General features: G+C 35.8%; 5 protein-coding genes across 6 annotated transcripts in view; 4 read left to right on the top strand and 1 right to left on the bottom strand.

The window, feature by feature from the left end:
• LOC111906165 (uncharacterized) overlaps positions 1-3,185 on the top strand; it is a 6,494-nt gene extending 3,309 nt beyond the window's left edge. Inside the window, exons 2-7 of the mRNA XM_042896686.2 lie at positions 311-814; positions 1,197-1,307; positions 1,411-1,533; positions 1,706-1,753; positions 1,852-2,282; positions 2,351-3,185. Coding sequence (XP_042752620.1) covers positions 311-814; positions 1,197-1,307; positions 1,411-1,533; positions 1,706-1,753; positions 1,852-2,282; positions 2,351-2,998 — 1,865 coding nt within the window. The 3' untranslated portion in view covers positions 2,999-3,185. The remainder of the gene's footprint in view (positions 1-310; positions 815-1,196; positions 1,308-1,410; positions 1,534-1,705; positions 1,754-1,851; positions 2,283-2,350) is intronic.
• A 19,706-nt stretch (positions 3,186-22,891) lies between these two features.
• On the top strand, positions 22,892-26,516 carry LOC111905745 (uncharacterized). The gene is made up of 7 exons (XM_023901479.3): positions 22,892-23,432; positions 24,015-24,521; positions 24,609-24,719; positions 24,824-24,934; positions 25,033-25,080; positions 25,182-25,612; positions 25,723-26,516. The coding sequence occupies exons 1-7, from the start codon at positions 22,901-22,903 to the stop codon at positions 26,371-26,373; spliced, it is 2,391 nt and encodes a 796-aa protein (XP_023757247.2). The 5' UTR covers positions 22,892-22,900; the 3' UTR covers positions 26,374-26,516.
• Positions 26,517-35,319: 8,803 nt separating this feature from the next.
• LOC111905753 (uncharacterized) lies at positions 35,320-38,950 on the top strand. Its single transcript, XM_042896490.2, has 7 exons — positions 35,320-35,822; positions 36,064-36,612; positions 36,703-36,816; positions 36,923-37,039; positions 37,214-37,261; positions 37,364-37,794; positions 37,888-38,950. The coding sequence occupies exons 1-7, from the start codon at positions 35,348-35,350 to the stop codon at positions 38,497-38,499; spliced, it is 2,346 nt and encodes a 781-aa protein (XP_042752424.1). The 5' UTR covers positions 35,320-35,347; the 3' UTR covers positions 38,500-38,950.
• An 8,718-nt stretch (positions 38,951-47,668) lies between these two features.
• On the top strand, positions 47,669-50,103 carry LOC111906147 (uncharacterized). The gene is made up of 7 exons (XM_052765684.1): positions 47,669-48,220; positions 48,314-48,416; positions 48,473-48,576; positions 48,778-48,955; positions 49,008-49,480; positions 49,579-49,616; positions 49,710-50,103. The coding sequence occupies exons 1-7, from the start codon at positions 47,669-47,671 to the stop codon at positions 50,101-50,103; spliced, it is 1,842 nt and encodes a 613-aa protein (XP_052621644.1).
• Positions 50,104-57,930: 7,827 nt separating this feature from the next.
• LOC111905725 (K(+) efflux antiporter 4) lies at positions 57,931-64,310 on the bottom strand. Of its 2 annotated transcripts, XM_023901452.3 has the most exons (22): positions 64,161-64,310; positions 63,842-64,074; positions 63,500-63,543; positions 62,551-62,609; positions 62,295-62,373; positions 62,120-62,181; positions 61,922-61,997; positions 61,667-61,741; positions 61,478-61,549; positions 61,294-61,377; positions 60,911-60,979; positions 60,745-60,822; positions 60,573-60,661; positions 59,645-59,741; positions 59,494-59,547; positions 59,145-59,240; positions 58,883-59,071; positions 58,725-58,802; positions 58,620-58,664; positions 58,443-58,532; positions 58,295-58,351; positions 57,931-58,182 (listed from the first exon to the last, which is right to left on the bottom strand). In XM_023901452.3, the coding sequence occupies exons 2-22, from the start codon at positions 64,065-64,067 to the stop codon at positions 58,141-58,143; spliced, it is 1,761 nt and encodes a 586-aa protein (XP_023757220.1). In that variant the 5' UTR covers positions 64,068-64,074; positions 64,161-64,310; the 3' UTR covers positions 57,931-58,140. The 2 variants fall into 2 exon arrangements, with proteins under 2 accessions (XP_023757220.1, XP_023757228.1); XM_023901460.3 differs by having other exon boundaries at positions 58,270-58,351; positions 63,842-64,307.
• Positions 64,311-72,089: the final 7,779 nt, after the last annotated feature.

The following is a 72,089-nucleotide window of genomic DNA, read 5'->3' as shown; positions in this document are numbered from 1 at the left end:
TGTTGTAGATGGGAGAGAAAGTCAAAAATCAATTTTTAATCTGACTTTTTTTACTAATATGAAAAAAATGCTATGACAAACCATCCCTTTTTAAATGGCTAATTGAACATGTAGATTGGCAAGATGACAATGCTACACGCATGATATCACTCCCTCTATCCTAACATCTATATACACTCTTTGCATGTATTTATCTTACCATTTTTCTTTCCATCGTATCCCTAATGATTAGCTTAGATTAGAATATTACAACACATATTTTTTATCTTATAGTTTGTTTACCTTCATAACAATTAATATGCAAATTTAGATAAACATGAAGAAGAAAGAGCAGAGGCTCACGAACATTTAGACCGTGCTATTCGATCAGGAGATTGGGATTTAGTTCTTGAAACAAAAAGGAAACACAAAGTTACTTCCATAGAGAAAATCACCAATAATGGAAACACAGCACTCCATGTAGCAGTGGGAACTACCCAAAAGCCACAATTCATATTAAACCTGCTTAACTTGATACCGGAGAACATACGATTGTCAGCTGTGCGGAATTCAGATGGCAACACACCACTTCATGTTGCGGCTATTATTGGCTACACTGAAGCTGCTAAGATCTTGGTGGAAAGAAACCGAGATTTGTTGTTGGCTAAGAACAAAGAGGGTCACACATCACTAGCCATAGCGCTTTCCAGTATGCATACCGAAACGTCTCAGTTTTTGTTGGCTCAGATGAATACTGACATAGAGAAGGATACATTGTTTTATGGCACAAGTGGTGACGAGCTTTTGGTTTCTGTTATTTCTTCAAAGAATTTTCGTAAGTGGCTATAGGATTCAAAAAAAAAAAAAGCTAAGGGATTTTCATATAAAAGTCCTTAGGTTTGTCAAAATGTGACACTTTTGTCAATGTGACCATTTTAGGTGTGTTAATGTTACGGTTTGTCAAAAAAAATTCATTTTTTCCCATAAGTTTACAATTTGGAAAAAAAGCCCTTAAATTTACAAATCTTTTATGTTTTTATTTAAGTATGTTTTCCAAATTTAACATGAAAATCATGATGAAAAAAAAAACTTAGCAAGTTTTAGACAAAACGAACAAATCTCGTCACAAACAAAACTTGTTAAACTTAAGGACTTTTATGTCAAAAGTCCAAAAACTAGCAACGTAAATGCAACAACTAACTTTGAAATATACTTAGACTTGGCAAATGATTTGATGAGGCACGTCAAAAGAGTGGATACTGACGCTGTGCTGATGGCTATAGCTCAGAATTTCCCATCTGAACTTAATAAAGTTGAAGCATACGCTGGTTTGTTGCTTTCTATCTTGATTCTGCAAGATTAATTTACCTTTTCAATTTGTTATAATGCTTCTCTAACGAACTTCCTCTACACCGATTTTATACTTTGAAGGGACTGACATAATGCATTACAAAGGAGCTGAATTCTTGCAAACTTTTTGTGATGTTTCCAGATTACATCCAAGAGCTTGTTGCTGTTTGTTACTTACAATATTATTAGGGGTATTCATTTGGGGTAATTCATTAGTCCAAGATTTGTTCTGTGTTGTTTTCACTATCTATTATTTGATTCCACATGCATATTAAAATTGCAACTCACAAAGATTTTGTTGTAGCACCCTTCTAATTTCGTGGTTGCACATTGCATAACCACATAACTCTAACAAACTATCTATCGTGTAATGCAGGGATTTTTTATGTGATTTTTCTTTTCCCACGAATGCTTAAGATGTTAGGTAAGATGAACTGATAGTTACCATCATTTTATAACCAAAAATGGAAGAGAAAGAAGAGTACACAGTTCTTTGTTTGACATGCTCATTTGGTCTTTCAGTGCGACCATTTATTATAAAGAGAGTTCAAGTTCATGCTGATGCTATGGAGCTATTAGAGACAGTATGTAGACGAATAAAACATAAAAATGACCCGAGCTCCTTCCATCGATGTTATACAAATCCAATTTTTGAAGCCATAAGAGAAAATGCATACGAGGTTGTACACTGGATTGTGCCTTTCTTCAAAAACGCAATTTGGAGTACAAACAAAGATGGTCACAACATTATTCAATATGCTGTGATAAATCGCTCTGAAAAGGTTTACAACCTGTTATATCATATGAGCGATCATAAGAATATTTACAGAACAATCAAGGACTCTTCTGGGAATAACCTATTACATCTGGCTGCAAGATTGGCACCTACCAACAAACTTAATCTCATATCGGGAGCAGCTTTACAGATACAAAGTGAACTACAATGGTTTAAGGTACGAATATAATGTTTCAAGAACAAAACTTATTTATCAAGCATACTTAACATAATCTAATCTTGTAGGAAGTCGAAGGATTTGTATGTCCACTAAACATCAAACAGAAGAACTCTTTTGACGAAACACCTCAAATGGTATTTACAAGAGAACACAAGGAGTTGGTGATTGAGGGAGAAAAATGGATGAAGGCAACTGCCGAGTCCTACACTATTACAGCTGCATTGATCACCACCATTGTGTTTGCAGCTGCTATTACAGTGCCAGGAGGAAACAATCAAGACACTGGGATACCACTTTTTACTAACCACACTGCCTTCACAATATTTGCAATATCAGATGCCATATCGTTATTCGCAGCTGTTACTTCATTGTTAATGTTTTTGTCAATTCTCACTGCACGTTTTGCTGAACAAGACTTCCTCTTCAAGTTGCCCACAAAGTTGATTATTGGTTTGGCCACGTTGTTTATCTCAACCACAGCCATGATAATAGCTTTTGGTGCAACGTTGTACCTTGTATTTGGTCAAAGAAACTCAAGAATTCTTACACCAATAGTTGTGTTGACATGCCTACCAATTACTTCATTTGTGACTCTGCAGTTCCCTTTAATCATAGACTTGGTGAGTGCCACGTATGGTCGCAGGATTTTTGGTAAGAAATATGTTGCGTATAGTAAGGATAGTTTAGAAAGAATGAAACGTCCTTTCTATTAAATCTTTTTGTTGTATTGGTAACTTTGTAATATGATAGTTATTTGAGGCGTTGGGATAGATAAATTATGATTGGGTGATAACTCGGGGGTTTAAAATGGGAATGATTTTAAGAGTTGTGAATTGCATATACCTGTGCACTTTTCATCATCGTATTATTTTAAAGTTAAAAAAACATAAAAAAAATGTATTTTTGTTATTATTATTAGTGCTTTCTTTTTAATGTAACCCTCAATGAACATGGTCTGTACAACATACTCTTCATGTGACCTGTTCATAAGACATCCACGATAATATTTTCTATATAGTCATAGTTATCTGTAAAATACCATATAATCTCTTATATGCAGCTGGAGCCGGTGTTTCTTATTCATAAATTAAGCAATGTATAAAATACCTTATAATCTCTTATTTGACAATGCTACTTTTTTTGTGTGTAATTATAATTAAATATGAAATAAGTTAATAAAAATTAAAATAATAAAATGTTATAGATATACAAAAATAATACCAATAAAACACAAAATGTACTTTTATATCATTTTATGGAATACAAAGTAAAGTGGCTTGGATGGCGAGAGGTTTGGTAGGGATCAATGCGATGTTGGGAGAACTTCGAGCTGTTTAGTTTGGTGTGAACGGCTTAATCAACATGAAATGTTAGGTTACAGGTTGACTATCCAAAGTTTTCGGTTTCGAGTTCGGTAACAAGGTTTGACTTTCAACTTGACATGTTTGTAAGCCAATGACTAGAATGGTTTAAAACGAATTGTCTAGGGTTTAATATGTAAATAAGTTTAATATGTAAATAAGGCATAAACGCATGGGCAAAATGTAAAAATTGGTTAAAGGCTTTTGAGTTTTGACTTTCTTTGTAGCCAAAACGTTTTTTTTTAGTGGTGTCTTCTTTGGTCTCTCGGTAATTGTATACACATTCAATAACAAAAATTCGATTAAAGCATTTTGGTTATCCTTTGATGATTGTTCTCCCGAATCCTCGTGGTTATTAGTTTTTGTTGGGATTTAATTATTAGTATGTCATTTTAGTATAATGAAAATTTACAGATTACGAGTAGAATTACATTCCTGATTTTAAATAAGTTAGGAGAGGTGGAGTGCATCATTGTAGAGAAGCCCCAAATCAAATGAAGATGAAGATACATCCAATCCAAAGTTAGAGAAGCCCCGTATCAAATGAAGATGAAGATACATCAAATCCAAAGTTAGAGAAGCCCTAGATCAAATGAAGATGAAGAAGACATGAACCCTACTTTCTGTCACATTTGAAAATTAAAACATTAAAAAAGAATGAGGAAGCTGGTGAATGGGATAGGAATAGAGTAGATTCCAACATTCATTTGATAATGTCAGGGGAGGCAATCATGTTAGTAAACCATGGGTTTCACGTGTCACACCCCTGGTTGGCAGTAGAAACGGCGGGCGGTGCGAACAATGGGAGATTGGGCTGAGGCATAAACATATATATAGAACATAACATAAAAGAATATCACAAACATTTCGTTTATTTATTATAAATTATTTTGGGATTACATTGTTTTAAAAGACAAGCACGCAACCAAAACATGACTAAATATGATAAACAGACAGAGCTAAAACTCCAGCAGCTTCCTTGAATACATGTATTTTTGGAAAACATCAACATAATGTTGGTGACTGCACATATGTTTATAGTTTTCGGATTTTAGTGGGTTATATTAATATAAGAATCCTTTTTCTCTTACAAAATTTTTTTGAAAGTATTTTATTAACCCTACCTTACTATCTTTTAGGATATCTAGTGATCCTATCTTATATATATATATATATATATATATATATATATATATATATATATATATATATATATATATATATAGGGAAATCTCTAATAAAGTCCTAAAATTTTGGTCTGGTTTACGTTTTAATCCTGAACTAATTTTTGTTTACGAAAAAATCCAAAAAACCGGAAAAAGTATGCATTTTGATCCTTTTTGACCGGTTGGAACCGACAACAAATTAATTTGAAACTAGTTCATAAACTGACCTAAAATATTGGGACTATTTCATAAAATGACCCAAAATATTGGGACTAATCTGCAAAAAACATATTAGGACTTTTTTGCAAACAAAAACCTTATTATTATTATTATTATTATTATTATTATTATTATTATTATTATTATTAAAAATATAAGCAAGTATACTAATTTTTAAATTCATTATTATTAATATTTTTAATAATGCATATAAATACACTTAAATAAAAAAATATTAAAGAAATTAATTAAAGGTGAATGTGGTGGTGATGCTAATGCTTTAAATATTGAAATCATGAATATCTGCTTGCATGTCTTCACTTTGTATATAATCATTTCACATTTCTTATTATTGTTTTCAATTCAAAATATTAACAGTTATCAATTTAAAAGAAGTTGTCTATTTGTAAAATTTTGTATAAATAGTTTAAGATAAAATGGTTTATCACTTTGTATATAAATTTTTTTAAGGTAGAATTATTTATTTTCAAATCCAACAAATCTACAATAAATATTTACATTGTTGACACATATCAAAATTCGAAAGTATTAATTACAATATATTGTTTAATAGAAAGTAATATGATTTGTTTTGCTTTATACACTATATCTATTATGTTTCCAAAAAAACATAAAGATAAAATAATGAAAAAGAGCAACACACATGTTGGTAATTCAAATACTTACACACAAGACATACCCGCAAATCACATGCTCACTATTTGTAAACAATTTGAAAAATCGGTAGCTCTTTTTAAATTGTTAAATATTAATATTCTGAATTAAAAACAATAATAACAAATGTGAAATGACCATATACAAAGTTAGAATATACAAACAGACATTCTTGATTTCAATGCTTAAAGCATTATCATCTGTTCAACCTCCACCTTTATAAAATGTCTTTAATATATATATTTTTTTTAAATTTAAATGTATTATTAATTAAATTAATAATAAAAAATTTAAAAAATAGTATACTTATAATAATAATAATAATAATAATAATAATAATAATAATAATAATAATAATAATAATAATAATAATAATAATAATAATACAAAGTTAGAATATACAAACAAACATTCTTGATTTCAATGCTTAAAACATTACCATCTGCTCAATCTTCACCTTTATAAAATGTTTTTAATATATTTTTTTATTTAAATGTATTTATATGTATTATTAATAATATTAATAATAACAAATTTAATATATATAATAATAATAATAATAATAATAATAATAATAATAATAATAATAATAATAAAGCTTTTGTTTGCAGAAAAGCCCTAATATTTTTTGTTTTTGCAGAAAAGCCCAAATATTTTTTGTTAATTTATGAAATAGTCCCAAATTAATTTGTTACCGGTTCTAACCAGTCAAAAATGGTCAAAATGCAAACTTTTGCCGGTTTTTAGGACTTTTTCGTAAACAAAAATTAGTTTAGGACTAAAACATAAACCGGATCAAAATTTTAGGACTTTATTGGAGATTTCCTTATATATATATATATATATATATATATATATATATATATATATATATATATATATATATATATATATATCCTAATTTACTATCTTTGTAGGACATCTAACGATCTTAACGTATTTTATCTACCATTCTAAGGTGTCCCCAATAGTAGTCAAATCTCTAAGGTAATCTAATGTATTATAATGAGCCCCCATAATAAACACTATTTGACTAATAATTTACCTTGTCACGATGCTTCATCGGACATCGAATAGTGAATGATAAGAAAGTTATCATGTCGGGATTGTAGTTAGCAATCACATGTGGGGTTGTCAATCCCCTTACAGATCTATACATATCTTTTTATCACTGGCAAGATTAATGATTATAGGTATCGGAGAATGTCGAATTTAATCAAGGCCTTTGGATGAATATAATAGCTCACTAACGCATTGACCTTATGTATTTATCTTTTATGTTTTTAAATCCTTCCTAGGGATTTCCTATAAATATCATAATATAAATCTTTTTTTTTTCTTATATTTGATAATTATATCTTTTGATCTCATAATTATCATGGATATATAAGTATTCATATATATTTGGACAGAGTAGCAACTAAATACAATGCATATCCCTATATTTGACTAGCATTAATTCTAGGTAGTACGTTACCCTAGGGATTTGGCCATTATAACATCTAGGTACTATCTATTTCTAAACTATCGGGCATCATATCTCTAAGGCATAATATCATAGCTTATAACTAGGCATAGTATTTATAGTTATATTATCTTAAGGCTTTAAGCTTTATAAAATGATTTGATATTTATAGATATAAATATATTTTGATAAAACCAAACATGTATCCCCCTCCCCCGTAAAGCATTTAAAATAGTAAAATAGGGGTCGTGAATTCACCCTAGTCATGTGAAACCTTCGATTTAGGGTTGAATCGGGCTTGGGTGTAACATCCATAAATTTTCATAAAATTTAAACTTTTCAAAACAACCCTTTTCCTATAGAAGTGTTTAAAAAACCATTGTTCCAAAAACATTATTTAAAAATCAGAATCTCTTTCAACATAGTTTTCAAAACATTCACATTATCAGAGTTTTCCAGAAATCATAAGTCCAAAATGCAAGGATATGTACGGTCATGCCTTCACCTTGCCACGATCCACTGAAGTACTTGAAACCATAAACCAAAACTGTAAGCACGAAGCTTAGTGAGTTCCCCCAAAGTACCAAAACCCAAACAAATAACATATACAAATAACAACATGTATTCGGTACACAGCTAAAAGATTGGATTACCAGTTGAGTCCATAGTATGAGTTTGGCTTGCATATCAGGCCTACAACTCATATATGGCTTGCTCTCGAGCCCACATCATAAGTCTGGCTTGCCCTTGGGCCCATAACTTATGCCTGGCTTGCTCCCTTAGTCCCTGGACTGGAATATCAATGAGTAGCCCACAGAACGAGTCCGAGATATCACCCGGTTCTCAGATCGTATTTGGAATGCTAATGAGCACTCAATATGAGTCTGACATGCCCTCCCTAGCCCTCAACTCATAACTGGAATGCTAATGAGTCCTCAGTATGAGTCTAGCATACCCTTCCTAGCCCACAACTTATATCTGGCATACTCCAAGCTTAAGAGCTTCATTTAGACATGCATGAACGTAAATTTGGCAACTTTACATTCATGCATGTCTAAATGAAGCTCTTAAGCTTGGAATGGACTTATTAATTGACTTAATGTACGCCTGACACCAAAATCCTCATACATTTTGCACCTTTAGGCTCAAGGGTACCAAAACCAACTCAGATTTGAAGGAACAACCCCTAAAATGACTTTACTCCATCATTATCCCTAAAAAGAGGCCAAAACACAACAAAACCGAAAATAATGAGATCTAATCATCCATAAGTCAAGGTATGAACTTGATACCTGAAAGTGGCTGGAAGAATGGAGTGATTCTGGATCTAAGACTTCCTTCTCCAAGATAGAAACTTCAAGATCTCCTAATTCCCTCACAATGCACAAAAAAAACACCAACTTCCTTCCAATGCTTCAAAAACTTGATAATGGAGGCTACAACTCAATTTAGGGTTGGGAAAACAATGAAAGCTGATAAGGAGGCCAAAAAAAGGACTTAAGGACTTTAAATAAGTTGCAAGACCCTAACAATTAATTAGGGTTTCCTTCCCAGCTGCCAACTCATCGAGTTGAGGCTCCCCATGTAACGCCCTAATTCTCGAGTATCAATTTATGGTTAGAAATTCTCTTGATTTCAAGGTCTACTCGACGAGTTGGTTGCCTGACTCGTCGAGTAGCAGCGGGTTGGTCCATGTGTTTAAGTGACATACTCGTCCAATCCAACAAGGGACTCGACGAGTAGGAGCTGGAGGATGAAACACTAATTTCCAGGGTTTTTACACCTATTTAAAGGATCATTGGCCTCCTCAGCCTCCCCTTACACCCTCTTGATAGTCTATAAACCCTAATCCATGTGTGTGCATCATTCTTGTGTGTTTTAGGATTTGGAAGAGGATTCTTGGTGGGAAGAGCTTGAAGAACAAATGACTAGAAGCAAGGAATGTACAGGATCTGAAATCTACCTCAGTTAACATCTTTTGGAAGGTATCAAGTTGTTTCCTTGACCTCATTTCATTATATATCTTATTGGGTTAAAGATTTGGGCTTTCTAGCATAATAAGAAGCTATTCTTGGGTATGAGCTAAAATCTGAAGTTGTAACTTCCGATCTGAACTCTCTTTAGTCTCGAAGCCCATAAAGCTTTCAGCTTTAGCAAGTATGAACCCCTCCTTAAGTGTAAAACTCCATTGCAAGCTTGGTTTTGTCATTATAAGACTTTAGAGCCTTGCATGCACATAAAGTTTGCAACATTACGTGATAACATGCCTTGGGAAGCTAATTCTTCAATATGGAACCTTAAGATGGATTAAAAAGTATCTAAATGGATAATGGACTGAAGAGACTCGATGAGTTGCATGGTCAACTTGGCAGGTCCGATGAAGATTGTCGTGGACTCGGCGAGTCAGTGGGGCGACTCGACGAGTTAGTTAGGGTTTTCCAGGTTTTTGGCACGCATGAACTCGGCGAGTTGCAGGGGAAACTTGATGACTTGGCCAAGGAATTTACAGCCAAAAAAATTAGGAACTCGACGAGTCACTCAAGTGACTCGGTGAGTTGACGAGCTATGCAAGGAAATCGACAAGTGGCTGGTTGTACTTGGCGAGTTGAGGTCAACATGGACTGTTGACCTTGACCATTGAGTTGGACTTTGACCAAGGGTTGGCTAGCTGACTTCTAGGAGCATTTTGGGAAATTGGAAATTATAAGTATGGTTCTATGGTGAATGTAGGTGGTGGAGTTGTGTCAGTGATCCGAGAGTGGAGCTTATCACTTCAGCGCATCAGTTGCGAGGTGAGTTATCCTCACTGTACTCAAGGATCTAAGGCACCAATGTCGGCCCTTTGTTTTGTTATTGGGATTATTAATGTTGTGATATGTTAGTTCGGTATCCTGGTAGATAGGATGGTTATATTCTAGTATGATCTGTTAGATCGGTATCCTGGTAGATCGGATGTGGTTATGTTTAGTGACATATAGTTGGTTTGACTGTCTGCATGCTAGTTGGTATGCCAGTTAGGTAGATCTATGGGACTACCTGTAGTATTATGTGATTATCTATATGTGCATTAGTTGTGTTATATGTCGACATATTATGTGGGATGGGTTGAGGTAAAACTGCTCCGTGTGGTAACTAACAAACCCAGGAGCATTCTAGATAAGAGCTAAGGGAGATTCGTACTGTGGGCTCGATGGCAATCCAGATGTAAGTTGTGGGCCCAGAAGGCAATCCAGACTCAAACTGTAGGCCCAGGGGTAATCCAGTTTGTAAAGTTCTGGACCCAGTACATGTTGTTAGTTGTATATGTGTTATGTGAAGTGTATCGGTATGTTGGAATTCCAACCCAATGGTTGAGGGTCTGGGGTATTCCATCCTGATGGATGATTGGACCCATAGTATGTTGTTTGTTATTGTATGTGTATTATTGTGTGTATGGGTATTTTGGGGGTAAATTACTAAGCTTTTGGGCTTACAGTTTCAGTTTATTGTTTCAGGTTCAGTGGATGACCGCGGAAAGGCAAAGGTGTGACCGTACACTTCCTTGATTGTTGATTATGATTTTTCGGAACTCTGATGTTTAGACTATTTTGAAAACAAATTCTAATAATGGAATGGTTTTAAATGATTTAAAAGTTTTAAATTGGCTTGGATTTTATGGATGTTACACCCCAACTCGTCAAGTTGGTTCATTAAACTCTCACGATCCATCCATCTTCAATACAAAGAGTTGGTCCATCCAACTCATCGAGTTGACCTAGAAATATGGATATTCTAAACAATTCCTCTTCAAGAATTCAGATGTTACATTAGGACTCTAGGGACCACTCTAAATAGCAGCTACTTCGAGAAGATAGTGAGTGTGAATGAGGGAGGTGTGCATAAATGGTCTGCCCAACCTCTCTATTTATATTAATGGATTTGGGACGCATACGGTGAAAATATATGTGCACGTCGCGCAAGACAATCGTGGCTGCATCAAGAAAAGACCACGTGTCATGCCCCAAATTTTCTACAATGCTCGCAATCTGATCGAATCTGGTGTCAGGTGCGCAACATGCGGAGACGCTACAACGGCCCAGCCGCTCCAGGCCCCGCCTGGCTTCGTGCCCTGCTCGGATACATATCTGTTTCACTTAGGCCTCGTCTGTGACAGGGCCTCTCCCACCAACGAATAATAACACATAAACATATCACAACACATAAACTACGCTCCTACTCATAGTGGGATACGGGCCCAGCCCACTCTCACTCCTTCCCTAACTTAGGCCTCGCCCCTGTTCTGCTATAATGAGATATGGAACCCCATCCACACTCTGCTATTGGTGAGATACGGGACCTCGCCCACACTCACCTCCCTACCAGGCACATACATATATCACACAGACAACAAGTATAAACTATCATATAAACAAATCCTTGGGCACCCGCCCACTATTAATGGACCTCGTCCTGAATATCATACTAGCATACTGTGCCTAGGGCTAACCCCCGGGTCTTCTACTCATAACTACATGGGCCGACATTGTGGCCTTAGACCCATTCACACAAAGGGAAACTCACCTGCACTGACTGAACTTGCTGATGATCTCACTAGCTGCTGCCCGGCAACTCACTGAACTCCTGCTTCCCTTGCTCCCCAAATTACCAATATCAATGCAACACTGAGTCTAATTGACCCCCGAAAGACAACCAAGTTAACCCTGGTCCAAGTCAAAGTCCTGGTCAAGGTCAACCTTCCAGGTCAACCCTACTCGCCGAGTCACCCTACTGACTCGCCGAGTTCATATATTCAAAATCCTTCCTTTCGCGTCTCGACTCGCCGAGTCAGTCCATGACTCGCTGAGTCTACCGATTTCTGAGTCCTGACCTGTCCAACTCACCGAGTCTCCATCCGACTCACTGATTCGAGTCTCAACTCGAAGGGTTTGGGGTTTCGCAACCTGACTCGCCGAGTCCAAGAACAAACTCGCCGAGTACAAGGCAATCTTCATCTGACTCGATGAGCTGTTCATCCCACTCGTCGAGTTGCTCCTAATCTTCATGCTACTCGCCGAGTCCGCTTCAAAGGACTCGCCGAATCCATTCATATCTCCTTACATGCAGAGGACTTTTAAGTCATGCATGGACTCCAAACTGTAGATCTACCCTTCCCAAGCCTATTCCTCATGTAAATTTGCAAACTTTACGTGTAGAGAAGGAGATCTAGGAAAAATACAACATAAACTAGGGTTTAAGGCAAAGAGGCTCCATAAACAACTCAAGGGTTGATACTTTATGCTTCTCAAGACCATAAAATGCTTAGATCTAGAGTAGCAACTTCAGATCTAGCTTCTAACTCAAAATAATAACATTATGGATAGAAATCCCCAACAACCACACATAGATCTAGGTGCACAAAGGGTCCAAGAACTATATTATTGCCTCCAAATGCTTAGAAACGTACTCACAATCCCAGATCTATAGTCCTTTCTTGCTCCTCCAAGTTCCTTCTTCCTTCTCCAAGCTTTAATGCACCTTCCAAGGCAACAAATGGCTCAATCAATGTATATGGCGGCTAGGGTTTGATGTTCTGGGTGAAAGAGGCAGTAAAGGAACCTTAAGGAGGAGAATGAGGCGCTTAAATAGGCTCCAAGTCCCGAATTTAGGGTTTTCTCCGCACAGACCAGACTCGCCGAGTCCCTTTGGCCGACTCGCCGAGTCGGTCACTTACTCCTCGACCCGGATCCCGCTCGGACTCGCCGAGTTCCTCCTTGGACTCGCCGATTCGCCCTTTAAAATTAGGGGTTTCTTTCCTTTCTTGGCCTTCCAGACTTCGGGTGTTACAACTCTCCCCCACTTAAACTAAACTTCGTCCTCGAAGTTTGCTATGATCCACCGCCTGCGATCTGCCTCCAATACCCCAACAATTAGTCTAACACCAGCTGCCTAACCTCGCTGGCCTTTCGCTCCATCATTCAGACTGACATCAATCCTTACAGATAAAAATCTCGGGTCCATCCTGACCCTGAACATTCTGGAACACAACTTACTCAACCGACAATCCTTTTGATACTCTCCGAGTACTGCAACGTAGGGGGGTTCACCCCGTCTTTCCTTGCGCGATTTCCTTGGCTTCCCCAGGCAACGCTCCTTAACCATCTTTCCCATCTGCCACTGTGAAGACCCTGTCTTCACCCAATCTATTACTCCGACTACTCCCAGTACGGGTCATCATCGCTAGTATCCACTGGGCATTCCTTCTACTATCATTTGGTGTCGAGCACCCCACGATCAAGTAACTTAATTCCACCATACGCTGCATACTTGCACTGCTACTGACGGGAAATTCTGTTATTCCTTATCTGGCTTCCGGATGAACTGAGACCACCCTGGTCCCTACCAACCTATCAATATCTGGATTACTGACTCCTACCGATCGCTGACCCCACACAACTACTAGTCGCTCCCAGTGACTTTCGAAGAAACTTCAACCACCTATACTGCTCAGTCTATTCTACCATGCTGGCACTACAATTTCCTGGGATCCCCGATCCCCTATCTAGACACTAAGATCCCTACCAGGTCCCACCTGTGCTGCTAAAACTCACGGGCCTCGCCCACGGGTCTCACCCGCCCCTATCCTTTTAGTCCCACTTGCATAACTACTCTTGCACGGGCCTCGCCTACGGGTCTCACCCAACCATACTACTGAGCAACCCTGCTCTCAGGTCTCACCTACACTGCTATTCTCATACGGGCCTCGCCCGTGGGTCTCACCCACTATATCCTAGAGCTGCCTCTCCAAAGGTCTCACCTCTCAAGGGCAATACATGCAAACTCCTTACCATTCTCATCCATTACCCATTCCTGATACCTATCTGAATTCTAGGAGATAAGGGCCTCGCCCCGACTCCGCCAACGAAGCTACTATGGAATGCTACAGATTACCTGCAGTCTTACATCACCTTCTATCGCCGTCTGCTAGTGAATGCTACGGTTGCCCCGTAGTCTGACAACACTTCCTACCACTGACTGCTAGTGAATGCTACGGCTGCCCCGTAGTCGTACAACACTTCCTACCACTAACTGCTAGTGAATGCTACGGCTGCCCTGTAGTCTTACAACACTTCCTACCACTGACTGCTAGTGAATGTTACGGCTGCCCCGTAGTCTTACAACACTTTCCACCACTGACTGCTAGTGAATGTTACGGCTACCCTGTAGTCTTACAACACTTCCCACTACTGATCGTTATCGACGAAAGCTGAGGCTCTCCTGCCGCTCTTCCATGCTCTACATGCTGCCTATGCCACTGCCTACTAACACGAAAGCATTCCATGCTTTCTGACCTCAAGATCTTCGTTTCGACTCACACGAGTCCTATAGGCGATCCTTCAACCTGAATTCCCAACCACATACTAACCATCACCAATACACGCACTGGCTGAGGGGGAGTTTCTCAAACTCCTAACCCTGAACTCCTCAATCATCAAACGCTGAACTACCTCTTTTCCTTCTGAGAAGTCGCGTACTCGTTCTGGATTTGCGTGCTCTTACCCTTGTACACTCGGAGGATTCTCCCCCACTTCGATCCTGCTTACACCTCGCTGCACAATGAATAGAGATCCTAATCCTTGCTACTATTCCATAATCAATCTGCTGAGGAATCCGAAGCTTACCATAGCTAGGGATCTAACATGTCCATTTCTAAAGCTTATACGGCTCTGAACTAACGAGACATACCAAGTCCCTCCAAGGCATGCTACAGTTACTGCACCCTAAGTAACCTTCTCCAATTGAACCCATCCCCTAACTACTATCCAAATATCCAAGGTATGTAGATGGCATATAACTCGATCACAATCAAACCGCTCAAAAAAAAAAATGAAATGCTCATACCGATAATGATGCAGAACCATAACAATATAATCATGCATAAATAAAAGAATTGAAATCGAAAGTCAAATACCTGCAACGTCCGGCACTGCTCGCGTCTCTAAGGTAGCCATCTGAAAAGCCCTGCCTCCTACTGCAGGCGCCTCTGCACGGCCCTGACGACCGTCTATGATCCTCAAAGTTGCAGGGGCAGGTACCATCACCCGTCCTGCTAAAAACAAACTGGGGCACTGGGCCTTCTTATGGCCCCACTAATTGCAGTGAAAACATATCAACTCTGATCCCTGAGTGGTGGTAACAGTACAATCCCTACTAAAATGACCGGTCCAACCGCACTTGAAGCAGCCATACTCACCACCGCTACCACTCCTACACGCGCCCCTATGCATCCTGCCACACTTCCCGCATCGACTGCGGTCCTGATAATCCCTCGATCTCGAATCCGATTCCTTGGGCCTTTTGCTCGAACTCGCGGCTACCTGAACCTCATTCGGCTTCCTCTTCTGGATCTGCTCCAAATCAATTTCCCTCTCCCTGGCCCGAGAAATCATATCTTCCAGCGTTTTACAGCCGGACCTACTCACGAACTCCCTGATATAAGCTCTCAGCATCTCGTGATATCGGGCCTTCTTCATCTCCTCATTCGTGACATATTGCGGAACAAGAAGGGCTCTCTCCTTGAACTTGGCGGTGATCTCCACCACAGTCTCAGTGGTCTGCATCAATTCCTGAAACTCCCTGGCCAACTGTCGTACCTCAATAATTGGCGAAAACTCCGCCTTGAACCTAGCTGAGAAATCACTCCAAGTCATCGCGTCCAACGCGGCATCATCACCCAAAACATGACCAATCTATTCCCACCAATCCCTCGTTCTGCCCTTCAGAAGACAGGAAGCGAGTCTGACCTTGTCCTCCTCAGGACACCGGCTCGTACGGAACACGTTGGCAACATCAGCCAACCATCTGCTGCTAGCAATGGGGTCCCTAGCCCCATGATAATCTGGTGCCCCGCAAGCCCTGAACTCCCGAAATGTCAAGGTACGTGCTCCCATCAATGCCATCATCTCAGTACAGAAGGCTCCTAACCTTTCATCAAAAATCTCCAATATACCCTCCTCAACCGTGCCAAAGATCACAGGAGTCGGAGCTAGAATACTGCGCGTAACCTCAGTTGATATCAACTCTCTCATCCACTCCTCGAGCTGCTCGACCCCTGAACCCAAGCCTGATCCCTCTCCGGCGCCTGACCCGCTCGCTGGTCTCTCTCGCAACGTCACCATACTGGAACATATAACATAACCACTATCAGAATACTCCTCACTGCTGTGAGACCAAACATACTCACTACCAGGTTCCCGGTCTTGTCTCGGCCTTTCCCGAATTGAGTACGGATCCTCTGCTTTCAGTAGTACGGGCCCATACTACCTTCCACATCTATTCGTACTTTCCTCAAGAACTGCTTCGACTCCACCAGGTCCCTTTTCTACTACTACTGCTCCCAGCACTATCTCATCCTAGGCTTACCCTAGGGAAACCTCTGACTCAAATCAAACCAGCCCTCAGCTGCTAAAGGTCTCCTGGTGATGCCAATTAGCCATCACCTGGATACTATCACATGTGACGAGGCTCAGATAATCCTTCAAGTAAAAGATTCGTTCCTACAATGGTTGGACTCAACCAAGAGCTGCACAATAGGACCAAATCCAACACTCTGAGATTATTCAACCCTGATCACGTGTGACGTGTCGTATCCACCTAATGGCTAACTCCCATCACTCAGAATCCCACAATGCACAAAGCAAGCAGCATTCAGACAAAGGGAAAAATCTAACCATAACATACTAAAGCAATCATATCCACATAGCAAGAATCTGAACTAGCATGCAACACAAACTCATAAACTCAGGCATAACCTAAACAGGCTATCCTACTACTATCTATTCAGCACTATCATGCAGATCAAAAGCACATATAATAGCCACATAAGGCATCATCCCTAGATCCTCAGTCCTAATCTAGCATGTTGTTCTATTAATTGATAATCAAAACATAGACTTGTATGGGTATTTTGGGGTACTTACTTGAGCTCGGTTGATTGCATGAACCACACCTCTTTTCTCTATTCAAAGTTCTTTTCTTTCTGAATTCTCTTTGCTTTTCTAAAACTGTTTTCTTTCTCAAAACTCTCTTTTTACAAAACTGTCTTTTCATTTTGAAAGCTTCTATACCAATTCCTCAGTTTGAGTTCAGACACACCCGAGAGCATGTCTGAATCCCTCAAACCAAGGGTCTGATACCAACTTGTAACGACCCAAAATTCAAGACCAAAAATTTCTTTTAATAAAACATTATTTTAAGCAAAGTCATCATTCCAAAACATAATCAGAGTATTAATTTTCAAAACACATGTTCATTATCAGAGTAAACATTCCCAGGCTATCTAATCTATGGTGTGTGCCATGCGATCACCCCGAGCTCTTCCCTCCACTACCGGAAGTACCTGAAACCAAAACTGAAAACCGTAAGCACGAAGCTTAGTGAGTTCCCCACCCTACCACATACCATGCATAATCACATATTGCACATACTGGGCAACGCACGCTATCTTGGGCCTCGTCCCCTACCTCGGGCCTCGCCCGCTATAACAGCCCCGCCGCTCCAGGCCCCGCCAACGAATAATAACACATAAACATATCACAAAACATAAAATAAGCACATACAACTGGTTCTGTCCTAAGGCCTCGCTTATCCTGGGCCTCGCCCTTATCCTGCTACTGATGAGGCATGGAACCCCGTCCACGCTCCTACTGGTAGTGAGATACGGGCCCAGCCCACTCTCACTCCTTCCCTTAACTTGTGCCTCACCCCTGTTCTGCTACTAATGAGATATGGAACCCCATCCACACTCTGCTATTGGTGAGATACGGGACCTCGCCCACACTCACCTCCCTACCAGGCACATACATATATCACACAGACAACAAGTATAAACTATCATATAAACAAATCCTTGGGCACCCGCCCACTATTAATGGACCTCGTCCTGAATATCATACTAGCATACTGTGCCTAGGGCTAACCCCCGGGTCTTCTACTCATAACTACATGGGTCGGCATTGTGGCCTTAGACCCATTCACACAAAGGGAAACTCACCTGCACTGACTGAACTTGCTGATGATCTCACTAGCTGCTGCCCGGCAACTCACTGAACTCCTGCTTCCCTTGCTCCCCAAATTACCAATATCAATGCAACACTGAGTCTAACTGACCCCCGAAAGACAACCAAGTTAACCCTGGTCCAAGTCAAAGTCCTGGTCAAGGTCAACCTTCCAGGTCAACCCTACTCGCCGAGTCACCCTACTGACTCGCCGAGTTCATATATTCAAAATCCTTCCTTTCGCGTCTCGACTCGCCGAGTCAGTCCATGACTCGCTGAGTCTACCGATTTCTGAGTCCTGACCTGTCCAACTCACCGAGTCTCCATCCGACTCACTGATTCGAGTCTCAACTCGAAGGGTTTGGGGTTTCGCAACCTGACTCGCCGAGTCCAAGAACAAACTCGTCGAGTACAAGGCAATCTTCATCTGACTCGATGAGCTGTTCATCCCACTCGTCGAGTTGCTCCTAATCTTCATGCTACTCGCCGAGTCCGCTTCAAAGGACTCGCCGACTCCATTCATATCTCCTTACATGCAGAGGACTTTTAAGTCATGCATGGACTCCAAACTGTAGATCTACCCTTCCCAAGCCTATTCCTCATGTAAATTTGCAAACTTTACGTGTAGAGAAGGAGATCTAGGAAAAATACAACATAAACTAGGGTTTAAGGCAAAGAGGCTCCATAAACAACTCAAGGGTTGATACTTTATGCTTCTCAAGACCATAAAATGCTTAGATCTAGAGTAGCAACTTCAGATCTAGCTTCTAACTCAAAATAATAACATTATGGATAGAAATCCCCAACAACCACACATAGATCTAGGTGCACAAAGGGTCCAAGAACTATATTATTGCCTCCAAATGCTTAGAAACGTACTCACAATCCCAGATCTATAGTCCTTTCTTGCTCCTCCAAGTTCCTTCTTCCTTCTCCAAGCTTTAATGCACCTTCCAAGGCAACAAATGGCTCAATCAATGTATATGGCGGCTAGGGTTTGATGTTCTGGGTGAAAGAGGCAGTAAAGGAACCCTAAGGAGGAGAACAAGGCGCTTAAATAGGCTCCAAGTCCCGAATTTAGGGTTTTCTCCGCACAGACCAGACTCGTCGGGTCGGTCACTTACTCCTCGACCCGGATCCCGCTCGGACTCGCCGAGTTCCTCCTTGGACTCGCCGAGTCTCCCTTTAAAATTAGGGTTTTCTTTCCTTTCTTGTCCTTCCAGACTTCGGGTGTTACAATTACCATTAGAAGTCTTGGATGCAATGCATGTTCAATTAGAGAAACCTAGATCCAAGCATTAGGGTTTGTATGTGCACATAGGAATGTTCTTATGGCTCAAACCTATCAGATCGTGATGGTGATGGTGATGGAGATGGTGGTGGTGGTGATGGTGATGTTGGTGGTGGTGATGATGATGATGATGATGATGATGGTGATGATGGTGGTGATGATGATGATGATGATGGTGATGATGTTGGTGATGATGATGTTGATGATGATGATGGTGATGATGGTGGTGGTGGTGGTGGTGGTGGTGATGATGAAGATGATGATAATGATGGTGGTGATGGTGATGGTGATGGGGATGGGGATGGTGATGGTGATCGTGATCGTGATGGTGATGGTGATGATGACGGTGATGGTGATGGTGATGATGACGACGATGGTGATGGTGATGATGTTTATGATGGTGATGGTGATGATGATGATGGTGGTGGTGATGGTGGTGGTGGTGGTGATGGTGATGATGATGATGATGATGGTGATGGTGATAGTGATGCTCATGATGATGATGATGATGATGATGATAATGATGGTGGTGGTGATGATGATGATGATCGTGATGGTGATGGTGATGGTGATGGTGGTGGTGGTGATGATAATCGTGATGATGATGGTGATGGAGATGGTGGTGGTGGTGATGGTGATGGTGGTGATGATGATGGTGATGGTGATGGTGATGGTGATGGTGATGGTGATGGTGGTGATGGTGGTGATGGTGATGGTGATGGTGATGGTGATGATGATGTTGATGATGATGATGGTGATGATGGTGATGATGATGATGGTGGTGGTGGTGGTGATAATGATGATGATGATAATGATGGTGGTGATGGTGATGATGATGGCGATGGTGATTGTGATGGTGATGGTGATGGTGATGATGTTTATGATGGTGATGGTGATGGTGATGGTGATGGTGATGGTGATGGGGATGGTGGTGATGGTGATGGTGATGATGATGTTGATCTTGATAATGGTGATGATGGTGGTGGTGGTGATGATGATGATGATGATAATGATGATAATGATGGTGGTGATGGTGATGGTGATGGTGATGGTGATGGCGATGGTGATGGTGATGGTGATGGTGATGGTGATGGTGATGATGTTTATGATGGTGATGGTGATGGTGGTGATGATGATGGTGATGGTGCTGGTGATGGTGATGGTGATGGTGATGGTGATGGTGATGGTGATGGTGATGATGATGATGATAGTGATGATGGTGATGATGATGGTGGTGGTGATGATGATGATGATGATGATGGTGATGGTGATGATGATGGCGATGGTGATGGTGATGGTGATGGTGATGATGATGATCGTGGTGGTGGTAGTGATGATGGTGATGATGATGATGATGGTGAACGTGGTGATGATGATGATTGTGATGGTGGTGGTGGTGATGGTGATGATGGTGGTGATGATGGTGGTGGTGGTGGTGATGATGATGATGATGATGGTGATGATGATGGTGGTGGTGATGATGATGATGGTGATGATGATGTTGGTGATGATGTTGATGATGATGATGGTGATGATTACCTATATTTTCACCAACTTATAGTTATTAATATCATTCATAAAGTCGTGTACACATATGGGATCCATGACTCGTTTAATAGTTTAACACGCTTATGATCTACATTCACATATATATACTCACAAACACGTATACTTACACACATACACGTACACATATACCGCAACTCATTAATGTATGTAAATATACATATACAAAAATATAATCATCACAAGTTGGTGAAAAGTATAGTGATTACGTGTTAAACTGTGAAACGATACTTGATCCCGAAGGTGCACACGACTTTATGAATGATATTAAAAGCTATAAGTTGGTGAAAGTATAGATAATCATGTATAGTGGAGCTGTAAAAATAATGAAGCGAAAAAGAAAAAGACGTTTGGTGCTCGAAAAATCGAAAATAAGAAAAATTCGTAGCTAGTTAGCTACGGATTAGCTACGGAATTCTAACGGAAAGCATATTCCGTAGCTAATCCGTAGGTAATTAGCTACGAATTAGCTACGGAATATGTTTTCCGTTAGAATTCCGTAGCTAATCCGTAACTAATTAATTAGCTACAGATTACCTACGGATATTTCTTATTTTCGATTTTTCGGGTACCAAACGTTGTTTTTTCTGCTTCGTTTTTTTCACACCTCTATTATACATGATTAAATTTATTTTCACCAACTTATAGTTATTGATATCATTCATAAAGTCGTGTACACATACGGGATCCATGACTCGTTTAATGGTTTAACACGCTTATAATCTACATTCACATATAAATACGCACAAACACGTATACATACACACATACACGTACACATATACCACAACTCTTTCATGTATGTAAATATACATATACAAAAATAAATTCATCACAAGTTGGTGAAAAATATAGTAATTACATTGTTAGAACTGTGAAACGAATACTTGATCCCGAAGGTGCACATGACTTTATGAATGATATTAATATCTATAAGTTGGTGAAAGTATAGATAATCATGTATAGTAGAAATGTAAAAAAAACAAAGCAAAAAAAAAACGATGTTTGGTGCCTGAAAAATAGAAAATAAAAAATTTCGTAGCTAATTAGCTACGGAGTAGCTACAGATTTATCTTATTTTTGATTTTTCGGGCATTAAACATCGTTTTTTTCCCTTCGTTTTTTTCCCACCTCTATTATACATGATTATTTTTATTTTCAACAACTTATAGTTATTAATAGTGTTCATAAAGTCGTTTGTACCTTCGAAATCCTTTACTCATTTAATGGTTTAATATTGTATTCGTAGCTATTCCGTAGCCATCGGGTTAACATCCGTAACTATTCCGTAGCTAATTAGCTATGGAATAACTACGGAATAGCGTTCTTAGTTATTCCGTAGCTATTCTGTTACTAAATTAGGGCGTCCCATTCTATAGCTAATCCGTAGCCATTCCGTAGCTAATTAGCTATGAAAATTTTCCGTGGCTATTATCCGTAGGAAAACACCCTTTTTTCTAGTAGTGCAACCCCACCCTCTCACCTTACCTTTCCTACCATACTGTTTTTCCCTATTTAAATGATTGTCTTTGTACGTAAGATAGGGACCAAATGCATAACAAAACAAACAATAAGGATCAAGCATGTAACAATAACAAACAGTAGGGACCTTCCGAATTAAAAAATAAGTTATGAACCAAACGTGCAAATTACCCCAAACCATAGGGATTATTCGTGTAATTTACTCTAATTAATATAATCACAAGTTGTATTTGTTAACATCCATTAAAGGCAATACTATAATTGGGGATTAGGGGGACCATCTCCCATGTGGCTGTCGTCAGAACAATAAGTCAACTCCATTTTTCTAGAATAAATATGTAAGAAAAGTTGGAAAGGATGATTTGCAGAAGGAAAAGAAAAGATAGAAAGATGGCCAGTTCATACTATAATCAATATGTCAGAGACGAGGTTGGAGAAGAATACCCATACCCATACCCATCACATGTTTGTGCACCCAATTTTGTTACCTTCAAGCTGAGTGGTAGGGATGATTATGATTTGTGGAAGACGCAGATGCTATGTCTCTTAAAGAGTCATGGTATGTGTGGTTTCATCGATGGAATATTTGTAAGCCCTCAATCCAGTAGTAGTGTTTCCGGGAAGGAGAAACTGGGTGGCGATCACATTCACTGGCTGTGGACAAGATCAGATGCCTTGGTTAAAGGTTGGATTCTTGGTTCTCTCTCTAAACAAACACTCAGGCATGTATTGGATCGTCTTTCAGAAAAACCCCATCAAGAAAGAAATGCAGCTGATTTCAATGCAAAAGATATATGGGATGAACTTCAGACTCTGTATGATCTTTCAGTTCGCCCACAACTACAGAGTAAGAATGGTCCTACCGTGCTTCCACAAGAGACCGATGAAGGTACAATATCTTCTTTACCGATTTATCGTCCTTTGACTGGATGAATCTTTTTACAAATGGCAAACTTTGCTACAGTAAAATACTACCTAGAAAGGTACCAGGTAAGAAAAAGAAAACATACACAAGGAGTTTACATAACATCCCTAAGCAGTCCAGTTGCAATTTACAAATCTACCCCTGTGTCCCACATACTAGTGAAATTGCCGTTTTTGTCGGAGAGGATTTGACTAGGTGATTAATTTAGATAAATTTATTATTAGACAAAAAATTTAGTCAGCGAAACACTTGTTTAGATAAAGAAGGTAATAATAGAGAGAAAGTGAAGTCTCTTTAGTTATATGCGTGCAAAACGTTTCCAAAAGCAGTTCCTCAATCAAGAAACAGCATATGATATGGTTCCTATTTGTCGCTTTTCTGTTTGAATGTTGAGGTACCTTGTAACATCAACATACATCTCTTTTTTTCTCTTATATCGTACGTCCTTAGTTAAAATCCCAAATGATCACGTATTTTAAAGTACTGGACATATATTCCCTGTCTTGTAGTTTTCTATACCCTGATAACAAAACCATGCAAATTTAGGTAAACAACGAGACAAACGAGCAGATGATCACAAAAGATTGTACAAGTATATTCTATCAAGAGATTGGGAGCGTGTTGCTACATTTTTAAACGAAGAAGTAGTTACAGTGATAGACAAAATCACCAATAATGGAAGCACAGCACTCCATGTAGCAGTTGGGACTTCTAAGGACCTGGAATTCATACAGAAAATGTTGGAAAGGGCACCAGATAGCACACTACTATTGGATGTGCTGAATTCAGATGGAAGCACGCTGCTTCATGTTGCTGCTATCGTTGGCAACACCGAAGCTGCTGAGATGCTGTTGGAAAGAAGCCCAGATTTGTTGTTTGCCAAGGACTACGAGGGTCACACACCATTAGCCATAGCTCTTTCTAATATGCATAGCCAGACGTCTCAGCTTCTGTTGCAACACATCATTACTAACAGGGAGGAGGGGGATTCTATGCTTTCGGGAAGAAGTGGTGATGAGCTTCTAGTTCTGGTCATTTCTTCTAAAGATTTTGGTAAGTGTCCACTATCGGATTCTAATTAATTCCAGTATTAAAAAACTAATCATGTAATTGATATCTTTATCTACGGAATACATGTAGACTTGGCATACCATTTGGCGAGGCATTACAGAACATTACATAGTGACGCTGTGCTAATGGCTCTAGCTCAAAATTACCCATGCGAACCCAATATATTGGAAAAGTATTTAGGTTTGCTGATTTTTATGTTGCGCTGCATGTTTCTTTACCTTTTCAATTTATCATAAGGCCTCTCTAACGTACTCTTATTGTACACCATATTTCGTATGTTGAAGGGACTGAGATAATAAAATGGAAAATAGCCGGTGGTCTGGAAACCGCTTTTGATTATATGGGCCCGTTACGTGGTTTCGGGGTGGAAAAAGCAATAAGGCTGGTCATTGCCGGTAGGTCATGTGTTGATATATTGTTCGATTATTCTTCCTGTATTCGCATGTTTTAGCAACTTTTAACTTCTAACAATTTTTCATATCGCATAATGCAGGGATTTTAATGATTTTAACGCTTTTCGTGGTAATCCCTTGGATGTTAGGTAAGATGAATTAACAATAACCATCATTGTATAAGCAAAATTATTAGACAGAAAAAGGTCTATTTCTTTGTTTGACATGCTGATTTGGGTCTATGTTGCAGTGTGGCCATTTATTAAGGAGAAAGTTCGAATTCATAATGAAGCCACCCGATTATTAAGGAGGGTATGTGTTTTAATACATGTATCGAGTGACCCCAACACGGAACATCACTATTACACAAATCCGCTTTTTGAAGCAACGAGACAAAACGCATATGAAATTGTAGGAAAAATTGTGTCTAGATTCCCAAATGCAATTTGGAGTGCCAATAAAGATGGTCATAACATTATTCAATATGCCGTGATAAGTCGTTCAGAAAAGGTCTACAACCTCCTATATCAGATGAGTGAACATAAGAATGTTTATAGAACAATGAGAGACTCTTCTGGCAACAACCTTTTGCATTTGGCTGCAAGATTAGCACCTACAAACAAACTGAATCTTATATCAGGGGCGGCGTTACAAATACAACGTGAACTACAGTGGTTCAAGGTACGCATCTTTGCTGATTAAAAAATTTTAATCTTATTCCACATACATGATGTTTTAAGACCAAATAGATATTATTCATAAAGCATGGTTAACGTATTGTAATTGTGTAGGAAGTTGAAGGATTTGTATGTCCTTTAAACACCACACAAAAGAACTCTTTTGATGAAACACCACAAATGGTATTTACAAGAGAACACAAGGAGTTGGTGATTGAGGGAGAAAAATGGATGAAGGCCACCGCCGAGTCGTACACAATTTCTGCAGCATTAATCACCACCATTGTGTTTGCAGCGGCTATTACAGTGCCAGGAGGAAACAATCAGGACAAAGGGACACCAATTTTTACCAACAACACCGCCTTCACAGTATTTGCAATATCAGATGCCATATCATTATTCTCAGCTGTTACGTCATTGTTAATGTTTTTGTCGATTCTAACTGCACGTTTTGCTGAACAAGATTTTCTCTTCAAGTTGCCCACAAAGTTAATAATTGGTTTGGCCACCTTGTTCATCTCAACGACAACCATGATAATAGCTTTTGGGGCAACTTTGTACCTTGTGTTTGGCCAAAACAACTCAAGGATTCTTATTCCAATAGTGGTGTTGACATGCCTACCAATTACTTCTTTTATGACGCTGCAGTTCCCCTTAATCATAGAGTTGATGAGTGCAACATATGGTCGTAGTATTTTTGGAAAGAAGAATCCTGCATATGGTTATGACGAGTTTGGGTTGATAATAGATCATCGCTTCTATTAGTTCTTTCCACACGATTATAGTACGATGGATTGAATAGAGGTAGAAAATACCTAAAATTCATTTTGAATTAAATGTGTCAAGGTTGGTCTCTACTTTGTAATATGATAGTTATTTGAGGTATTAAAAGTAGAAATGGTTCTAAATGTTTTGAATTGTATATCCATTCCTATAATTCAAATAAAAATAAAACTTAACAAAATAAAACTATCAACTTTAATGATATTTAGTTTACGGTTTTGCGAAAGCACATTTGCTTTCCATAGAATCATTATCTGATTTTATTGTAGGCCTTATAATCCCATTATGACACAATCTAAACCGAAAAATACTCAAATCCTTATATTATGAACCGGGATCCCTTTCTTCTTGGACGCGGAATATTATCTATTCACCTTCCTCCATACCATGCTTGATCACTTGTGATCATCACTTTGTTAAATAGTAAGCTAGACATATTTAGGCTCTGTTTGATATGCTTCTTACCGGTCCAGTAAAAAGCGAAGGGCATGTTTCATTTGATGTTGACCATAAGATGTTTTTGTCTCTGTTTGTTAAATAGTAAGCTAGACATATTTAGGCCCTATTTGATATGTCTTTTAACGGTCCAATAAAAAGTTGCTTGTTTGATTTGATGCTGACCATAAGATGAATTTGTCTCGGCTTGTTAAATAGCAAGCTAGACATATTTAAGCCATGTTTGATATGCCTCTTACAGGTTCAGTAAAAATCTAAGGGGCTGTTTGATTTGAGGCTCACCATAAGATGTTTTAGTCTTAGTTTGTTAAAGCTAGACATATTTAGGACTTGTTTTTTGTTTGATATGCCTCTTACTGGTTCACTAAAAAGCTAAGAGCTTGTTTGATTAGTATCTCTTACTAGGCCAGCAATAATAGCTGATTTGGTCCACCAAAAAATATAGTGGGAACAAATCCTTTGTGTGCCCTTATCCCAAAATACACATGCTCCTTAACGCTTCTTCTTCCTTGTCGATAAATTCATGAATGAATGCAAGACTACAGCTCCATCGCTTCCTCCTCAACCGTCGTCCTCCTCCATACCCGTCGCAATCGCCATCGTTGTCGTTGGTCTCTTCCTCCTACATCGTCCCTTTAGTTTCTTATATCATATCCTCTCTATCTCTGCAAAATGATTTCTCATTGACGATCAATTTTGAAATAGATTGTTCAGAGGCTTGTGTTTGTTTATGGATGGTATCGATTTGTGTTTGGATTTATGATATGTTTAGAATACCATCATTGTATAGATATGGAGATAATCATGTCACTAATCTCATTGATTCGATTGTGTTTTGTGTTGGGTTAATGAACTTTTTTTTTAATTACTTGCTCGTGTTTGAAGAAATGCTAACATTACATGAATACATCATAATCTCCTCATATTACTTATTATTCTGTTTTATTATTGAGTTTTTGCATAAATTTTTAGTGGGTATGTGGAGAAATACCAGCTCTTAGGGATACTTTGTATTGTTCTTGTAAAGAACTTCATTTTGTTCTATTGAATTTTAATAGTTTACAAGCAGGTAGTAGATTGAGGGTTATGTAAACAAGGAAAGAAAAATCACTTATTTATGTGTGTCGTGTGGTTCATGTTGCAAACTATTCACAACCTAAATTGATCATTTACGTTTTTATTTCATAAGCATTTTATGTTGTCATACTCTTCTCATTGATTACGATTTAACTATTCACAACTTAAATTGATGATTTATGTGTAATGTTTATCGGTATTATGTACCAATTTTCAGGACATGGGTTTTCTTGTAGAGGATTTGTAGCTTCCTAAAGGTGCTTGCATTTGATCTCGTGTCAACATATTAGTTGCTGATACGATGATTATTTGAGTATGTATATTAACTGAATGTTGTAGTTAAACATAGATATATTATGATGAGATGACGGATGAGCATAAAAAGATTGTATTTTTTACAAGTTTCTTGATGTTTGAGTTCATTGATGTGACCAGGAACTAGCAATAGCCTTCAATGAAAGTGGCGTTAATCTCTTTTATCTCAATAGATGGGCAATTGCGTAATTTTGTTGGGTTGGTTGGGGGAGGGGGTTTATTGACAAATTGGTAATCATAGTTTCATGTTATAAATAAAATGGTAAACCATAAAGGAATTATTATAGAAAATTGTTTGAGAGTAATATAGTCATTTTAAACGATCTCTTAGATGCAAAATCAAACAGCAAGTTTCAGTAAGAAGTTAACTTAGTCATAACTTCTAACCCAGTCAACTCTTATTCAGTTAGTAACTATCAAACGACTCCTAAGTCTAAGAAGCTAACTCAGTCAAAACTTCTAACTCAGTTAACTCTAACCCTGTTAATAACTATCAAACGACCCCTAAGTCTCCCTCGGTCTTAGTTAGGTCATTTGATACCACCCATTCGTAACACCTACTCAACCATACACCTCTTACTCAGTAATCACTAAAATTACGCTAACTGGAAATATGCACGTTCACCCACCTCATTTACCCAAGACGATGACAGCTCTCCTCCACATATGACATCTCTTCCATCATTGTCGGTTCCTCCCACCTCCGATCTACTCCTTTACTGCCTCCTTCTATCGCCTCCTAGCACCACCTTCCAGCGTTGCATCGCACCTCCGACCTCCTTAGCAGTAAGAAAACCCATTCTTATTCCTCCATTTTTCTGTTCGAAAAACCATCTACTTGAAACGGAAATTTATATTGTACATAGTGAATTTTAGCAAATAAATTGATTTTGAACCCATGTAAACCTCAATTCAAATTTCCTTTAATTTGGTTTCAGTTTAAAATTTTGTGACATCCTCAAATTCACGGTCATTTTAAAAAAATTTATATATTTTTATTTAAAAATCAGAGTATTGCGGAATTTGTTCCTTGAAAACATGATAAATAATATTATAAAAGGAACTATGCACTCACTTGTTAAAGTGATGACTCCAAACCCCGGCAACGCTTCGTTTCTAACAATTTATTTTCCTTCGACGAAACCTGGTATAATTATCACTAGATTTTAGTCTAATATTTATTGCGACTAATTATTAGTCTAGGTTTACGAGCGATATTCTTTTATAAGTGTTAAACAATACTTTTCAACCACTATGTACAGACAGGGGCCAGACATGAAACACTGGAGGGCATGACCATTTTGGCATTTTAAGTTGTTTTGAAACCCAACAACCCTATGCAGCCTTTCAAACCAGATTCCCCGTACCGTGAGCAGTTAAAATGTATTATAATAACACTTTGTATATTTTATAATACTTACATATATTGTTTATAGGTTCATAATAACGATAATAAACTTAAACATAAGTTATACTTAAAGTAGGGTAAGTATAACTTACTTACAATGGGGTTTGGCTAGGAACCGGGCTCTTTGGGGGCAGAAATTCCGTGCTGAAATCTCTTCTTCTTGGAGCCTTCTAGCATTCCGGGACTCACCGCTAGCACTCGAGAAGTGCTAGGGAATGGGGCCGGCTAAGAGGGGTGTTTGAGAGAGAAAGAATGGAAATGTGTGAGTTTTTGGGTGATTTGCACCTCTATTTATAGGTTGAGTCTGGTTCGAATGCAGGGTATTCCCTTGCTGAACGTTGGGCATTCATGGATAGGTGTCATCATCTGGTGCCAAGCCGTGGTGAGGAAGCAATGGCTCAGATCGCGCCACGTGTCGCTCGCAGGTTACTCCAAAAACTAATTTTCTTTTAAGATCCGTAACTTTTGCATATGAGCTCTGTTTTTGACTTTCTTTATATCCACGCGAAGGTATTGACGAGATCTACAACTTTCATTTAGACTTTGTCGGCTAATTTTGAGTTTATTTTTAAACATATATTTTAACAGACTTAGATAGTTAAAATCATTTAAAAATTCATAACTTATTCATCCGACGTCCGTTTTTATTGTGTTTATATCGTTGAGCTCCTATTAGTGATATCTTCAATTATCATTTAGGTTGTGTCAGCTAAACGGGTTGTGCACTTTTATGCTAAATCTTAGAAAAATCATAACTTCCTCAAACGAAGTAAGATTTGGACGTTCTTTTTTTTGTACGCTTTGGGCTTAACATACACTATGAATTTCATTTATATCACTAAGGCTAAAAAGTAAATTATAAAAAATTCACTTTTTACGTTACGTGGAGCCGTGTCGGTTTTGTCGCAAAACTTCGACGGGTCATAACTTCTTCGTTATAAGTAGGATTTTAGAGTTCTTTATATGTACGGAATCCATGTGAAATATACTATAATTTGGTTAAGATTATTTATTCCAAATAATTTTCTATGAAAAATTCATTTTTAACGTTTATTATCTCTAAATTGACTTGCCCGAATCTGCAGGCATTGACCATTGAAGTTTTTGTTCAGGAATCACGATCCTTTATATTATTTTATCATCAAATAACTTTTATTTCCTTAATTTTGGTTTGCTATGTCCTTCATTATCAGAAAGATGTGTGGGAGTCCATATTTTTCCTTACAACATCTTCGGTGTTTACGTAGTGGAATAAAAAAGGAGATACATTTGCTTCAAAATCATTTGATAGAGCAAAGATGCTTGGTTCTCCAATTGGAATTTCAAATTCTCATGGGACTTCAACTTGTACATTCAGCTAAATTCATCACCTTTATCTACCACAACCACATTTGGTTTTTTTTGTGGTGTGACTTTATACTTTTTGGTTACTGGAATGTTTCTTGAATGACATTCAACCAAAATTCAACTTGGATATTCAACCAAACTTCATCACCTAGATGCATGGGATTTTTTAACTACATTTATGGTCTAGTGGGAGAAATAAAAATGGCGGCTTGTTAGGCATCTCTATTCTCTGGTGCATTGGTGTATTGTTAAAACAAAACAAATCTAGGTTTTTAGTTTTGGTGAAATTTTGAGAGTGCATAGCTATAATCTGGTAGTTGTAGAGTCCATATCTCCTTCATTTACATGGTGGTTTCTTCTTTTTCAAGCCTCATTTTGTTATAGGATCTATTATAATTTTCTTCTTTCATGAACACTATATAATTTTGCTAACATGTTGTGAATCATGGTTGTTTCCATTTGGATTTGAAATGATTTATCAAATAGTTACGTTGTATCCTCCACAAAATAGAACAAAAGGGTCCATTTTGATTATTCAGCACAGTCAGTCGGATGCATAATCAAACAATATTGTTCAACTAGAGCAGACTCAATCAAAGCTTATGTTTTCTCTATTGATAGCAATAACCTATAAACATCAAGAAACCCTAAGGGAAGGCTATAAAAATCGAAATTCATATAGATCTAGGGTTACATACCTTTTTGATTATTGTAGCAAATAATCACACCAATTCCTTTCTTCAAATACCTTGGAAAGCAAGCACCAGAAATCTAATGTCTCTAATGGTTTGTACCCAAAACCCTAGCAAATAGAAGACTTGAGAAGGGAGGATGGGAGACCAAATTTTTGGCTCTTAGGTCATCAAGGAAAATGTTCGAAAATAATAGGCCAAAGGACCCTATTTATAGCTAATAGAGGAAGCTTTGGATAACCCTAATTTAAATGTAATATTAATATTTCAAATTTGGTAATTATCCAACTTCTTAATTATCCATAAGGAATATTCTAGAAACCCTAATTATCCTCTTAAAACTGTCCAACTCTAGGAAGGTTCTGGAATTCCTTCTTGTTCAACTATTGAACAATTACAACTTAAGCCCTTGTACTTCATATTAATTCTAATTAACCCGAAATTAATTCTAATTAATTTCTGATTAACTCTTTATTAATTATTACTATTTTCAATTAATATATTAATCATATAATATATTAATAAATCATTTATTTCAATTTCTAATTAATTTATTAATCACATAATAAATTAACAAATCACACACTCTCTCTCTCTCTCCAAAAGTCATTCTATTCGGTTACTAGTTATGAGGGCAACCCAAAAACAACTTTGCTTCCAATTACAAGGATATACCAATTTAGTTACTAGCTTAGACACCTTAATCCAACAAATGGCTTGATACTTAATTTAAATATAGTATAACCAGGTAAGCCATATTGCCAAAAGTATTACAAATACAGACAATAGGCACACATAGCATCTAAGTAGTTAAAAAATATTTTGTATCTATATGTAGAATGAAAGTAATTATGCACTCACTTTTTAAAAGTGTATGACATTTGGACAACGCTTCGCTTATCACTTTAGCTTTTCCTTTGATATGACTTAGGTACGAATATCACTAAGCCTTAGTCTTATATTCTTATGACTAATGATGTTCTAGATTCCTTAGTGATCCCAATGTCTACTGATCTCACTATAAACACCTCACTAAATCTAGCCTAGACATCACTCTCATAAGTAGATCAATCGGTCTTTTGACTTGAAATAACTTAATAATTTTATTTATAGAATCATAACAGCGACTATGAATATAAATATAAGTTACACTTAAAGCATTGTAAGTGTTGCTTAACTTACAAAAGTTTTAGCGAAAAAGGACAGAAAATTATAGGCAGAATCTCGACCTGATAGCTCCTTTTTTTCAGGCTCCTAGCTACCCTAGAGCCTAGCTAAATTGTTTAAAATTTTGGAAAATTCAGACCTTAAAAACCGGAGAGTCTTCAGAAAGAGATATGAGAATTTGGGATGAGAGATATAGAAAATTTGAGGGGTATTTATAGTTGAACAAGCGTGTGCCCTTTAAGCGATGTTGCTCTAGCCCCCCCCCCCCCCCCCCTCCCCTATCTCCACTGTCAACACCAGATCTATCCACGTCACCATGTCGGCAACCTGTTGTGCGTCGCGCCTCTCGTACATGCACATGCAAATTTATGATTTTTCAAAAAAAATCATATTTTCTTCATACGAGGTCCGTGTTCGATGTTCTTTATATCCACGCGTAGCTATTGACAAGTAATATAACTTTCATTTAGACTTCATCGGCTAACTCTAAGTTTATTTTTAAAGTTACACTTTTAACAAGCTTAGACTGTGAAAGTACGTATAAAAATCATAACCCTTCCATACGACATACGTTCTCGACTGTCTTTATATCGACAGATTCCTATTTACGAGATCTCCGATTCTTATTTAGATTGTTTTGCCTAACAATCAATCAATTTTAAATTCGATTTCTGTGTCGCACATTAGTATACTGAAACTTCAAAAAATTATAACTTCCTCATATGAAGTCAGATTTTGACGTTTGTTTATATGAACGCTCTTGGTTTAACGATTACTATGATTTTCATTTAGATTACTTAGACAAATAAGCAACCAAAATCCGATTCACTGTTCATGTTCATGACATGCAAAGTTATGTCGGTTTGATTGTGGAACTGCGAAGAAGCATAACTTCTTCGTACGAAGTCGGATTTAAGTGCTCCAGTAACGCCCGATATGCCAAGAAAAATCTTTAGCTAATTATTATTTTTCTCTCTTTTTGGCTTGAGGACCTCATACACTGGCGTACATAAGGTACGCCAGGCATACTTCGAAGCATGCATGACAAGGGATTAGCCCCCTGGTACGTTGGGCGTACGTCAGCCAAGGGCAAACCCTAATTTTTAGGGTTTGCACCTTATACCCCCCCCCATAACTCACTCCTTATCAACCTCTATTTCCTCTTTTAAACTGTATCTCGAAACCCTAACCCATTTCTCAAGAGATTGACCATTGTGTGTGTTTTGGTGTATATTGAAGAAGAAGAAGAAGAAGACTTGTGTAGAAGCACTGGACGAGTGGGAGCTTGTAGATACAGGGATTATTCACTCTTTCCGACTTATTGGAGGTATAAAGTCTTAACCTTGCTCATCCTATGTTTAGATGTAGATTTGGGGAAGATACAACTTGTCCTTAAATAAATGGGAGTTGTCATGGTAGTAGCAGGAGCATGTAATCTGTAAAAAAGAAATTTAACTATATAAACCCATGTTTTATGAATGTTTTACCAGCAATGTGTTGACCAGAAATGATCTTTAATTTGGGTGGAAGAAAGTGTTTGGATTGAGATTTGACCTCGATCAGATGAAGATAAGCAGGCATGGCCTAGAAGAACAAAAGCAAATTCCCCAATTTGTGCAAGGGACATTCCAACATACACTAGTAAAAGGTTGTGTACTCTCTTGATTATTGGTTAATGGGTTCCCCACCTGGGTTATAAGGTGGAGTGTTTGAAATTTTCAGGAATGTTAATATATATATATATATATATATATATATATATATATATATATATATATATATATATATATATATATATATATATATATATATATATATAGTAGGGTCCGGTTTCTGTAAGGACTCATTTTAAAGTGAGAATTCATGAGTACACTATAAAAAATTGAAAAAAAATCTAAAAAAATACAAATCATAAAATCAAGCATAGATCTATGTCCGGAAGAAAAAAAAATTGTATCATTAAAAGTGATCCATGATTCAATTTTAATTTTTTATTTTGTATCATTATAATCCATTATTCAATTTTATTGATGTAAATTTTTTTTCTCCCGAACATAGATTAATGCTCGATTTTATGATTTGTATTTTCTTTAGATTTTTTTTCAATTTTTTAAAGTGTACTCACGAGTCATCACTTTAAAATGAGTCATCATCCCATCCTGTTTCTATATAGTATCCATATGAATTTATATAAAGTGAATAATCAAATTAATCGTGTGCAAAAAATATTGGGTTCAAATTACTTTACTACTTTTACAGTATATTAATGGCAAATAATTTTCATTACTGTCGATTGCTAATTAACTTTTTCTAATCAATATTCTTTGCTTAGCATCTTACGTTAGAAATGGTATAACTTCCGAAGGATGCAATCTTAATTAAATTAGTGGCTTTGTGGGCACCACAAATTAATTAATGATCAACTCCAATTTTCTATTTAAGACATGTAAGAGGATGCAACGAGAATCGAAAGAAAGAATAAAAACATATAAACATGGAAAGCTCAAGCTCTAATCCACATGAACCACATGTCGCACTGGAAGTTGGAGAAGAAGAATACCCATATCCATCACATGTTTGTGCATCAAACCTTACTAGTGTGAAGCTGAGTGGTAAGGCCAAGTTTGTTATGTGGAAAACACAGACGCTATGTCTGTTAGAGAGTCATGGTATGTCTGGTTTCATAGATGGAACGCTTGTAAGCCCTCAAACAAGTATTTCCGGGAAAGAGAAAGTGGGTGACCATCAAACTCATCACAAGCTGAAGCAGTGGAGAAGATCAGATGCCCTGGTGAAGAGTTGGATTCTTAGTTCTCTCTCTGAAGAAACACTAGGGTATGTTCTGAAACGTCTCTCAGAGAAACTCCATCATCAAGAGAGAAATGCATCTGATTTTAGTGCAAAAGATGTATGGGATGAACTGCAGACTATCTATGGTCCTGCTGTTCTTCCACAATTGCTAGTTTCAGGTACAACCTTTAATTTATTTCGATATTCCAAGTCTCATATACATGATAAAAAAAGGTTTTACATAGAGTTTTTACTACGAATCTATGATACCCGTTGGCTGTTGATTCCACTTCATTTAAATCCATTCTTCCTCCTTTGAAATTAATCCCTATTTATTAGACTAGATGGACAACATCTATATTTTCTCTATATATCTTATCGTTTTTTTACCTTCATAACAACATTACGCAAATTAATTAGATAAACCGCAAGACATAAGAGAAGCATGGTCAGACCAATATTTAATATTAAAAGAACAAGAAGACAAGTCTGCACTCCAAAAATTATACCGGGCTGCTATATCAGGAGATTGGGATTCCGTCCATGCTGTTTTAACGAGACAAAACATTACTGTGATAGACAAAATCACGAATAATGGCAACACAGCACTCCATATAGCAGTGGGTGCAACCAAGAAGGCAGACCTATTACAGAAACTGCTGGAAAAGACACCGGAGAACACACAACTGTTGGATCTAAGAAATGCAGATGGAAGCACGCTACTTCATGTTGCTGCCATTGTTGGCAACACCGAAGCTGCTGACATGTTGGTGGGAAGAAACCCAGATTTGTTATTAGCCAAGGACAACGAGGGTCACACGCCACTAGCCATAGCTCTATCTAATATGCATACTCAGACGTCTAAGCATCTGTTACAATACATTAATACTGACATAGAGAAGGATGCTCTGTTTTCTGGCACAAGTGGTGAAGAGCTTCTAGTTGTTGTTATATCTTCTAAAGATTTTGGTAAGTGTAATTTCACTGGATTCGTCATTCAAATTCCAATAGTATAAAAACTAACCACTTGGGATAACTTTAGAATATTTATGTATGTAGGTTTGGCGAATGATTTGGTGTTTCACTACAATCGTGGGTCATTGGATACTGACGCTGTGCCAATGGCTATAGCTCAAAATTTCCCATGCTGTAGTATCTTGGAAGAATATACAAGTTTGTTGATGTTTTTAATTATCTTGATTTTGCATGTTTTTTATATTCTCATGATTATAAGGCCTCTCTAACGAACTTATGGTACACTGATTTTTCTATGTTGAAGGGAATATTGATATAATGCATGGCAGAGTAGAAGCAGTTTTCCGAAAGGCTTTTTATTCTGTGCATAACAGATGCGGCTTCTTGCTGGTTGGTATAGTATGGTGGATATTCTTGTTCGGTATGTCATTTGATATTGTGTTCGACAGATCTTTATGTTGTAGTTGCTATTTGTTTAATTTGGCATACACAAAACAACCAGCAATAAGAATTAAGTGTTATCTCAATTTTTAACTTATTGGTTGCACAATACATAACTTTATGATTCTAACAAACTTTGTATAATGTAATGCAGGTTTTTATGGGATTATTATGCTTTTCCCACTAATCCTTAAGTTGTTAGGTAAGACGAATCAAATATTAACATCATTGAATAACCAAAATAGAATTGAGAGAAAATGTCTATTTCTTTTTTAAAGATTGTTCATTTGAATCTATGATGTAGTGTCGCCATTCATTAAAGAGCGAGTTCGAATTCGTATGGAAGCTATCAATTTATTAGCTAAAGTATGTGAGTCGATAAAGTTCTGCAAACACTCCAGCAATTACCATCACTATTATACGAATCCAATTCTTGAAGCCACGAGACAAAATGCATACGAATTTGTAGAATTTATTGTGTCCAACTTTCCAGATGCAATTTGGTGTGCCAACGAAGATGGTCACAATATTATTCAATATGCTGTGATAAGTCGTTCAGAGAAGGTTTATAACCTACTATATCAGATGAGCGAACATAAGAATGTTTATAGAACAATTAAAGACCCCTATGGAAATAACTTGTTACATTTGGCTGCAAGATTGGCACCTAATGACAAATTGAATCGTATATCAGGGGCAGCTTTACAAATACAACGTGAACTGCAATGGTTTAAGGTAGGAACCTTTGATTAATCAAATTTTTAATATCTAATGTTTAGAGACCATGTATTATTTATAAAGCATGGTTAACACATTCTAATATTGTAGGAAGTTGAAGGATTTGTATGTCCTCTAAACATCATACAAAAGAACTCTTTCGACGAAACACCTCAAATGGTATTCACAAGAGAACACAAGGACCTTGTGATTGAGGGAGAAAAATGGATGAAGTCCACTGCAGAATCATACACGATTACAGCTGCATTGATCACCACCATTGTGTTTGCAGCAGCTATTACAGTGCCCGGAGGAAACAAGGACACTGGGATACCGACTTTTACTAACAACAATGCATTCAAAATATTTGCAATATCAGATGCGATATCGTTATTCACATCAGCTACTTCATTGTTAATGTTTTTGTCAATTCTCACTGCACGTTTTGCAGAACAAGACTTTCTCTTCATGCTGCCTACAAAGTTGATCATTGGTTTGGCTACCTTGTTCATTTCAACGACAGCCATGATATCAGCTTTTGGTGCAACATTGTACCTTGTATTTGGTCAAAGCAGCTCAATGATTCTTATTCCAATAGCTGTTTTGACATGTCTACCAATTACTTCTTTTGTAACCCTCCAGTTCCCTCTCGTCGTAGACTTGATGAGTGCCACATATGGTCGTAGTATTTTTCGTAAGCAAGATGATAGTATATTCTATTAAATCTTTATTCATGATTATAGTGAATTAAATAGATGTGAAAAGTGGCATAAATACTCATCTTTATGCATGATTATAGTGAATTAAATAGATGTGAAAAGTGGCATAAATACTCATTTCATTTTGAGTTGTATATGTGATTATCTAAATAGAGGTGATAAGTATTCGGAACTAGATATGGTCTCTACCTTGTAATGATGATTATTTGAGATATTAGAATAGAGAAATAAGGAATCGGTGATAAGTAAAGATCTGAATACTTTTAGAAAGAAAATGCTTTTATTAAACAGAAATGCCTAGAAATTTGCTTGACAAATGGCGAAAAAAGCTACAACAAAAACAAACTTGTACATTTTGAATGTCATCTAAAAGGTTAGGAGGAGATTTAAGTTAACAGAATTGTATATACTGGAAGAACACAAACAGAATTGCCTCAACACGCATAAATATTGTTGAAGTAAAAATAACTCAAAACTCCAATCTGAATATTCAGGATCCTAAATATCTATATATACTCATCAAACATATCAAAATATAACTAGGAAACCTAAAGGTAATCAAATAAAACTTTGCTTATAAAGCATTCCTTATTGCTCAAGGAAAACTCGAAAACCTTGGACAACATTCCAAGACTTGGACAACACTCTAAGCACTCTTTGATCTAGACCAGAACACTCCAACTAGCCACATCTATCTTAGATAATTCGCAAAAAATCACCCCTGGATTTCTGATAGGAAGGTAATTCTTGCACGCCAAGCAACGATCTCATTTTTATGAACCTTATCCGAGCCAAGGTCTTTGTAAGCTAATTTGCACGTTGCTTGTCCCCGGGAACATGTTCAACTATCACTTGTTCGTTTTTAACACGTTCTCGAATAAAGTGAAAACGAGTGTGAATATGTTTGCTTCTACCATGGAAGACTAGATTCTTTGACAGGGAAATTGTTGATTTGTTGCCTATTAGAATCAGCAACTTCTGTTTCTTCATTCCTGTCAGCTCAGCCAATAACTCCTTTAATCAAACTAATTGACATGCAACTTCAATAGCTGCCATGAACTCAGCTTCACATGAGGAAAATGCTATTGTATCTTGCTTTTGAGAACACCAAGTTATAGGTGAATCGCTAATGTAGAAAACAAGTCTGGTTGTTCTTCTACCGTCATCTACACCAACATTATGATTGCTATCACGGTAACCTAGCAAGCTCAAATCTTTACTCTGTTTGTATATTATTCCAAAAGATGTTGTTCCGCATAAATAACGAAGAATTTGCTTAATATCATGTGCATGATATTCTCATGGACTTTGCATGTAACAGCTAACTACTCCAACTAAAAATGCTAAACCTAGACGCGTATGCAAGATGTATCTTAAGCAACCCACTAGTTTTCGATAATGGGCAACTTCAACTTCAGGTTAATCTTCAGCTTTAGATAATTTTAGTCATCGGCTCCATCGGACATTGAGTTGCATTACACTCCTACATGCATGCTTCTTTTAGAATTTTCATGGCATAACTTTCTTGTTTCACCTTTACACAATCGTTTTCTTACAATACTTCAATACCCAAGTAGCAAGTTAGTTCACCAAGGTCCGACATTTCAAATTGTAACGCATTTAGTTTCTTGAATTGGTTTATAAACTCTAGACTTGTTCCCGTTACGAATAAATCATCTACATAAATTGCAATAATGATGAATTCTCCAGTTGAAACCTTTCTATAAACAACATTTTCTTCCATGCACCATTCAAAACCCATATTTTTCCAAATATTATTAAGTTTCAAATTTCATGCTCTTGGGGATTGTCGAAGACCATATAGTGCTTTTGCTAATTTGTAGACTTTTCTTACTTCGCCTTGCTTTATAAAAACTTCAGGTTGACAAACGTACACTTCTTCCTTAAAATCACCATACAAAAATGTCGTTTTTACATCCAAGTGATGAATCTTCACCCATACCCAGCTACGAGAGCAATTAATAGTCTTATTGTCTCGAGACAAGCTACCGGCGCGAATACTTCATCAAAATCAATACATTGCTCTTGTACATAGCCTTTAGCAACTAGACTCACTTTGTACCTTATAATTGATCCATTCGTATTTTTTTGATTTTGTATAACCATCTTGAACCGATAGACTTAGCATCTTTAGGAGGGGAAACAAGCTTCCATGTATCATTTTTCTTAATCGAGTCAATCTCAGCCTTCATTGCATTGAGCCAATCCTTATTCATTTTGGCTACTTTAAAATTCTTTGGCTCCTCATCAAAAGTTAAACATTAAATGATCTGCATTTAACTCTTAGTCATTTAATCTTCTTAGCAAAACCGAAGCTCGAGTGGAATGATGAAGTGGAATATCCCCTTCATTGATGTAGGGTTCATCCGGTTGCACTGGCTATTGCTCTCGTATGTTCGGACCTGTTTTGTGGATAGCTCAATTTCAACTGAAATTGATCCATCAAAGCTAGTTTGGGCAGGATCAGATGTGTATGTATAATACCATAAAACCAAGAATTTACTAGGTTTCTTCTAATCTTCACAATGATTTTATTTTCCTGTGGGTTATCTAACCGGAATCCTCCTGAGTTGGGCTCTCTTCCAAAATACACTAATAGACAAGACTTATCATCCAATTTCTTCAAATGTTTTAAGACAATTCAATTGTATGCAAGACAACCAAATACCTTCAAGTCTTCGAGGTTTGGTTTTTCACCATAAAATTTCCCGAATGGCCTAACTAATAGGTTTTATACATAACAAAAAATCATATTTTAGGCGGAAAAATAAAACCCTAAGTTTGCATGCACCCTAAGGATCTAAGTTTTCACTATTGAATGCAATAATCAATTTGAATATCAAGAACTCTAGCCTTAACCTAGTATTTTCAAAAAAAATAAAAGGGTAAAGAAAACATACCTTTTGATTATGCTAGTAGAGAATCAAAGTAGAAACCTTTTTGAGATTGCTTGAAGCTAGTACCAAAAGTGTCGTGCCTCTAATGGTTCACACCTAACCCTAGAATCAAGGAGGATTTAAGAGAGATGGGAAAGAGCTTCAAAATTTCGGCCTAAGGTTTCTTGGAAAGGAGTAGTACAAATTGTGAAGGCTAGGGAGGTCTTTATATAGCTGAAGGAAACTTGGTGCCAAAGCTAGGGTTTTAGGATAAGGCCTAGATTAATTAATATAATAATCAAGTTGCCTTATCTCCTCATCCCTTACCTAATGGACGAAAATCCTAGGCTTGCCCTAGCTAATTTTCATCCACCTCATTCCATGAGGTTCTAGAGCCTTCCTGCTTCAACTTTAAATAAATAACCAAACAGTCCCTGCACTCTTAATTAATCCAGTTAATCAGAAAATTAATTCTAATTAAATTATGATTAATTATTAATTAAATAATATGATTTCTAATTAATATATTATTTTAATAACATATTAATAAATTCATTTTGATTTATAATTAATTTATTAATCACATAATAAATTAATAAATCAGTCTCTCTCTCTCTCTCTCTTTCTCTCTCTCTATCTTTCTCACTCAAAAAGTCATCTTATTCAAATACTAGGTTTAAGGACGACTCAAAAAGACTTTGCTAATAATTCAAGATTATACAAATTTACATATTGTCCTAGACACCTAATCCAACAGTCTCCCACTTGGATAAGTCTAAAACTAAATTACTGGTATAACTTCTAAATTAAACAGCAAAGAATGCTTCCTTAGCAACTGTCGAACTCTGAAATAAAAAAATGTTGGTCCTAAGATAAGTGATCCAATATTCTTCTGTTCTACTAGATATCATATAGACATGAGATATGGATTAGAATCAGTCTCATTGTCCAAAAATTTTATTTCCTGATTTCCTGATTTGTGATGACGACATAAAACTTCAAATTGAACACATCAGTTGAGTCATGGATGGGCCCAACACTATAAGTCAACACCAAATCATCGAGGGGCCAAAAGATATCTCTTTTCCCGTTAGGGCAAAAGGAACGAATAAACTTTGTCTTATATGCTTGTATCATTTACTCACCAAATCATATATGATATTGTGTTTTATAACATCATGTTACTAACGCATTTACGCAATACCAATGTCAACCAACTTGTAAATTACAACTCATATATCTCTGTTTCAAGAATATAAGATATTATCGTCTCAAAATTACCCATGATGTAATCTATGAAGTAATTCTTTATCGTGGGTTTATCCAATACTTAAATCTCCCTTTCTACGCACTCATGAATGTTGTAGCAATAAAATTGTTATGTCTAACTCCTTAGACAATCTACAGTCCAATTCATGATAGTCTTAATTCATTACTTACTTACCAAAGTATGAGTGACTGTGGAATTTTGAATAATTAGATTATTCGGGAAGTAAAACATACAAAATGAAGCAGAAGAATAAATAATTAACAATGGCAGTAAACAAACTCATAAATAATCTCTATTATTTAATCACCAAAATCAATTACATTTATTTGGTTACAAGTTTCAAACTAATCATCTTAACTATTGAAACTAATTTCATCTCTCAGAGTGATGCTCTTAGCATGCTGATTGTGCTTAATCATATTCAGAGCCTTTGTGACAGGATCTGCAAGATTATCTTCTCATGAAACTCTCTATAAAATGAGATGACCTTCTTCAACTCGATGTCTGATTTAATGGTGCTTTCTATCGATATGTCTGGATTTACCATGATCTCTCGGTTCTTTGTTCAAAGCAATCGCTACTTCATAATCGAAGAAAAGTTCCATTGGTTCTTGAATGGTTCGGACAACTCCAATATCTCCAATGAAGTTCTTCAACCATGTTGCTTCCTTTGATGCTTCACTTGCCGCTATGTACTCTGGTTCACAAGTAGAATCAACCATTGTGTCTTGCTTGGAACCTTTCCAAGTACCCGCTCCTCCATTTGATGTAAATACACAACCAGATTGATAACAGAAGTTCTCTCTATCTGTTTGAAAGTTGGTGTCACTATACCCGGTCACTCTCAATGTATCACTGCCACCAAGGACTAGAACTATGTCCTTTGTCCTTCACAAATACTTGAGAATGTTCTTAATTGTTGTCCAATGAGCTCTTCTAGGATTTCCCTGATAGCGACTGGCCATGTTTAAAGCAAAGGACACATCAAGGCGAGTACATGTCATCGCGTACATGATCGATCCTACAGTCGAAGCATAAGGAAATCGAGTCATATCAGCTATCTCTACATCCGTACTTGGGCTTCGAGTCATATTCAATTTGGAATTGATCTGAATAGGTAGCTCTTATTTCTTGGAATTCTTTATACTAAACCGTTTTAGTACCTTGTCTAAGTATGTACTTTGACTTAGTTCAATCAGTCTATTCTTTCTGTCTCTCAAAATTCTTATCCCGAGAATATAGGTTGCCTCTCGTAGATCCTTCATAGCAAAACACTTTCCAAGCCAGGATTTTACTTCTTACGAGGTTGTAATGTTATTTCCCATGAGTAGTATGTCATCAACATACAATACTAGAAAGGTTACTATACTCCCACTAGCTTTAACATATACACAAGACTCATCTTCACTCCTAAAAAAACCAAACTCTTTGACTTTTTCATGAAAGCAAAGATTACAGTTGTGAGATGCTTGTTTCAATCCATAAATGGATTTCTCAAGCTTACACATTTTATTGGTAAACTTTCCATCAACAAAACCCTCTGGATGACTCATGTAAACATCTTCAGCCAACTTCCCATTAAGGAAAACAATTTTGACATCCATCTGCCAAATTTCATAATCATGAAAGGCAGCTATGGCGAGCATTATCCTAATAGATTTTATCTTAGCCACTGGTAAGAAGGTCTCATCATAGTCAACCCCTTGGGTTTGAGTAAATCCCTTCGCAACTAGTCGTGCCTTGAATGTGTGTACATTACCATCCATGTCAGTCTTCTTCTTGAAAATCCACTTGCAACCAATTGTCTTTCAACCAGGTTGTTGATCAACCAAATTCCAAACTTTGTTGTCATACATGGACTTGATCTCGCTGTCCATTTCCTCTTTCCATTTGGTTTCCTCAGGGCCTGCCATTGCTTCCTTGTAGTTAGTTGGCTCATCCAAATTTATTAGTGTTTGATAAATGATAAACGTATCACCTTATGTAGTTATATGGAAATAATAAATCTGAGGTGGCACTCTAACTCTACTAGAACGATAGAGAGGTAATAAGGTGTCAACTAGTTTAACAAGAGTTTCATCCTCTAGTTGACCGCTAGTCTCATCTAAGGTTCCTTCATTGGTCGATTCCTTAATATCTTCAAGGTCGATTGTACTCCCATTGTCCTCTTTGCATATGAGCTCTCTCTCACGAAAGACTCCTCTTCGTGCTACAAAGACCACATTTTCACTAGGTCTGTAGAACAAGTATCCAAAGTACTTTTGTGGGTAGCCAATGAAAATACATCTCTCACAGCTTCTAGCTTGTCATGAGTCTCTCGTCTAACAAAAGCTTCACAACCCCAGACTTTGATATGCGCTAACGAGGGAACTTTCCTTGTCCACATCTCGTGAGGTGTTTTGACAACCTTTTTAGTAGAAACAAGATTGAGTATATGGGTGGCTGTCTCTAAGGCATACTCCTAGAAGAAAATGGGAAGAGTAAATCGAATCATCATGGAACGAACTATGTCCAAAAAGGTTCGATTGCACCTCTCAGCTACACCATTAAGTTTTGGTGTCCTAAGAGGAGTCAGTTGTGAAACTATTCCACATTCCTTGAGGTAGTCGTGGAACTCAATACTAAGATACTCTCATCCTCTATCAACTTGGAGCATCTTTATTTTCCTGCCTAATTGGTTCTCGACTTCATGCTTAAACTCTTTGAACCTTTCAAAGGTTTTTTTTATGTTTGATTAAGTAGATATAAACATATCAGCTATAATCATTTGTAAACATTACATAAAATTGATTAGCATCTCTCGTGGTGGATACGAAGGGTCCACACACATCTGTGTGTATGAGGTCCAACAAACATTCACCTCTTTCACAAGATCCAGTGAAAGGTGGTTTTTTCATCTTACCCAAAAGACAAGATTCGTATACATCATCTGGCCTAAGGTCAAATGTAAGGTCAAATGGTTCCAACACTCCATCCTTTTGGAGTTGGGCGATGCCTTCCTTGTTAATGTGCCCAAGATGACAATGCCACAAGAATACCTTGTCTAAACCATTAGACGAATCAATGTGAAATACATTATTACATAAGCTATCAACACAAGTCATAGTTTACACCATTACAAGGTAAAGCTTCAAATATAAAAACACCACTTTTATAAACAAGAATTGAACCATTCAAATCATTGAATGAGTAGCAAAAACCTTGTCTAAACAATGTATGAAATGAAATAATGTTTCGTGTCATTTCTGATAAATAGAAAATTCAATTAAAATAATCTTAACTGTTGGATTAGTGTCTAAGTCCATAACTATATTTGGTATGTACTTGGCCCGGTTGTAGCATGGTCCTTTTGGGTTGCCTTCACACTGATGACTAGACAGGATGACTATTGAGGAGAGAGGCTGATTTATTGTTAAGAATAATAAATTGGGGTATAAATACGATTTGTTAATATATTATATGAATAATATATTAATTTGAAATCATATTATTAATTAGTATTTAATCAGAAATTAATTAGGAATTAATTTTGGGATTAAAGGAACTGATTAAAAGTGCAGGGGTTGTTTTGTATTATTTGATAGTTAAGACTTAGGCCAATGGATCACCTTATTATGCAAGGGCTGAAAATCCTAGAAGGCTCTAGGAGTTTTCATCTAAGGCTAAGGGATAAGGAGTCCATGGAATTGCTTAGCCCCTAAGTTAAGGGATTAGGGTTTCCACCCTGAAACCCTAGTTGGCCTCAAGTATAAATAGCACCCTAAGGCACTAGAATTCGGCACCCGTCGGAGAAACCCTAGTAGAGCCGATTTTTGGAGCTTGTTACCCTCCCTCCTCTCTCTCATATTCATCCTCTCACTCAAGTGTGTTTGTGAGTCATTAAAGGTACTACACTTGTGGTACTTGCTTTCAAAAGCTAAGGAAATTCAAGGAACTAGTTGTTATTACTATATAGTATATAGCAATAAAATGTGTGTATTCTATTCTTATTTGTGAATTTCGGAAATTATAGATGCATGCAAGGTTTCCTTTCAGGGGCATAGCTAGCAAGGCTCTAGGTAGGTCCTAGGACCTACCTTTTTTTTTTATTACCATATATATATATATATATATATATATATATATATATATATATATATATATATATATATATATATATATTTATAAGGAACCACCTTATTTTGAGAATAAGACCTACCTAATTTGAGGGGAAAATAGCTACGTGAAACAAGCCCAAATCTTAATATTTAACAGCCCAATCTAAATATCCAATAATCCAATTTTTTTTTTTAAAAAAAAAAAAGAATAGGAAAAAGGAACGTCGCATACAGGGCTCTCATCACCGTCTCACGTTCAGTCGTTCTCGGCTTGTCGCAGGGGCAAGATGCAGTGCATCAATCGAATCCAATTGTCGGTCATTCCTGCTCGGCTGCTCCGATCAGGCGATCAACGTCTGGCCAGGCCGCCGCACACGTTCAGTCGTTCGCCTTCGCCCTTCAACCCTTCATTACTCTGTGGAGTGTGGCCCGGTCTCTTGAATCTTGATCAGATTACAATTTTGAGAATTTTAGGTTTGTAAGTTTCAGTTTGTTACAATTTTTTAATTCTTGTTGTTCAAAACCCTTTGAAGCACCCCAGTTTGTATGATTATCAGTTTCAATGTTTCATTAACTTAAATTATTGTCTATTGATCACTAGATTTGAGATTTCATTCACTGTCACTGACTTATTGTTATTAATCAGATTCAATGTCACTGATTCAGAATTCTTATTAACATTGTTATATGTAATTTGTTAACATTTGATTTATTTATTAATATCTACTCAATTTCAAAATTGTAATCTACTTAATTTCAGAATTTATATAGTTGTTTTGTTGTTATTGTCTATTTGATATTTTGATATAAGAACATTGTTTAACTGTCATTGTTTTGTTGTTATTGTCTATTTCGATACTTTTATAACATTCAATTTTTATAATTCAATTTCAGCATCGAGATACAAGAATGTCTTTGCATAAGTTTTATAAAAAGAAAGAAGATAGTGAACAACAACAAAAGTATACGAAGATTGATTTAAACTCACTACCTGTTGATCCATTTGAACGACCAAGTATAGAATTTTATCATGTAAACCAAAGAGATGAAATAAGAAGAGCATACTTGCAAAAAGGGCCTTTCCAACCTCTAAATCATAAGTTTCCACCACGTGATTTTGGAGGTAAACCTCGAAGATTTATTCAATCTTGGTTTGATGATAATAAATATTGGTTAGAATATAGTATAAAAGAGGATGTTGCATTCTGTTTGTGTTGTTATCTATTCAAATCAAGTATACCAAATCAAGGTGGATCAGATCATTTTGTGAAATCTGGATTTAAAGCTTGGAATAGGAAATCAGGAATAGATAAACACAAAGAAGGAACTCCACACACTATTGCTATCCAAAAGTGTCAAAGTTTGATGAACCAAAGACAATCCATCACGTCTGCTTTTGAGAAACAAACTACTTTACAAGAAAAAGAATATCGTACTCGTTTGAATGCTTCAATTGACTGTGTTAGGTTCGTACTCCGACAAGGGTTAGCATTTCGTGGTCATAACGAGAAGGAAGACTCAGATAATTAAGGTAACTTTCTTCAACTATTACAGTGGTTATCCGATCGATGTGATGTTGTAGATCGTGTTGTGTTAAAGAATGCCCCAAAAAATGCTCAAATGAAATGCGGTGAAATCCAGAAAGATATGTTCAGATGTAATTTTAAATGTTATTATGGGAGAGCTTGGAAATGATTTTTTTTGCAATTTTAGTAGACGATTCACGTGATGTGTCATGTAAAGAACAAATGGCATTGGTTTTGCGGTTTGTTAACAGAAAAGGTGAAGTTGTAGAAAGGTTTATTGGCCTTAGAAATGTTAATGACACTTCAGCTTTGTCACTAAAGGCTACCATTTATGATATGCTTTCAAAATAGAATTTGAGTCCTAGTAGAATTAGAGGAAAAGGCTATGATGGTGCTAGTAATATGAGTGGTGCATTCAATGGATTGAAGACTTTGATTATGAATGAAACAAAATCTACACACTTTGTTCATTGTTTTGCTCACCAATTATAGTTAGCCCTAGTGTTTGTTGCAAAGAATCACAAGACGGTTAATGATTTTTTTGATGTGGTTTCTCGACTGTTAAATATTATTGGATCTTCTTACAAACAACGAGCTAAGTTGAGAAAAAAACAAGCAGATAAAGTTATGGAAGCATTAGCTGAAGATATGGTTTATTTGGTTTATTTTTGTTTGTTTATACTAATTACTCGACTAATTCATTTTTATGTGGTTTATTTTAGGTGAGCTTGAGAGTGGTACTGGTTTGATTCAAGAAGTTGGTATTAAACTACCGTCTGATACTCGATGGGGGTCTCATTTTGCATCTTTATTAAATATCCAAACCATATATGCTTCCATTTGTGATGTACTTGAAGACCTTGGTGAATTTGAGAGTGATAGTGATCGTAGAGCTGAAGCAATCCGCATCTTAAAGTGGTTAAAATCGTTTGATTTTGTGTTTTGTCTACATTTGATGATTGATATCTTGGGAGTGACGGATCATTTGATTACAATACTACAAAGAAAAGACCAAGATATCATAAATGTCATGAATCAAGTAAGTATTTCAAAAAAAGCAATTCAAGAAATTAGGGATATAGGATGGGAACCACTTTTAGAGAAAGTTACTTTGTTTTGTGCTAAAAACGAAGTTAAAGTTGTGGATTTGGAAGATGAATATTTTAATGGATACAGTCGTCGCAGAGGTTCACAGGTTAGTAATGTTTCTTATTACCAACTACCACATTGATTTATAAATTTATTGTGTTTTATCGTTAGTTATTAATATATATGTGTATATATTTTTTTAAGGTTAACAACTTGCACCATTATCAAGTTGATGTATTTAAGTAAGTGATTGATATGCAACTTCAAGAGCTGAACCATTGCTTTAATGAAGCAAACACAAATTTATTTTTTTGTATTGCTTGTTTGTGACCAAGTGAATCTTTCAAAGCCTTTGATTTACAAAAAATAATGAAAATGGCTTCACTTTATCTGGAAGAGTTTCCAACAGAATACGATCTTCGAGTTCTTGAAGTGGAACTTGGAAATTACATTAAAGATGTGCGAGAAGATGAACGATTTAATGATTTGAAGAGTATTGGAGACCTTGTCAAAAAGATGGTTGAAGAAAAGAAGCATATAATATTTCCTAAGATTTACCTTCTTATGAAACTTGCATTGATCTTACCCGTAGCAACAGCAAGTGTAGAACGCGCATTTTCAGCAATGAAGTTGATAAAGACTGATATACGCAACAAAATGAGTGATCAGTTTTTGAGTGATAGTTTAGTGTCGTATATGGAAAAAAAATGTTTTAAAAGGTATTGGTAACGATGCAATTGTGACAATGTTTCAAGATATAAGACCTTGTAGGGTTCAATTGTAAGAACTTTATTATAACTATTTAACTGATGTTTAAATATTTTAGTCATACAACCCGACCCGTCACTGCAAGTATTTTTTACACTTTCATATTTTTTTGTTTTATTTACATAAGGAACCGCATGGATTTTGGTTCTAGATTCGCCACTGTTTCCTTTTGTGTTCATAAAGTTGTATGTTTAATAGTGAAAACATAGATCCAATTAGGGTTGCATGCACACATAGGATTGTTTGTATAAAACCCATCACTAACATCACTACTAAGCGAAAGCTGATAAGTCCCAATATTGGTAACAGGAGAAGATCGCCTATTTCCTGTGATCAGATTCATCCTCCCATGCTCCACTTCCTCGCTTTCTTTTAACCCCTGCAAATCAGAACAAATGTAAAAACCACATCCTATATCAAGGAGCCAAGAATAAGTAGATGGTGAGTTATTAGTTTGAATAGTGTATATACCTATTGATGATGGTTTCACCTTGCCATCCTTGATGTCTTGCAAGTATTTGGGGCAGCTCTTCTTCCAATGGCCCTTGTCATTACAATAGTAACATGTGGCCTCTTTGGGGCCACTAACAGCTAGAATGTTTAAAGTTGGGCTTCACCTTTTGCCTATTGCTTAAAGACCCAACTTGGGCCTTATTCTTCCAGTTATATTTAGGAGCACCCTTCCTCTTCTTCCTTTTGCCTTTACCAATGGTGAGGATGGGAGAATTAGTAGAAGGTTATGTATTCTTTCCCTTCAATCCCAACTCAGGAGTCTGTAGCAAGTTGTGGATTTAGGCCAATGTGGTTTCTGTGTTGTTCAAATAATAAGCTAATATAAACTGATCATAACAAATTGGCAAGGAATTTAACACCATGTCAATGGCCAACTCCTCGTCAAAATGCACATTGATCTTAACAAGGCGCTCCACGTATCTTTGTGTTCTCTGCACGTGGTGGCAAACAGACTCTCCCTCTTTCATCTTGCAAGCCATGATGGACTTGACCACTTCAAATTTTCCTTGACGAGCCCTCTTGTGGTACTTTTCCACAAGGCCATTGTTCATCTCAAAAGGCCAGTAGTCCACATAGAACCTCTGCAACTCAGGAGTCATTGTGGCGACCATGATGCAAGCAAGTTTTGTTGCATCATCATAGTGTTTTCTGTAGGAAGCTAGATGTTCAGGAGTAGCAGCGGCTTCGTCAACTTCAACAAGATTTTCTTCAAGGACATATTCTTTTCCCTCGAATCGAAGATCCATTCTGATGTTGCACATCTAATCATTATAGTTGGAGCCATCATAGGTAACTGGGGACACGATGGAGAGAAGGGAGAAACCCGAGTGGTGGGTAGACGACTATGGAGCAGAAGCTCAATAGGAGTAGACATCTATAGAGAAAAAGAATAGTTTTAGTTAGATGACAATAATCCTTAATATATATAACCCATAATAAAACAATTAAGGCTAGGATCCAAAATAACAATTCACAACTTAGAAGAGGGATGTCGTAATCTTTTTGCGAATTTATGAAGGTAGGTAAAAGCAATTTACCAATTTTGAACTATGAAATTCCTAAATCTTTTGAGATACATTGAATCTATCAATTGCATGTTTAATCTCAGATTATGGTCTTTTATTTGTGACTGGGATACCGAGGATCACAAACAAGATGTGAATAATCATACAAATATGTCTGGCACTCTCGATGTCATTTATCATCTCATTTTAATGTGTCGGTTAACCACACGCACTCCATTAATCAATGATAATTTTCAAGATTCTCATTATTACTCTTTATAGTCACTATTGGTGTCCCGGTTAACCATACGCGTTCCAGTAACTACTATAAGTATAATGTGCAATTTTATGGATTAGCATACTTTTCATATTTTCCTAAAGTAATTAAGAGTAGGATTTTATAAAAGGTTTAGTTAATTTTATAGCATTATACTTATTAATGAGATTATGTCCTATCAAATCCGTTCGGCTAACGACCATTCACCAAACAAGGAAGCGGTGAATGAGAGTGGACATTCATTCAACTACCATTTTATACGCAGTTTCCTTATACCGCCATTATAATTCAGCTTCGTGAATAAGGCGTACTAGCGATTTGACTGACTTTGTCTTATACATATACTATATATTAAACTTTTAATTATATATATATATATATATATATATATATATATATATATATATATATATATAGTAAAAGGTGTATATTAAAACTTTTTCAAAATACCAGGTTTAAAATTTTCAAAATTAAGATTTAATTTAATTTTTTTCGAAATTTTAAAAAAATAATTTAATTTAAAATAAACCAATAAGATTTAATCTTTATCATTAATTAACAATTAATTAAATTAATTTAAACCCTATAAGGATTAAATAATTATTTACTATTAACTATTAATTAAACAATTTAAGTTTAATCCTAATCCCTTCCCAACTAGATTTTCGAAAATTCAAGGGGATAAAGGGTTATCCAATTTTATTTAATTATCCAATTTTAAGCAATTTAAAAGTGATAATTATCAAATAAGGAAACCCTAGGGATTTCGAAAACTAGGGTGGAGGTTAGGGTTTCAAGAACCCTAGCCCAAGTTGAAATTTTGGTCTCTTAAGGTTTAATTTATATAAACCCTAATCTTGATCTATTCAACTGTTATGCAATTCAATTGAAAACATATGCTCTAATACCACTAATGGGTTTTATACATAACAAAAATCATATTTTAGGCGGAGAAATAAAACACTATGTTTGCATGCACCCTAAGGATCTAAATTTTCACTATTGAATGTAATAATCAATTTAAATATCAAGAACCCTAGCCTTGCCCTACTATTTTCGAAATAAATAAAAGGGTAAAGAAAACATACATTGTGATTATGCTTGTAGATAATCAAAGTAGTATCGTTCTTGAGATTGCTTGAAGCTAGCACACAAGTGTCGTGCCTCTAATGGTTCACACCCAACCCTATAATCAAGGAGGCTTTAAGAGAGAGGGGAGAGAGCTTCAAAATTTTGGCCTAAGGCTTCTTGGAAAGGAGTAGTCCAATTTGTGAAGGTCAGGGAGGTCTTTATATAGCTATAGAAAACTTGGGGCCAAAGTTAGGGTTTTAGGAAAAGACCTAGATTAATTAATATAATAATCAAGTTGCCTTATCTCCTCATCCCTTACCCCATGGACGAACATTCTAGGCTTACCCTAGCCAATTTTCGTCCACCTCATTCCATGAGGTTCTAGAGTCTTCCTGCTTCAACTTTCAATAATTAATCAAACAGTCCCACCTATCAATGCTTGAGTTGGTGTTCAATTTATGATGTAGGTTACATGACAAATTACTTCACCCCAAAATTTGTTAGGAATATAATTTTCTTTCATTAGGTGTCGCGTCATCTCGAGTAGAGTCTGATTTCTCGATTCAACATTTATGTTTTGTTGAGGTGCATAGAGAGCCATCAACATTCATTCTATCTCTTCTTCATCACAAAAACGGTTCAACTCATGCAATGTGAATTCTCCACCTTTATTCGTATTGAATGTCTTGATCTCTTTCCCGGTTCGTTTTTCAATTAAAGTATTGAATTTTTTTTTTAATAATTTCGGATGCATCGTTTTTGTGCTTCAAGAGAAAAGACCATATATATCTAGTATAATCATCAATAAGTACTAAAATATAAATATTACTTGCTTGGGTGGGTGGGGGATCAACCGGTCCACAAATATCTCCATATTCCATCTTGAGGATATTTGTATCTCTAAACGTAGCTTTCTTTGAAAATGATTGTTTCGTTTGCTTTCCAACTATGCATGATTCACAAATCGATCTTGATGTTGGATTGTCGGTACCCCTTTAGTTAGTTTGTGCATCAAGTTTATCGCGCCAAAATTAATGTGTCCAATTCGTGTGTGCCATAACCAAGATTCTTCATTGGATTTGGCTTGCAAGCAATGTGGTTTACCAACTTTTAACCGAATCTTGTAAAGACGATTTGCACTTCTCGGGAATTTCATTAGTAATCTTCCATTTTCATCTCGCATGGTTAAGAAATCACCTCGCATTCGAATGTCAGACCCAAATATAGTAGATTGTCCAAGATGTATCACATTACTAAGAAGAGATAGAATGTAATAAATATCTTTCATCATTTTTTTTATCACCGTTTTTACCTTTGAATAAAATTGTTCCTTTTCCTTTGATGCTAACACATGACCCATCTCCAAATCTCACCCTTCCCGTTATGTTCTTATTTAATTCAAAAAAAATAAGAGTAGTTGTCAGTCATGAGATTACTCGCACCATTATTTAAGTACTGAATTTTGTTTTCATCGTTGTTGGACTCGATCTTAGGAGCGATGTATTTTTCTTCGTTCAGGAACACCGTTTCTTGAATTGTATTCATCATAAAGAACGTCCACGTTTGATCCTCTCTTCATAGGTTTTTAAGTGACCGACCGCGTCTTCAAAACCTATCGTTTTGAGGTATAAAATTTGTTCAAGAGCTGCTACAATATGAACAGATCGCCTAGGGAAGCTTGTAAGAAACTTCTTCGCAAATTTCTCTTCAGTAATTACCTCTCCTAGTGAAACAGTTTTCGAAGCAATTTCAAATAATTTTGCAACAAAATCGTCAATCGTACTGGTATCACTCGTCTTAAGGTTCTAGAATTCAGTTATTAGAGCTTGGAGTCTGGCTTCCTCTACTGGATCAACTCCAAGGTTGAATGTTTTAAATGCGTCCCACATCTCCTTGTTGGTTCGTAGGTTCCTGATTTAATCGTGAAAGGTTTGTTGTTTCAATCAACATCATGAAAGGTTTGTTGTTTCAATCAATATCGAAAGATTTAATGATCGACCACATCCCATACGCCATGAATTCCGAGTAGCACCTCCATGCACATCCTCCATATGGTATAATTTCTATTCGTAAGGGTTGGGCATCGAAACGTTAGTGAAGATGATTCCTTCACCAGTGGTTGCAAAGCTTCTACTCTCGTCATCGCCGATCGATCACTGTTCCTACCTAAGCTCTCAAGCTGTTGATTTTGCTTAGCTCTTCAAGTTGCCGATCGAGAATTTCCAGAGTCTTAACCTCACTCAGCGTGTATGATCCTACTTCTTTCGATTAATCCAAGCCAACAAAACCCACCACACGAACAGAGAAACTAATGGTTCACTATTCCGATTTGGTTTTTTGCTCAGGTTCTCCACACAAATCTCTTTTTGATTTCAAATAGGAGTACTCTCTCTCTCTCTCTCTCTCTCTCTCTCTCTCTCTCTCTCTCTCTCTCTCTCTCTCTCTCTCTCTCTCTCTCTCTCTCTCTCTCTCTCTTGTTTTGCCTATGCTCTGATACCAATTCAAGTTAATAGAATTGTATATATTGGAAGAACACAAACAAAATTGCCTCAACACGCATAAATTTTATTGAAGTAAAAATAACTCAAAACTCCATTCTAAATATTGATTACAAGATCCTATATATATATATATATATATATATATATATATATATATATATATATATATATATATATATATATATATATATTGATCAAACATATCAGAATATAACTAGGAAACCTAAAGGTAATCAAATAAAACTTTCCTTATAAAGCATCCCTTATTTCTCAAGGAAAACTCGAAAACCTTAGACAACACTCCAAGTACTCTATGATCTGGACCAGAACACACCAACTAGCCACATTTGTCTCAGATAATTCACCAACAGAAATGTCTTACAATTTTGAAAAATGAGCGAAAGAGATAATGATCACCACCTCTAAACATCTGACACTCAAACGACAGTTGGCTTTTGAGACAAGGTCTTAAGAAATTGAAACCAAGTCCCCATGATTGGCAAAGTGAGAACCACACTATATAAAAATCTTTTGACATGAAATGGCATGCTACCAATAGGTGGACCTCTTCTTCTACACCGATATTGCATATGGGGCCAACAAAAACGAGAAAGGAATGCCTCTATGCATGAGGTTTGCCACATGAATTTTCCAAACCAAAATGTTTGCTTTTGATCAGACTCAATTATTCCATTTTGACGACCCCTCGTCTGAACTAAGAATCAATTTTTCCCTATCAGACGCCTTAAAAGATCTAGTTGAGAACTTACCCAAAATGCTAGGTTAGATATGGGACGTCGTAGGAAGAAAGGGGTTACGGATAAGCACACTTAAGTTAGAATATTTATTGTAGAATTTTAGTGGCAGTGAAATGGTGCAGGAGTAGGCATTTTGTATTGGTGAGTAAGTCTTGCACCTAAATCAGAGTTCTGGGTCCACGATGAAAGGGGTGTTGAGGTTGTCGTTACCTAATAAAGACATGATGGTTGACATGGAGGGCGGTTGTATGGATCATTATGTTAGCTGATTAAGGAGCATAAAAGAAAAGTGGAGGTCGTGAAAATGAAAATGTTACATTGGACATGTGGTAGAACACTGTTGAATAGGATGTCGAAGACGGAAAAAAGAATTTCACTAGATCATCAACAAATTGGGGGAAGGAAGGTTGTAGTTCAAACAATGTCACAAGAGAACACTTACGGTTGTGGTTACGATGGTGGAGGCACTCATTGTCGATTGTAAGAGGAGAGGACACTGAAGAAGGACATGCCAAGATAGCATAAGGTTAGTTAGACTCGGAGTTGTCATTGTAATTAATAGCAAAGCATGAAGGCTTAAAATTAGGTTGGTTGAGCAGTATCTTCTTTCTGTAGTTACGTGTCGTATAGTCGCTAATGTCTTACTTTTTCCCCTCTTTACTTTTTAGCTTTCATTTGTAATACCTACTTCCTGCTTTTTCACTATATGTGTTTCTGTATAGAATCTCTATATTGTCTGTTTATTCTTGTCCACTCTTTACTTTTAGCTTTTTACTAGTATATGTTACTTGAGTTTTTATTTTTTTATCGTGTAAAATTCATTATCCACTATTGCATACTAATATTTCACATGCATGACATCTAGTACCCTCATATAGTCACGGCCTACATTCTGCATTCTCATAGGACTTCAATATTGTTGTATTTTTGGTGCCCTATGTGATCAAACACCCATTGGGCCAAGCCGGAGGTTCAAGTCATTCATTAGCTTATAGGTAGTTATAAATATTTAGAACATCCACAATGCATGGTTCACTAAGAGATTTTGGTGAGGTGGCAAACCTAAATGTCATTTAATATAATGCATGGTTCACTAAGAGATTTTAATGAGGTGTCAAATCTAAATGTCATTCAATAGATGAAACGTTATTTTTGTTAGATGCCATCATGACATTCAATTGATTTAAAATTCAATGGGAAAAAAAAAAGTTTTTTTTTTCAATAAATCTTTAAAATGTGTTCCATGGAACTTGATAGAGTTCAATATATTTTGGAAATAAATAAAATTCAATAGAGTTATATTGAATAGTAAATAATGTTGTGTGAATGAATTGAACTTTTTTGAATGCCCTTAGCGGCACAATGAGTTACCATTTTCCAATATATGTTGTTTTGTTAGTAGTCATCAATGTCGGTTGATCATGGTGGTTTTAACTTATTAGCTCAAGGAATATGTTGAAAGCTTGTCTCAACTTGTTCAGCTCCTGGGAACAATTATTCCATGATGTTCAAGACATACATACACATACACATACGTGATCAAATTCTCATTCACTTGAGAGAGATCAATTTAGCAAATTGTTCAATTAGGTTTCTTTTGTATCTAGCAAGTCCTAAGAGATTTATGTTCTTGTGTAATTTTTTGTGTCGATGGTTTCACAGCATTAAGAAGAAAATGAAAGCATTGGAAACACTAGTTAAACTACATTACAAAATCAACAATTTCTACAAAGTAATTAAGAATCTCAAATCAGAATTATCCTTAGTGGGTATATCTATATATGTACATAGTGGTGTAGTGTAGTGTAGTGTAGTGTAGTGTCAATCAGTATATGACTACTTTCTTTCTTTCTTACTTGTAGTCGTAGGGGGGATTAGACTTGTTCCTTCAAGCTCATTGCCGACTCTTTCTGTACCTGTGCCAACAAGTATCAGACCATATTATATGTATAGCCTCACATATCTATTTTAGTAATTTCATAGTTAAAAAAAATGTTAATTACATTATAAATCATGAGAGACGTCTACCATCAAACTAATACGCTTAGCAGTGTCTGAACGCATCAACTCTCCTTTAAATAGCATCTGTAAAACCAAAAAAAAAAAAAAAACATACATGATTTTTTATTAATTAAATAATTATGAGAAAACAGAATAATCATTAATCATTAATCACCTCTGTTGGCATATCAGGTGAGAACCAACGTAACAATACTCCAAGATGAACAACTGCCGGAATCAGCTTAAAAAGAAACGGCGTTGTTACCTGCACAATAAATAAATAAATAAATAATCACGTAACAAGACGAGGTCAATTTCGTCATTTCACCAACTCTCTACAATTTTTACTTACCAGGCTGAGAGCCGTTGTGCCAAGAAGCAGTAGATACAATTTTCCCTACAAGAAAAGGGAATCGTTAACAACCGAATACGATTAGGGGCAAATTTGTAATATTACCTCAATTAGATGAAGATTAGACGCACGGCTTAAGAGAACAAAAGCGAATTCACCAATTTGTGCAAGTGACATTCCGACCTACATTAATTTTTTTTCAAGGTTTGTTTTTTAATAAAAATTTTAAAAAAAAACACACACACACACACAAAAGGGCTTACAAGAAGTGCGGTTTTGTTGGTGTAACCAAATCCTTTGACTACAGTGGCGACTACAAAAGTTTTGATAACAACCACCAGAATGACAGCTGCTAGTAATATGTCAATGTGGTTCCAGAGAAACTGGACATGAATAAGCATCCCGATGCTTGCAAGGAAAAGTGCAGCAAAGAAATTGCGGATTGGTTCTACCTGAAATAAATAAAATAATATTTAAATATATTTTTTAAGAAATAGAAAGTCGGAATTTTGAGTTGAAGTTTACTTGTTCGAGAGTATGTTGGGCGAGATCAGTTGTTGAAATCATGACTCCAGCAGCAAAGCTACCAAGTTCAAGGCTTAGACCTAATTTGTCACTACACTGATCCAATCATACAATAACTTACTGTAAATAAATAATACTGTTATATAAATAAAGAAAAGTAAAGAGTAAGTTACATTTTTGGTCCTTGAGTATAGTCGGTTTTTGCAATTTTGGTCCTTAAAAGTTCTCTTATCAATTTTTCGGATCAAAAGTGAAAATCAGCTATACTATACTCGGGTACCAAAATTGCAAAAAATGAACTACACTTGGGGATCAAAAATGTTATTGAGTAAATAGTAATGAAGCTAACTGATGCAACTATCAAGCAGAAAGCCACGGATGCCAATTGATAAAGTTCATTTGTCTGCACATTTTTTGAATGATATAATATTATAATTAATGAATAAAATAAAGAAAATTTTGAAAATTTTAGGGATTAAAATAAAGAGAAATGTGAGTACCTGGGATGATAGGCTTATCATAAGATTAAGAAACCAAGGTATACAAGTGCGTGATAATATTGATAGAACAGCCAAGAACGTGATTAAAGTCACCAACCTGATAACAACAAAAGTTGTTACAAGTTTAGAGTAAATTACATTTTTGGTGCCTGAGTATAGCTGGTTTTTCCAATTTTGGTACCAAAAAGTTTTCTCTAGCAATTTTGATACCCATTTGAGGTTCTTGTATAGTTTTTGGTCCTTGTTCAGTTGTTCCAAATCAAACGACTCTTTTTGGTCCATGAGTATACCTGATTTTTGTAATTTTGGTACCAAAAATAGTAATTTTACTCAGAAAAAGGACCAAAAACCATAAATAAGGACCAAAATTATAAGAGAAAACTATTTGGCATCAAAGTGTAAAAATCAGCTATAATCAGGGGCTGAAAATGTAATTTGCTTGCTCCAAAGTTTAATTTGGTTTAAATGTGAGTAATTTAGGACGCTATATAGTGCATGAATATCCGTGGTATATGTGGTATATATGACTTTAGTACAGTTTTGCATGTAAAGAATTGAGTGAAATACAAAAATGGTCCCTGTGGTATATTGAAAATTACAGATTCAGTCCAACTTCAGATCTTGTTACATGGGTCGCTCTTGTGGTTTCATTTTGTTGAGGTTTTAGTCCCCTCCAACTATCACCGTTAGATATCAAAAGTAAAAATGAGGGCAAGATCGTCATTTGACATGGTTTTAACATTTGATTTCTAACTACGGAGGGACCAAAACCGCAACAAAATAAAACCACGAGGACGAACATGTAACAAAATCCAAAACTGGACTGAACCTATAGTTTCCACTAAACACCAGATACCATATTTTTTTAATTTATTCTATAATAGAATTTTTTTTTTCAATATATTGGTAAGAGGAGTTATTCACTTACGTTTTTGTCATAGATAACATGCCTTCAAGAATTCCAGAAGTACCCCCAAGGATTGGAAGCAGTGCAAATAATAAACCAACAGCACAATCCTAGCACAAAAAATAAAAATGACTATTATTCTCAAGAATTGCTTTAACAATAAATGTTGGAAAATAAAAAACAAAAAAAATACCTGTAAAATGAGGGTGCCAACGGTGACTTGTCCATAAAGAGTGCTAATACTGTTTTTTTCCATCAAAAACTTTAACACCTGTTGTATATCAAGAAAATGGTATAATGGTACTAAAAAATAATGACTTGAATAAATTAATTATGTGTTATATATTAAATATAATTACCACTGCTGTTGATGACATGGAAAGGAAGGCGCCAACAAATACACCTTCAGAAGCTTCACCTCCACATAACTGCAAATGAAATCAAGTGCATAAAGACATGTAAGTATTTTGCTTTTATATATAAGGAATCATAAGTATGTTGCTATGATGTGTAAAAAAAAGTAAGTATATTGGTATTATAGTTACAAGATTTTAGTATTGTTGTCAAAATGGGTGAAGAAATTTAAATATATTGCTATAACAGGTAAAAAAAATAAAGTACATCGACAATATTGGTAAAAATAGTAAAGTACATTGCTATTTCCTGCAATGTCCTAAATCTAAGAAATTACTTAAATAATTTAATAAAAAAAGCATAGAAACATGATAAAATAGATATATACCACAGCAATTACTCCAGACAAGCACATAAAAAGAAATATCTGGAGGAGACCTCCTAAAACAGCAACTGCTCGAACAACACGTAGCTGCAATTATGTAAAGTGAGAGATTAAGTGTGTGTAAATAGGTGTTTGTGTGTGTGGGGGATGGGGTGGGGTGGGGTGGGGGTAGGGTAGGGTAGGGTACCTTTGCTGATGAAAACTCCAGGCCCAATGCAAAAAGAAGAAAAATGACACCAAACTGAGCAACTGTCTCGACCTGCATGAAGATGATATCAAAATTTCCCATGAGGGCAAAATGGTCATGTAACTTAAAAAAATCATGAAGGGTATTTTTGACCAAGTGGAAAGTGAATAGATAGACGAAATGACATACCTGAACCAGTTCACTAACAAAGCTAAGTCCCCCAGGTCCAATCACAGATCCAGCTAGCAAATAGCCTGTAATAACCTGTATGAATTGAGGACATATGTTAGAATTATGAAAGAGGGTTCTTGAGTTCTTCTATGTTTAATGCTTAAAAAATAACATAACCCCATTAATAAATTCACCAAAGTGTAAGGAAGTGTTATATTTTTTTTAAATAAAAAGAGTAATTGAGAAAGCACTAATAATGATTAATGACCAGACCGGCTGCCCAGCACAAGCAAATGCAATGCCACCACAAGTTGCAGAGACAATGACAACCACCAAATCAGATATCAATCTGCAAAAAAGTAACAAAAATAGACATTAGCAGATTAGCTACAAAAATATATATAAAAAAATCTTACATGTAGAGACAAAAACAAGAACCATTGTTTTATTGAGTGGGAAAGAAAAACATACCTTAGGTCTAATTGTAGGACAGGGTACTTAGACTTGGGATTGGACATGATAAAGACATTGTCCTGAGCAAAGATTTTCACCAATACAAATTACAAAATCAACTTCTTTACATTGAAATTGGATTTCATACATTTGAATATAAAAGTGAAACTTGGAAAAAGCATGAAATTACTACCTTGCTATCTATTAGTCTTGGTGTATCTTCAGGACGATTTTCATTATCCAAATTGAAAACATCATGAAGCTGAAATGACCTAAATAACAAGTGATATAAAGGTCAGGTATATTAGATTATTGACTTCCATTTGTTCTCATGATCTCTCATCCAAATTGAACATAACCTAACATAAGACTATAAGAGGTACATATATTACAATTGTGCACTCTGTTTTTGTGTAAAGAAAAAAGTATATACAAACAGTGGGACATACTTATCCTCTTTGGTGTCATTTCTCTTCGACTTGACTCTAGCAACAGTTTCCAGAACTGCCTGACATGTGAAGCGTGTCAGAAATAATGATAAAAACCACTACTGACTCTGTTCCTAGGAAAAAAAATTCTACAAATCTTATGCAAAACCAAGATATTTCAAAGTAGATAGAATTTTGTTACTCCTCTCTCAACATCATCTTTCTATTTGTACTTATTAGTTAGAATATATCAGCTTTTTCATATAATTTAGGCCCTATTCCTTTTGTTCATACTTCATATAACATTTTCTTGATAAGATTGTACATGGCGTCACTTGATGTGAGGGAGAAATGAAGACAGGGTCCAGTGGTCAACAAAGTAAAAAAAAAAAAAAAAAAAATCTTATAGACAGTAGAACTTCACATTTCACTATACATTTGAACTTGCAAAGTAACCCATTTCACAGGTCAAACCTTTTTCAGAAACCAATGAAGAACAGCTAATTAAGTGCATAACAGGAATACTGACCAAACTAATAAATGATGGAATCATAATACATGTGGGGCAACTCCTAATAATAATCTAAATTAAGGTCATACCTTGACGTTCATATATATTAATGTATGGGGCATTCAATGTTAAATAAATATCCAAGGGGTTTCTAGACGCTAATACATGTAAAGATTTAAGCTGACTGACAGTTGGAATTGGTAGCCTCCAACAATAATGATCTCTTTTAATTTAAACCCTAGAAATACTAGTGTCATTTTAGACATTGATGTTGATACAAAAGGTCACAATGTCAGACCTAAGGTTATCTTTAGAAATAATAGATATTAGAATGATAATTGATGGTCCAGAAAAGACCATGTTGTGGGATTTCATGCGCTAGATTTGATTGGCTATCGGTTAGCCAACAAGGTAGAAACTTACATGACGAACTCCAAATCATAAGATCGTATCACTAACCTGTTGCCCTGCCACACTATTATTGAAGCTCCCAGGATCAGTACCTGAGCAGATAGAGAGAAAGAAAACAGTTACGAGCTTTGCATAGTTACGTTTCATCAACGCATAGCACAAATTTTCAATTAAGACTTCACATTTCAAATGATTCGCACACGTACTTCCTAGTATAACTAAGCAAATAACATGAATTCGAAATGTACCTAAATGCCTGCCCTAAATAGCTCAAAATTTTAAAACGTCTGATTCTCTTCAGTGTTGAACTAAATCAGAAAAAACGATCAACTAAACCTAGCAGTAGTAGCAGAATTTTAGAACAACAAGAAAATTAGAGATCTAACTAACCATCGGACTGTTCATCATTCTCGGGAAACTCCTTTTCAAGAGCACGATCAAGCATGCCAGCAAAGCTATCTTCCTTAGATCTATTTGATCCGGTAGCAGTGACATTGACGACGCTAGCCTCTTCGTTGAAAATAAACGAATCTTCGTCGGCAAGTAAACATATAAAGCAGAGAAGATCGACAAGGAGGAAGAGGAAGAAGAGACGGAGAAGTGATTTTCGCAACATTGTGATGCTGTAGAGAGAGATGATAAAGTCAGCGAGAAGACTGCAGTGATGAAATGGAAGAGTCACCGGCGGCGGAGAGGAGAGAGTAGTTACAGGGGAAGGGCGGAGTGTGGCGGAGTGAGAAGTACAGAAAGGGACTTCAGTGCTTCTGGCGTGCAGCGGTGGATCGGGGTGAAGTGTTTCTTATGCCACCACTGCTTCTCAATTGACGCAAAGGGTTGGCCCCTCTTGTAGGTAAAAGCTTTTGGGATAATAGACAAGGGACAAGACTAAAAACTTACAAAAAGTTCCAAATACTTCATCAAAATTATTAAATTATTAAACTTATATTAATTATAAAGTTATGTACTAAAATAAACATCTATTATTTAACTAAAATAAACACATATTATTCATAAAGTCATATTAAAAAAACTAAAACAAAATGGACATTTATACCATAAATTCATGGTTTCATATACAAAGAATATATTATTCACAAAGTGATATCATAGAAGCTAAAACAAAATGGACATCTATAGCATAAAATTCATGGTTTCATATTTCAATATCCGTGTTAGAAGTTCAAACACCTAGACCGTGTTAGATGTTCAAACACCTAGAACATGAATATTTGGCCATGAATTCAAATTCCCATTTCCAGTTATAAATTCAAAAATTTTACATCGTCCCTTTTCAACGTCAACATGAATACACCATATAATTAATACGAACAAAGCTTTTTCGAATATCGTGAAAAGACATAATGTCACAACTAATTATTCACTTGTTAATTCAAATGTTTTAGAATTCATAGATTCCACTCTCATATACACAACTTGAGAAGAAACCATTAACTTCGGATTCTGTTTTCCGCATTGTTGTCGCGAATAATGGTTGTTTTCATATCATGTTGTGTTTTAAATGTAGCTCATGAAGATAATCATCATTCCCATGTGGTTAACTATAGTGTTTTATCAATCACAACAATCCATTTTGTTACCTTCATCTACATAATCAGAAGTAGCATGTTGGTGATCAGACGAAGTAATGTTGTGGACAACACACAACACTACATCGGACTTAATTTCTCAATGTAGTGATTTGCGAGGTGACATGCGTAAACAAAATGAAATATGCAATGTCACCAATTTACCATTATCAATAGAACTTGAAGTGGCATGCATGGAGGTTAAACAATGCAATATTGTTGGCAATATTGCCTCATACTTTATTTCTCGATTTAAGTGTTTTGTTGAGTGGTATGCGTACTTTAAAAATCCCTATATTGGTATCGACACTCATGGATTTGTCTTTAGTAGCATGCCATAGGTCTTGATTACCATGAATTTAACTAACAAGTTTACACAGTTGAAGTCATGTGTATGTTGCCTCCACATTTAGAGGTATGGATTACATTGACCTGGATCGCCATGAACTTAAATCGTAGTCACGTGAGACTAGTATGATTTAAGCTTTTCAAGTCCTTAACAAGTTTGAGTGTCCCATATACTTGTACCATTCTCGTTAATTTAAAATTTTGTAACATTAATAAAAATGGCTACATTATGTAAAATGTTTTTTATATTTTTTATAAGAAACTTTATAATAGTAAACATTCTATTCTTTATTTCGATGACAAACTACAAATCGGTAATAAAATCTCCACTTTATAGGTTATTTATTTAAATCAAACGTAAGAAAACAACACGATGTCTGCTTGTCGGAAGCTTTACTTGAGAAACCATGCATTAATATATCTACTAGTAATATATACAGGCAACTAAGATGAGTATGTACCTTTATGGAAATGGCTACATGTTTTCTCTTTTTTTTACTCTTTTTATGATGGTATAAAAGCAATTTTACGTGGCTAAATTGGTTGACGTTTTTCCATTAATGGTGGTCGAATTATCATCACTTCCTATGTCTCTCATTTGAAGAGATGTGTAACAGGATTCATTGTCAGTTTATACATTGACTGGTATACTTTAGTAATAAAGCACGAGCATAAAAATTTACTACATTCTTGTATTCTTCGAGCTTAACAACGCTGTCAGATGACACCAACGTAAATTGGAACCGTGCCACTTTTTACAAGTATATGTACTGAGATGTATATATATTGACACTTTTTTATGATGGTCACGTATTTCAAATAAGTGGTCTTCAAGACGAAAAAAAAAAATCTTTGTTGGTAAACACATAAGTCTCCTATTTACTTTATCATATATATATATATATATATATATATATATATATATATATATATATATATATATATATATATATATATATATATATATACTAGTTTATAACCCGTGGAAACCACGGTTATAAAATTAATTAAACTTTCATAATAAAAATATATAATTATTAATTAATTGTTTTAAATAAATGATTTTAAATAAATTATTAATTAAGAGATATATCAAATTTTTAAAGTTATTATAACTTCAAATTTAACATATAATTAGAAAATATAAATTTGAATTTTGAAATGGTTGCCTAATATATTTACATGACACATGACATAATATTAATGAGGACTTGTATTAGAGTGACACTTGTCACAATGAGATTAAAACTATTCATTTATTAGAATACAGAAGATATATATATATATATATATATATATATATATATATATATATATATATATATATATATGCATTTGGTACGATTCCCTTTGTTGTATGTAATGACAATGTCTTATTATTAATACAATTAAACCATATCGTTCATGTATGTACATTTATATTTACCTCTTATTTATCGGCATTTAAAATACCACTGCTTGGGGAAAAAATCAACAGCTATAATGATTTGTTATATTTGTACATGTTTAGTTAATGTGCTAAAAGAATTGGCACTCTTGGACATCATTATATTATAATGTACCTTAGGAAAATACGAGCTTGTCTAATTCTCACATATAAGTTTGTCAAGTTGTTGACATGCTTGAGGCCATATGTTTATCAAAGTCTGATACCATATAATTTTTACCTGTCTTATGAAACATATATAAATGGCCTTATTCTTTTCTTGACTTTAATTCTAAATTCATGGACAAATAGTGGCAACATAATTTACGATGTGTGTATGGTAATACCCTTTTATTGACAAGGTTAATGGAAGTAGCCTTATCGGAGACTTTGACCAACACTTCAATGTCATTGATATATGTCATAAACTTCTACAAAATTATTATGGTCTTCCCACACTCTATGTCTTCCCACTTTGAATGTTAAATGGATTATTTGGTTTTTTTACTGATAATAACCATAAGAAACATGGTGCATAAATACTACCCCTTCAAAATGGTAGTTTATATCATGGTTAATGGGCATAAATATTCACTAAATGTAAGAATATATATATATATATATATATATATATATATATATATATATATATATATATATATATATATGAAAAAGTAACTTGATCATCCATCTTAATATGGTTCATGGTACTTGTATTCTCCTCTCTCTAAAATGTGACAATACACCGAGAGTCTCGAAAATGAATCTGGCTCTATACTATTCCATAATTCCAATGCACGACACTTGGAAAACCGATCTTGAGAATACGAAATGTGAGATTTGAATCGATTTTTCATATCTTAGATGATTTTATTTTCCTACTATATTTTGTATTGTGCTCCCATATCGAATCTTGTAATGTATTCCCTATTATTTCTTATTTTCTTAAAATTGATTGGTAATTGTAACACCCCATCTTTCAAGTAACTTCAAATTCATCCCTTGGATTTTAATTATGTCACTTTTTAGCCCTCTGTTTGGAAAGAAGTGGCAAAGGGATGCCCTGGTGCCAAAATGGTTATTTTGGGAACTTGAGTAGTACGTTGGGCGTACATGTGAGTACGCTAAGCGTACTAGGGCGTGCCCTAGTACGCTGGACGTACACATATGTATGTTGGGCGTACGAGTGCCAGGGTCAAACCCTAACTTTTAGGGTTTGTGGAGTATTTAAGCATCTTATGGACCATTTTCTCTCATCTTTTCCAGCCTCCAAATTATTGAGCCATTTTGAGTAAGCCCTAACCCCCATAGTGAGCATCTTGAGCTTATGATGTAGTTTTTGTGTGACAAAAGAAGAAGTTAGTGCATCAAAGGATTCAAGGAAGGAATCAAAGCTTGTAGATCTAGGGTTATCACCATCTTAGGAAGCTTTAGAAGGTATAAAGCTTCTACTTTTATGCTTGGATTGTGTAGATCTTGTTTTGGTTACTTTTTGACATTCTTCTTGTTCCAATATTATGAATGCTTTGTTTTGGTCGAGTTAAGCTATCCTTTCAGGCCCTAGGATGGGTCCTAAGGCATAAAAATGAGGTCCTTTGAGCTAGTTTGGTCCTTAGTTCTTTGTAGGAGATCTTAATGGATTAAGACCATGTATTAAGCCCTTTTTAGTCGACCAAAGTCTTAAAGTTTGAGACTTTATGGTTCTAGAGCACATTTGAGTAGTGGATCTAAATTTTGGGCTTAAGTGCTTAAGACATTAAGCACTTATCATGATTTTGGTCTCTGAGAGGGTACGCCCGGCGTAAGTTGTTGTACGCCCCGCGTTCGGAGTCAAACCGTTGTAACACCCCGACTCCCCGGTATAAAATTTAAAAGATTAAAGTCATATTTTTAGACCAACTTGACGAGTTGGTTGCCCCCAACTCGTCGTGTAGAAGCGGCTCATGTCAAGTTATTTATGAGGCCTACTCAACAAGTTGGAGGACCCCAACTCGGTGAGTAGGAGCTAGAAAATGAAACCCTAATTTCCAATTGGTACCCCTTATATTTAAGTTCCTCATTTCCATTAATGGTGGTAGAATTATCATCACATCTTAGGTCTCTAGTTCGAAAAGATGTGTAACAGGATTCATTATCACTTTATATGTTGACTGCTATACTTTAGTAATAAAGCATGAGCATGAAAATTTACTACATTCTCATAATATTTGAGCTGAACAATGTTGTCAGATGACTACAAGGTAAGTTGGAACAATGACACTTTTTACAAGTATATGTACTTAGATGTATATACGTGACACCTTTTTTATGATGGTCACATATTTCAAATCAGTGGTCTTCAAGATGGAAAAAAAATCTTTTTGTTGGTAAACACATAAGTCTCCTCTTTACTTTACATATATATGCATTTGGTACGATTCCCTTTCAGTTTTGTTGCATGTAATGACAATATCCTATTATTCATACAAGTAAACCTTATCATTCATGTATGTACATTTATATTTACCTCTCATTTTATCGTCATTTAAAATACCACTACTTGGGGAAAAAATCAGCAACCATAATGATTTGTTGTATTTGTGCATGTTTAGTTAATGTGCTCAAAGAATTGGCAATCTTGGACATCATTATATTATAATGTATCTTAACAACGACCTTGTCTAATTTTAACATATAAGTTAGTCAAGTTGTTAACATGCTTGAGATATAATACTTCGTAACATAACCATATGTTTATCAAAGTCTGATACCATATAATTTTTACATGTCTTTTGAAACATCTATAAATGGTCTTATTTTTTTCTTGACTTCAATTCAAAATTCATGGACAAATAGTGGCAACATAATTTGCGATGTGTGTATGGTAATACGCTTTTAATGACAATGTTGATCGAGGCAGCCTTATTGTCAACTATGACCAACACTTCAGTGTCATTAATACATGTCATAAACTTCTATAAAATTATTCTGAGGTGTCCACACTCTTTGTCTTCCCACTTTGAATGCTAAATGGATTATTTGGTTGTTTTATCGATAACAACCATAAGAAACATGGTGCCTAGGTACTACCCCTTCAAAACGGTAGTTTATATCATGATTAATGGGCACAAGTATTCATTAAATGTAAATATCAATAGTGGTTATAGTTATTGATAATAGAAAAAGTAACTAGAGTGTCATTGTAATAATTATAGTCTATCACACAACTAATGGAAACAAAGATAAGTTGGAATCAGTCTTAATCATCTATCTTAATATGGTTCAACGATTCTCTATTTGATTTCTAGATCATTGTGACTTGCAACAGAAAAGAAGGTAATCAATATGATTTTTGAATTTTGCTTTGCATTCTAGGTTATGTCAGATTAACAGATTTTTAGTTTTTGATTTTTGGTTCTGAAATCTTATTTCTTTTCTTTGTATATTAGATTCTGAAATTGATTTATTCTTAAATAATGAAAATCAATTCTCTAAGTTTAAGAATTTTAACGTGATCATGTATTCAATTTGTAGCTTTTTGTATGTATATCTATAATAAAAAAATCTTATATTACAGATTGTCTAATGTTTTACCTCTTACTTGATTTTTTCAGAATTTCAGCTTCAAAGTATTAGATTACATGGTAATATTATAATCTGAATTGTTGGTTATCAACTTATCATATTTTTAATTTTATTTTAGTTATTAGATTTATGTTTTTCATTACCGATTTGTTTCCGACTTGCTTTGATGTTAGCCTTCCCCATATATGACACATAAATCAGGTTTATTCTTTTCTTAAAGTAGCCTTTACTTATTGTCAATCATAAAATGTTTTCTAAGAAGCATTTATTTGGAAGCTAAAATGACTTTACCTAATAATATAATGTCTACGATTGAAATTTTGGACTTTGTTAAAGTTATGGATTGTTACACAAATGTTTTTATTGCATATAACATCTTATATGAATGTTACTATTGCAATACAGTGAGAAGTTTTTCAAAGCTGAAGTTATTGAAAAATTAGCTAAAATCATTAATGTTACAAGAAATGTTGAATGGATTTCCAATATTATGTATAGAGAAAGATAACTTAGATAAAATTGATCTTGATAGTATAATCAATGATTTTGCATCTAAATAGGTAGAAGAAGTATTTTCCTTTAAATTTGTTTTTTTTTTGTAAATATTGTTGTTATATTAGTGTTGTTGAGGATTTTATTAATGATTTTTATAAATGATATACTTTTTTTCAAATAGTTATTATATTTGATTTAGAGGGCTTTTTTTTCTTTTCTTCTCGTCCTAGACCCAATATATGTTTGGACCGACCCTGAATATACGGAGAATGTCGAAAATGAATGTGGCTCTATACTACTCCATAATTCGAGTGCGTGACACTTGGAAAACCGATCTTGAGAGTAGGAAATGTGAGATTTGAATCGATTTTTCATATCTTAGATGATTTTATTTTTCTACTTTATTTTGTTTTGTGCTCCTATATCGAATCTTTTAATATATTCCATATTATTTCTTATTTTCTTAAAGGTGATTGAGTGTATTTGTGTTTTAGAATAAGTGTGTCACTCCACAAACGCTCGGTCTTAGAATAAGTCAATACCTTCAATTAAGACATCCATAAGATGCCATGTAGCATTTTTGTTTAAAACATACGACTTCAAACATCTTTTGCATGACTTTGTGGTCTTATAGTTCTATACATTTCAATCAAAATGTTAGTTTTAATTCCAATTTACCATTAAACATTTGACAAAATGAGATTTCTGAAATATTATCATGGCATAGTAATACCCAATGTTTGATAGTAGGTTTCGAATTAGATAATGGAGGAGGCATACACAAGAAAGCATATGTGTTTTCAATGTATCACTTGATTCATTCTTCACAGCATAGTTATTCACTCAAATATCTTCATACTTTAAATGCACATTAATGTTCTCGCCCTTTGATAGACCCTTACAGTATTCATAATTCTTCTTATATAGAGATGGAAATGGAGATGTGTAACATTCGGGTCATCGAGGTATGAATTTTAAAAGTTAAGTGTGAGTTTTGGTTGGCCACAACGTGGTGGAGACAACACCATGACGTGGAAGGACTAGTATGAGACGCGCATCTTAAATAAGCGCCACAGTGTGGCGATATAATGCCCACGATGTGGAAACCATTTTATGCAAAACCCTAATTACGGGAATTATTCCCTTATTTAAGGGATGTGATGGCTATGGTTTTCACACTGTGACAACCCAAGTTGTTCCTTTACATTTCCCCGTTACC

This window comes from Lactuca sativa, chromosome 7 (assembly GCF_002870075.4).
Source record: "Lactuca sativa cultivar Salinas chromosome 7, Lsat_Salinas_v11, whole genome shotgun sequence".
Lineage (NCBI taxonomy): Eukaryota > Viridiplantae > Streptophyta > Magnoliopsida > Asterales > Asteraceae > Lactuca > Lactuca sativa.
Note: the sequence above shows the minus strand (reverse complement) of the source record. Positions and strands in the feature narration are given on the sequence as shown.

Excerpts from the sequence above, each read along its gene's own strand:
- LOC111905745 (XM_023901479.3), top strand. The coding sequence starts at position 22,901 with ATGATTTGCAGAAGGAAAAGAAAAGATAGAAAGATGGCCAGTTCATAC. Across the intron at positions 24,720-24,823 it reads TATATTGGAAAAGTATTTAG|GGACTGAGATAATAAAATGG; the intron begins GTTTGCTGATTT and ends CGTATGTTGAAG. Across the intron at positions 24,935-25,032 it reads AATAAGGCTGGTCATTGCCG|GGATTTTAATGATTTTAACG; the intron begins GTAGGTCATGTG and ends CGCATAATGCAG.
- LOC111905753 (XM_042896490.2), top strand. The coding sequence starts at position 35,348 with ATGGAAAGCTCAAGCTCTAATCCACATGAACCACATGTCGCACTGGAA. Across the intron at positions 35,823-36,063 it reads TCCACAATTGCTAGTTTCAG|ATAAACCGCAAGACATAAGA; the intron begins GTACAACCTTTA and ends CAAATTAATTAG. Across the intron at positions 37,040-37,213 it reads ATGGTGGATATTCTTGTTCG|GTTTTTATGGGATTATTATG; the intron begins GTATGTCATTTG and ends AATGTAATGCAG.
- LOC111906147 (XM_052765684.1), top strand. The coding sequence starts at position 47,669 with ATGTCTTTGCATAAGTTTTATAAAAAGAAAGAAGATAGTGAACAACAA. Across the intron at positions 48,417-48,472 it reads CCAGAAAGATATGTTCAGAT|TAGACGATTCACGTGATGTG; the intron begins GTAATTTTAAAT and ends TTGCAATTTTAG. Across the intron at positions 49,481-49,578 it reads GTCGTCGCAGAGGTTCACAG|GTTAACAACTTGCACCATTA; the intron begins GTTAGTAATGTT and ends TATTTTTTTAAG.
- LOC111905725 (XM_023901452.3), bottom strand. The coding sequence starts at position 64,067 with ATGTTGCGAAAATCACTTCTCCGTCTCTTCTTCCTCTTCCTCCTTGTC. Across the intron at positions 59,548-59,644 it reads TGATAAGCCTATCATCCCAG|ACAAATGAACTTTATCAATT; the intron begins GTACTCACATTT and ends AAAAATGTGCAG. Across the intron at positions 58,533-58,619 it reads GCACAACGGCTCTCAGCCTG|GTAACAACGCCGTTTCTTTT; the intron begins GTAAGTAAAAAT and ends TTTATTGTGCAG.